General features: G+C 34.1%; 1 protein-coding gene across 1 annotated transcript; it reads right to left on the reverse strand.

Moving 5' to 3' along the window:
• Positions 1 to 19,820: 19,820 nt before the first annotated feature.
• On the reverse strand, positions 19,821 to 20,398 carry LOC101679183 (transmembrane protein 14A). The gene has a single exon (XM_045087148.1). It carries the CDS (start codon positions 20,366 to 20,368, stop codon positions 20,069 to 20,071), a length of 300 nt encoding a protein of 99 aa, XP_044943083.1. The 5' UTR covers positions 20,369 to 20,398; the 3' UTR covers positions 19,821 to 20,068.
• Positions 20,399 to 72,089: the final 51,691 nt, after the last annotated feature.

The following is a 72,089-nucleotide window of genomic DNA, read 5'->3' on the forward strand; positions in this document are numbered from 1 at the left end:
TTTTTTTCATTAAAAAAAAAAAAGTGGGCAACTCCTGCCAAACCTATCTCATGAAGGTTCTGTGGAAACAAAATGAGATGAACTATGTGAAAATATAGTATCAATTGTACATAGCTATAAATAATAGAATGTAAGTAAACCTTAAAATAGTTAAGAACTGCTATTATCATTTAGAGTAATGGTTGCAGAAAATCATCTGTCTTTTGCCTTTCATCATAGTTTTCTTATCTTTCTTCTGAACTACAGAATAATCCCAACAAAGTACCCACTTACCCTATCCTCTTATTACTTCTTAATATTTCATTAATCCTTTGGCCACTTGCGGACTTTTATTGGCAGATGGGTTTCAAGCTTTGACTTTACATTCACTACTCTGTCCAAGAGTAGTGGACAGAGTTGGTTCTCCAAGGAGAACCAAGCTTCCTCCAACCAAACTAGTATCAGCCTTTCCTGAAAGATCACAAGATGAATGTACCATGTAGACCTTAACACCAAAATGCAACTGGATGTGCCTTCTTTCTACAATATGCCATGAACGCACACCGCTGCTTGTAGCATCTCTGACACAGTTCCCAGCCTCCTCTAGAGCATTGATACCAATTATCCTCGGTTTCCCACTGAAGCGAGTCATGTGTTTATTGTCCAGAATTCACGAGCACAAAGAAACAGAGTGAGAATGGAAGAAAGGAAGAAAGGAAGGAAGGGAGGAGAAAGAAAAAAACCTCAGCTGCCCCAAAATTTATTCCAATATTACTTTTTTAAAGATTTTTATTTACTTATTTGAGAGAGAGAGAGAACATGAGCAGTGGGGAGGGGCAGAGGGGGAGAGAGAGAAGCAGGCTCCCCTCTGAGCAGGGAGCCCAATATGGGGCTCTGTCCCAGGACTTTGTGATCATGACTTGAGCTGAAGGCAGACAATTAACTGACTCAGCCACCCAGGCATCCCTCCAATATTTCTTAAGAATGATCATTCACCACCTGTATCAGAATCCTCCCAGATAATTAATTTCTTAGTCCACACTGGGTAGCTATAGAATCAGAAACTTGGAAGATGAGCACTATTTAAGTTAAATAGCAGTTAAACTACTTTAAGGAAAATAAGTAGTTCCAGGTACCCATTACAAATTAACGAGTTCCCCGCCCCACTCCAGAGATTTCTTGCTACAGAATGGGTACAATGATAGTAATGATAAAATGATGTTGTTGATAGCAATGATGAAAATGTTTCTCAGTTAATACATTTTATTGTTGCAGACAAGACCACAATTAACATTTAAAATGAGCATGATTATGTTGGTGATACTGGATTTGAAACATACTGTTAATGATACTTAGCTTTCCAAATTATGCAAGATCTATTTCTCAGGGTGACTGACAATGCAAATGTTCATACCTTATAGCTGGAATGTTACCTCCTACCAACAAGTATAGCCTTGCCCTTGTATCTACTGGGACCATGATTAAAGCCATAGTAATACAATGTTAGTGTGTTTCCCAAAGTAAGGATTTATTCAGGATCATACACCACATTCTGCACTGTTTTTACAGTGGTTCTTCTGAAATGAGGTGAAGCTTATGCCTGTCTTGTAACTGCCTCACCAATAAAAATAGAAAATCACCTTCACAAGAAAATAAGAGTCTACAGAGTTTATACATGAGAAAGGAAACTGTTTCTCACTGTCTGGCCACACTTTAGGTCAAAGAAAGAAGAAACAATATTTGTAGATATTTATCTCTGAAGCAATATACATACTTTACAATAACATAAGATTTAGTTTCTTAGCCTAGAACAAGTACATTTCAAGTATTAGATTTTTCAGAGTTCTTCCCAATGACCAGTAGCTAGGCATTTTATCTCCATTTGTGAAAATTCAAAATGAGGCATCTAGCTTTCCCAAAGAAAGGGAAACAATAACTATATCTACCATCCCAATTTTATCTATCTGTTTTACTGTCTTTTGGACTATCTATATATTTACCTATTGTTATTCTTACATGATTTAGCTCTAATATTCAGCAACAGGTAAAATACATGAAAAGCAAATGATACATTAACCAACCAGTTATAATAATAAAGATAGAGTGGGGGCTGCCTGGGTGGCTCAGTGGGTTAAGTCTCTGCCTTCAGCTCGGGTCATGATCTCAGGGTCCTGGGATCGAGTCCCATATCGGACTCTCTGCTAGGCAGGGAGCCTGCTTCCTCCTCCTCTCTCTCTCTCTCTCTCTCTAACTTGTGATCTCCCTCTGTCAAATAAATAAAATCTTTAAAAAATAATAATAATAAAGATAGAGTGAAATTTAGGATTTAACTAATTACTAAAGGTTTGTGGCAGGGCTAAAGTACAACTCCTTTTTTATTCCAGGAGCTCTGAGACATAACAATCACATATAGGTCTAATATTACAAAGAACTATCCCAAGTGTAAAATTAGTATGTTTGTGAAAAGTGGATATCCCATGAAAAATGGGAATTACGAAAATGTGACCTGGGAAATCCGGTCTCCTGAAATGCTGTTCAAGATATCAACCTCTTAATTCAAACTCAACCCAATTAGACGAGTCTTTGTTAATCTTAAGCATCTCAGTGTTTGCCTAAAATGAGAAATGGTTCAATTAAATAAAAAGCCTGTATTATAATAATTCATAATATTATATTCCCATTTTATGTGCATATCATATGCCTCTATTGCTTTTAGTTTTACTAATTTTTTACCTTAAATATATCATTGGTAGTTAATTATAAATTATTAATGTTGTTTATAAATTTATAATATATTATTTATATATTTCATATAATTGTATTATTTATATATAATTAATATATATTATATGTTATATTACATAATATATAATATATAATTAATATATATTATACATTTATATAAAATAAATTTATAATATAAATATAAATTATAATGTTTATTAATATAATAAACTCATGGGATGAATCCTAAAATAAATTTAAAAGAAAGTTGTCTAATTTTTTGATAGTGATAATGCCATCGAGCCCATAGGCAATGAGACTTTAACTATATGTATGCATATATACCTATGTATATATACCTGTACATACATACCTATATCTATATATGTATATGTATATATCTATGTATGTACACATATGTATCTACATCCATTTACAAAGAGGGAATTTTATCTATTCTCAAGATGCTATATTACTTGAGACTTTTATTTTTCTTACACTATGAGAATAGGTACTGAGGTCATTTCTATCTTTAATGAAATGGAAATCTCTCAGGTGACACCACAAAACTGTCCATTTTCTTTTGCTGACTTTAAATAAGTACATTGTTTCCATCTGTCTTTGTTACTTATGTACTTTGAAGGAGTAGGTAAACTGAATGTAGCCTAAGGAGAAGGGACAATTTCCCAGATTCAATTATATAAAAGCAAATGTTACTAATTCTATATTATTTACACATATACACTAACACATTAATGGGAAAAGTAGCACATTTATCTTTCATTATACAATAGAACATACTCCATATGACAGCATATAGAATGAAATCACCATGCTCTTCATTAAGTAATTTTAACAGTACTTTTTTATCTAGCAACTGCAAATTCAGATTTTCATAGAAAGAGACTATGAATAAGTATTTTAAAACATTGTACAAACAGAAGATCCCCAAATATTGTTAATTTGTTATGGAACTCAATTTCTCCATTTTCCTCATATTATGGGTGCATAATACATTTTCTAGTAATGAATTCAAAGATAAGTGAATATTAAATAATAATTTTATATTTATGGTAATTTTCTTCTAATTGTTGAGTCTTCCGAAATAGAATATGGATATTAATCACAAAATATAGTGATTAAATACCAAAATCACACAAAAATAGAGAAACTACATCAATGGCACAGAGTTACATTATACAGAGAATACTTAAGGCATAGTTTTGGTGGCTATAGAAGGAAACAATCTATCTACCCATTATTTAGCAATAATTCTCTACTATTTCCTCTCTCCCTTCTTATCAAAAATTATAAGATTAATAAATTAGCATAATATGCTATCATTTATACCCAAAGATCTGTCATCTTAGCATATCAATCTTTTCTCCTTTATTTAAGGGAGGTATAAATTCAGTCTGATCATTAGGAAGCAAAAGTCATTTGTTTTAATAAATGGTTGAGTGAGAGGAGTGCCTATGTGGGTTTGAATAAACCGGTAATAAGGACTCAGTTCCATTAACTTATCCAGAAGACTATTCTTCTAGATGACATCATTACTTAAACCAAAACATCTATGCCGTGCAGAGATTTCAATAATAAAGTCTTGCTCATTTGGTGCATTTTATTTGCATATGGTGCATTTTATTAGCATCCCATACCTTCTTGAAAAACCTAGGGTCATTGGTGATTGCTTTCCTCCCTATTATGCCACAGCATTATACTCATGTTTAGGATGGTTGAAGGATGAAGATGTGGATTATCCTGGAATAGGCAAGTATATCATGCAGTTGAACTGTGATGCCGCTGAAAGAAAAACCAAGACAATAAATGCTAGAAAGCATCTAAACAGCAAGGAGTCATGAGAACAGTGCCAGTGAAGAGATCCAAATAGGAAATCAAAATAAGTAGATAAAAGCAGACATTGGCCTATGCTTTTTAATCAGATGCTGGGAGCAAAACCTTGGCAGAAGTGATAAATCTGTGGCCTTTTAATGGCATACAGGGATCTCTGCATTTGATCAGGTCAGTGTTTATATTAACTGTAGTAGAAATCATTGAGCATTCACCTCTAATCTGAAAAATGAATTACCAAGTTAGAAACTGTATTTAATTCATTAGTTAGCATGTATTCATTCACCCAAAGAAAGAAAGATGGTAAGTTGCAGAGGAAAAACACAACAACAACAACAACAAAAACCAGTATCTAATAACTTCATGTTTTAGATAGAGATACTTAAATTCTATTTGTATTTGTTAATATGTTAGTATATTAGATAAAATGAGCTGAAAAAATTCATGTAACTAATTAAAACTGCATTTTTTAAAAAAATTATTTAAAACAAATTTAGTTAACATATAGTGTATTATGAGTTTCCAGGGGGTAGAATTTCGTGATTCATCATTTGCATACAACATCCAGTACTTTTTACATCAGGTGCCCTCCTTAATGCCCATCACTCAATTACCCCATCCCTCCACCCATCTCCCCTCCTACAGCAGCCCTCAGTTTACAAGACTGCATTTTTAAGCCTGTATAAAGAAACCTGCATTCCACGAAGGGCACTCAATGACAAGTTCAAGTTGCACAGTCAGAGAGGTACTACAAAACACTTCCCACGGGACGCCTGGGTGGCTCAGTTCATTGAGCAGCTGCCTTCAGCTCAGGTCATGATCCCAGCATCCTGGGATCAAGTCCCACATCGGGCTCCTTGCTCCGCAGGGAGCCTGCTTCTCCCTCTGACTCTGCCTTCCACTCTGTCTGCCTGTGCTCGCTCTTGCTCGCTCTCTCTCTGACAAATAAATAAATAAAATCTTAAAAAAAAAAAAAAAAACACACTTCCCAGGTAGAAGATGCAAGTTGAAACCTACTAGGTCTCCTATTTGGAATTTCCTTTAGGAAAAAAAAATACAAATTCTCTGTCATGCTGAAGGGATATAGAAGAGACCTGCCCCCAACATAAGATTTCAAAATTATTTCCTTCCAGAGCCATTTTTTGGTGACTGTAGTTGTGATCTACTAACATAACATGCTTCTCTTCTGGTGTGAATTTCTTCCTGTCTGCAGTGGGAAGATGGAAGCTATAGTTTCAATTAAATTCTATCAGGAAACTAGGTGATCATATAGTTCAATGGATTGTCAAACAATATCAACGACTTATTTGTTAAAAAATAATGTGTTTCACATGAGGAAGGGCAGAGAAGACAAAAGATTAGTCAAAGAGAAAGAGTAAAAATTGTGCAACATTTTATAAGCTATTTCTATAGAAAGAATTCAGCAGGTCTTGTCTGTAAAGTATGGAGTACAAGTCTACAAAGTATACAAAATGTAGTTTCATTGTTTTTATTGGCAAAAGTGTAATCCTAACATTCGATAAATTGTCCAGGGAATAAACCCCACAAATCTGAATGAATATCTCCCTATAGCCTGCATAGTTTAGCACTTGGAAGTACACAGGTCCAGTTAGAGAATTTAACCTAAATTTGTGTTTTGAAATTTCAGCCATCAAAGTAAGCAATCTACCACTCATTTTAAGTATTTGAAAAATAGGAAACAGAGATGCAAAACTTCGTGTTTTTTTTTTTTTTTTCTTTCCTGTTTGCCATCTAACTGCTCTGTATGTATGGGTGGATATAACTGAAGAAATTTTTGACATTACTATTCAACTAAACTGTCAGCTCTGCTTGAACATGAAAGAATATATTGAATGATTAGAAGGCTGGCAAGTGCTGTTTGCCAATTTGCAATGATAATTGAACCCAGTAAACTGTAGCTGCATTGTTAGTGATACAAGTGTCTCAAAATGTAAGTTTAATAGAACCTCTCTTTGCTATCCTCCCTGTAAGCAATTCCCTATTTAATTTAACCAGTACTTGTCATTCTTTCGCTAGTATATGCTAACTGATACACAAGGATGCTGAATGCCTAAGGACAAAAAACTACTCTCTAACTACTACCCTAACCCAGAAAAAGTTTGTGTACTGAAGTTTTAGTGTCCTTTATATATTGCCAAATTACGTACTTTTCTTTAAAAGCCATTTAATATTCTAACAAACTATCAAACCCAAATATAAAAAAAAATATGGTTATGTTCACAAATTTATTTCAAATATGTATCTGACCTAAATTAGAAAGTAGACTGTTTTGATTATTTTATACTTTAGAATATTGATCAAAGTATCTGGCAAATACTCAAGGCCCAATGCACATGCTCTAAAGAAATAACTGCTATTTATCTTCTTTTCTGGTGTTCCTCTCAATCCTTTTTCTATGGATATTCATCCCATTTGGGCTTTCCTATCTTTATCCATAATATATTCACATTCTACTCGACTTACTCTTGTTTCTTGAATATGACAAGAATGCTTCCTTCATAGGAACTTTTCCAAAAACTTTGTTAGCTCTCTTACTTACCCTCTAGACCTTAGATAATCAACACATTCTCAGAAAATCTGCCATACTCTGAATTCTATTTTTGCTTTCTACTTTCATCTGTCCTTCAGAATATCTCTACAATTATATATATAATTTTAATAATAATTTATATATAATGTAAATATATATTAATATAATATAATTTATAATTTTAATAATATAATAAAATTATATGTATAATATGTATATATGTAAAGTTATTTTTAAATAGCCTCATACTAGATACTGAGTGTATCTTTAATCATCACCATATCTCTGCTGAAAATATATGCTCCAAAATATAAATGTTGAATAGAGAAGTGAATATAAGCCTGGTACAATAAATGTCTATATTCTTAGGAAATTTTCAGTGTATGTTAGATTGCCCACACAGATGACTGCCAACAAGTGCACACTTCATTTAAAGACTTTCCCATGCCATTGCTTTTTTGATGCATTCATTTCCTTTTGAAGTCCTTTTTCTTTTGTTATGATCTAGTTGGTGAACATGTCTCTCTTGAAGGAGGCAATGTTAGGTTGAGCAGTGTTTTCCTAATCTAGCCATGTATCAGAAGCATCTGACACTGATTCTAAACTTCCTATTACAGAATTTCCTGGAATGAGCCCAGTAATATGGATGTGTGTATGTGTGATATATATGATATATTCAAAGTATATATGACATATTTAAAGTATATATAAATATACAGTGTATATATATATCAAATGTGTATAAATACATATAAAGTATGTGTGTGTATGTGTCCATATATGTACATATATATAATATTTATACTTAAATTTCTATGGTAATTCTGATTCTCTTGATCTAGTACTCTGAATCAGAATTGTAGTGCTAGTGCTGTGCCCCTATGAACTGAGAAACCAACATTCTCTATCCTTAGTTTCCTTAACTTTAAAATGTAGAAATTATACAGCATTGACTATAATCCTTCAAAGAAATATATAATTCTAAAACAACAAAAACAGATAGTTTAAAGACTTTAAAACCAACTCTGTAGTCTATCATTTGTCCACAAATCAATAAGTTAACAAATGAGTGTCAAGGTTATTTTTGTTATTTTGAAAAGCATATATGGTAATATTGATGGCACCATGAGGACTATTTCTCCATAAAAATAAAGGCATATACTTCTTACAATTGCCTATACAGCAGGTGGGATCATCATAGTTTCATCAAGAGTAATGTTGGCCTCTATGATTCAGTTTATTTTATATGACATTCCAAAACTTGAAACTGTATTTTAACATTAAAGAAACCACAATTTATAATGAAAATAATTAATTCAAATTAGAATATAAGCCAAAGTTATTTGCCAGATATTAATACCCAAGGCTAGATAACAGAGTTTCATTTACTAGCTCCCTAGAGAGAAAGACACTGACTTATGTGACTTTTCCACCCATCTGCAGTCATTAAATGCAAGTAATAAACATGAATATGCACCAAAGCACATATCAGAATTAGCAATCAAATTAGTGTCACTTGCATTCATAGCAGATTTTTAAATGCCTTTAATTCTATTAGAAACAGAAAGAAGAACATTTCACACTGCCATGAATGTCCCTTTAGGATGTATAAATCTGAAATAGAATTCCTGTGATGAGGCAGGCTAGAATTTGACTAGATCTGTAGAGCTGACAAAAGCCATGTTGAAATGGGGTTGACCTGTAGTTCCTCATACTCAAATGTTCCTACTGAGAGAGTGTGAATTCTAGCATTGGGTGGTACTGCACTTTTGACTCCAAATGGTTTTAAGGTCAAAGAAAAAGAGATGTAAAAATAAATTCTGAGCTTTCACACACTTGAAAAGCCACATGCAATTAACTTTTTTTGTTAAACAGTGTTTTATGAATATAATTTTTAACCAAAACTATCTTTCCTAAAGTTAGTGTTCTCTTAAATTAAAAGATTATCTATCTTCAGAAATTGTACATTTTCTTAAATTAAACAAGATCTCTTTTTAATATCTCTAAAAGAGTGAAGTACCAAGTGAGGGCAAGATACTTAGTGAATCTTGTAAGAAACAGAAAAGGTGAGTGGGGGAATTTGAAGCAAGGAAATAGGAGGTTTTCTTCTGTGAAAACTGTAGATTCTGAGATTTTACCTGACTTGCAAGCTAACAAGCTGATCTATGATAGTTTAATGAACACTGACATAAGATACAAGACACCTCAGTCAGAGACAAAGAATGGTTTATCACTCACAGTAATAACAGTAGTCAGAGTACAGCATTTTCCTCTTCTGTTTCCTCAAACCCAAATTCCCCAGGGAAATGTAAAGAAGACAAAATGATATCTGTACATACAATGGATTGCTATGGACAGCAAGCATGTCTATCTTTTACTCCAGAGAATATCAAGCAAACTATCCAGAGACAAATTATGTCTAGCTTCCAAGGATAGAAGCAAACTTGCTCTTTGCCCCAAAGGGTGACAATATTTCTGACTTCCAAGGCTGTTTGCTCTATAAAAAAGATATTCCAGAACACAGTCAGTGCTTCTGTTCACAAGACATGCAGCAATGTGAGACACATGGAAAATTGTCTCTCAACCTCTGGGAAACCACATCTCATATTCTGCAAGCTAGGGTCAAGGAAGGTAGACCTATAGCCCTTGATCATTTAGCTAAAACAAGAAAACAGCTACCCTGAAAGAGAGAGACAAAAAATTATCCACAGTTTCTCTTCATAGTTTTCTTTCTGTGACTCTTGGATACAAGCCTATGAGGCCATCTCTGTCCAGGGAATTACTATGTGGTATAAACGAGATGCTGATTTCTCTACTGTTATGCTACAGGTTTGAGGGTATAAACATGTTATAATAAAAAAATACAAATTTTAGTTCATTCCTCTCCTGCCAGTTTATCAGACATATTTGAATTAAAGTATAACCCATTCTGCATGAAAATAATTAACTATAGCCCCTTCAAAAACATAACAATCTGATTAACTTAGGAACAAAAGTTTACAACACCCAAATATGGCTCAATACATCCAATATATTTAATATTATTATTAAATCACAATGAATACTGTAAGAACCATTCTTCCCTATGCCCAACTTTAAGTGGCAAACTAACAATGAGACTTTTAGTTGAACATCCCAATAAAAACTGTCCAGGAAAAATTAACACCATAAGTTAATGATGCTTATCATGGGATGTTAACAACTGAAAAATGATTCTCAATCACATGTGTTATTAAAAAAAGACCTATGGAGTTCTGAGTCATAGGCTTTCATTTGCTATGCTGCCAGAAATCCCTTTATTAATACACAAAGTATTACTGGAATCTATCACTTTGCATTGGATAATACAAAAACTACCCAGGTTAAAAATCTCTGAAAATGCCCAGTAATTATCATCACATACTTAGCTTATAAAGCAGGCATAAAAGACTATTCAAAATTTTGGTTTTGAAATAAGGAGGCATTGTTTTTGAAACATTGCTACAGACACCCTTTTGTCAAAATGACTCGAAAGCAAGATACACAAGAAAGTCTCAGTTTTTCTTGGGCACTTTATACCAAAGGGTTTTCATCTTCTGATCAAATTATGTGTTTATTATAATATTAAAACCTGTGAATATTCATTAAATTTATAGTATTCCAGTTTTCAAAGATTATGTGTCTCATATTAGGACAAGTGTCAGTAAATCAGTGAAGATGAGATTGTAAATTCTGCAGGTGCATTTTTTCAGTTTTCAAAACAGATCTGCTGTAAAAACATAATGTCTGTGTGTGGTAAAGGAAAGTTGTTAGATTCTGATTTATTGAGAGTAGCAAAATGCAGTTTTTATGCTTCTGTGTTTATTCAATACTAATGTCATCAGTTACACTGCTTTGTTTTTAATGTTAATATATATTATTTAATATTTTTAAAATTTAAAAAATATAAAATTCACTTCACAAAGAACACTGGTAAATATATAATTAAAATTAGCATTATTAAGTGTCAAATGCTATAAATTTTACATATATCTAATCTACCTCTTTTTTTGTAATCACTCTAAAGCATAGAAGAACACATAATGCAAATATGAGTGTGTGGCAACATGACAATACCATTTTATATGGAAGATTGACACTGCATTTATTTTTACTTCATCCTGCTATCTCACAGATATAACAGTGGAACTATTAAAAAGCTATAAAACCACAAAGACAATGAGAACAGAATGTAAGACAACTGTTGACCAGAAATTGGACAAATGAAGGATGGATGGTAACTTTTATATTTCAGACGGAAGAACATCTAAGTCTTGGCAGGGTAAAGATAGAGGACTTCTAATAAAAAGTGAGACCACTAAGATCAGAAAACTGCACACATCTTTAGGAATGTGAGGTTCCTGATATTGCTGAAGGCCAGAATGTAGGGATAGGTTGAACATAAGAAGATTAGCTAGAGTTTTGTATGAGAAGGTAGAGGGGAAGTTAGGTCACCTCTCCTGGATATGTAGTCAGGAAACTGGCCTCTCTCATTCCGTCAGAGATGGAAGGCAGAGAGGAGTGTGGAATTGGGAGTGTTTTGGAAAGATTTGGTGAAAATAGACAAACTGAGGGGTAAGAACCTCAGCCCCATAAATTCTAAGAACCAGGCTAAAACTGATCCATCCCTTGGCATACCAACTCTCATGCAGGCAGGAGGTTACAGGACTCCTCTCTGGATAAAGTGACAGAAGAGACAATGTAAGAAACCAATGACATTTTATTGCTCCCTAGTGAAGAGCCTGATCTCCTATGATGTAGTCCCATCAGTGCGGAAGACCTGAGTGAACTCTAACTTTCAGTGACTCCTTCCTTTATGTGGTCGTTAGAATACTGGACCAAGTCAACCTCTTTATTATCTAAGTAGCACACTTTAAAAAAAAGCAAACCTCATAGGTGACATACAGAATATCCTACCAACACAGAGTGAAATACAAACAGTTGAAAACTCCCATATCATACTGAGCTTTGAAAATACATAGTTTGCTAAACATGTGCAATAAGTAGCTGAATTAAGACAGGCATGACTCATAGAAATACTTGTGTACATATTGGTTTTTTTTTTTTTTAAGATTTTATTTATTTATCTGACAGAGAGAAATCACAAGTAGATGGAGAGGCAGGCAGAGAGAGAGAGAGGGAAGCAGGCTCCCTGCCGAGCAGAGAGTCCGATGCGGGACTCGATCCCAGGACCCTGAGATCATGACCTGAGCCGAAGGCAGCAGCTTAACCCACTGAGCCACCCAGGCGCCCTACATATTGGTTTTTAAACAAAGCTTTGAGATTAAAAAGTTATTTTAGTTGTTGTTGCCATTTTTGTTGTTTTACTATTTGATTCATAACAAGAGAGAGTACAGACTGAATTATATTCTATTTTCATTAAAAAATGTAAAACAGTTAACATTCCTATTTTAGGCAGTATATAAAAGAAAGTGAATGGTTATTAGTGGCATAGTCTCTCAGGTAATTCTTCTATAAATCCTTCTAATTTGGAAAAAGAATCAAAGGTGAGTAATCTGATAAGGCAATATTCTGCTCTTCAAATAGAGATTTCTATCAGTCTACCCAATTAATCAGATATGCTTGAGAAGTATTTTCAGTCGTTAACAAAGATTGGTCTATACTCTATTAGTATTATGAGAATAGAATTGGAATGAATGCTTTTTTGAATTTAGATCCATTTGCACTCCACGTTAATAATGCCTTCAATTGACTGAAACCAGCCAAAAAAATCTGCAATTAAGTATCATTAGTTAAATTCACTTAAACTGGGTCTTTGAAGAGTCTCTTCCAAGATATTAGGTTTCACTGAATATACTGTAATATTCTGGTGTTTAATGTTCAAGTCTTAAATTACCCTGTCAGTTGAAATGCAGTGGACTTGGTAGTTGGTGTTATATATCTTGTCACAATTTCTAAAGAAAGATATGAAAGTATGTATGTTAGGGTGACTTAGGCTACAGGTAACAGAAAAATCCAGCCTTTGAAGGAATAAAATGTGAAATGTCCCAAAAGGCTTATTTAATTCAGATTAGCTCTCATTATAGTTGATTGATGGTTGCAGAAATTCCAGGCATTTTATCTGACAATACAATATGCAGAAGGAGAAAAGGAATGTTCTATTCCAGTTTTCCTGTAGACCTTCCAGAAGACCTATCATTGCATATCAATGCTCAGAAATTTGTCATATGCTCAACCTTTGATCAGTCACTGGAGAGAGAAATAATATTATCACAATAGTCTCAGATTTATAAGATTTACCCCTTAGCTGGGCATGGAGAAACTTTCTTAGGGATGCAAACCTGAACAAATTGTGATTTTGTCTGCAAAGAGTGAGGGATGACGTCATGTCGGTAACCGGCATTTTTTTACAGACAAGAAACTGTAGAAGAGATAAAAAAAAAAACAATGAACTAACCAAACAAACAAACAAAACCAAAACAAAATACCAGAAAGCCTCTAAAACACAGAAAAATGCATATATGTATATTACTTGTGTAAACACACACACTCTCACACAAAACTGCTTAAAAGGGACCTAAGTTAAATTATAAAACACTTATGAATTTCTTTAGGAATTAACTGATAGGCAATCATGATTCATGAATGTATCAGTCACTGCCTCCAGGGAAACAGAATAGAATATATCCACACAGAAACAATTTATTTCAAAGAACTGGCTTACACAACTGGGGGGCCAGTTTGAAGTCTCTAGGACATTCCTCCAAACCAGCAACTCTCAGAAGCTAATGCTTCATGCAGTCTTGAGGGAGAATTTCTTTTTTCCTCAGGAAAACCTTAGTTTTGCTCTAAAAGCCTTCGAATAACTGGATGGGGCCCACCCACATTATTGAGGATAATCTCCTTTCCTTAAAGTTAAGTGATTGTAGATGTTAACTCTAACTACAGAATTCCTCACAGTAATATTAAGACAAATGTTTGATTGCTTAACTGGGCATAGCCTAGTCAAGTTGACACAAAAAAGTAATCACCATGGGGTGCCTGGGTGGCTCAGTGGGTTAAAGCCTCTGCCTTCCGCTCAGGTCATGATCTCAGGGTCCTGGAATTGAGCCCCACATCAGGTTCTCTGCTCAGTGGGGAGCCTGCTTCCTCCTCTCTCTCTGTGCCTGCCTCTCTGCTTACTTGTGATCTCTCTCTGTCAAATAAATAAATAAAATCTCTCTAAAACAAAACAAAACAAAACAAAAAACTAATCATCATAGCTATGTTTTTCTTTGACTCACCATTTTTAACACAGAGGGAAATATTATGTATCTGTTTATTTGCTTTCTCAGCTCCTGAGATGGCTTAACATAAATAGTGGAGGTCTCTTACCACCTTCTGCTGTATTAACTTATTTATTTATGTTAAAAATTTGAGCATAGTTGGCACACAGAATTACATTAATTTTAGGTGTACAGTATTACATTAATTTTAGGTGTACAATAGAAATGTTGATTCAACAGGTTTATGTTATGCTCACCACAAGTGTAGCTACCATCTGTCACCATACAATGTTATTACAATACCATTGACTGTATGTCCTATGCTGTACTTTTTATTCCCATGATTTATTGATTCCATAACTGAAAGCCTATCTCTCCCACTTCTTTTCACTTATTTTGCCCGCCTTCTGGCAACCATCAGTTTCTTCTTTGTATTTATAGATCTGATTTTGCTTTTTTTTGTTTACTTGTTCTGCTTTGTAGAGTCCACATGTAAGTGAAATCATATGATACTTGTTTTTCTCTTATTTCACTTAGCATAATACCCTCTATGTACATCCATATTTTCATAAATGGCAAAAACCCATCTTTTTTAGGGCTGAGTAATAGTTCATTGAGATATATACACATATATATGTGTATATAGAGAGAGACAGAGAGAGTCCATTGAGATATCTATCAGTATAGATATAGATATATCTGTATAGATATAGATATAGAAAGATATAGATATAGATATAGAAAGACACAGATATAGATATAGAAAGAGAGAGTCCATAGAGATATCTATCTATCTATCTATATAGATATAGATATCTGTATATTTCACACCTTCTTTGTTCATTTATCTATACACACAAAGGTTGCTTTCATATCTTGGCTATTATAAGTATTAAAAGTAATTATTGCAGTATTATAAGTAATGCTGCAATAAACAAACATAGGGCTGTATAAATCTTCACATTGTTATTTTAAGTTTCTTTGGGTAAATACCCAATAGTGGAATTATTGGATCATATGGTATTTCTATTTTTTTATTTTTTGAGGAACCTCCATACTGTTTTCCACAGTGGCTGTACCAATTTACATTCCTACCAGAGTGTGCAAGGGTTCATTTTTCTTCACATCTAACCAACACTTGTTATTTCTTGTCTTTTTGATTCTAGTCATTCTGAAAGATGTTAGGTGGTATCTCATTATGGTTTTGATTTACATATCTCCTTACAGCTATGTTTTAGGACTGTTTTTGATTTGATTTTCAACTGACCACAGAATGATAATCAGGTAATATATAAGGAAATGCCATTACATTAAAAAAGTCATTTTAGTAAGATCTATTTCTTATTGAGAAACTGTTATTGATAAAATGATTATATTTTAACACTATTTCAATTATCAAATGTTTCATAAATACAGGAGATAATGTATTAGGGACCTATATACTTAACATCTACATTTTTAAAACTTCACTATTTTATTATAATTGAAAACAGTAATAGTTTTACTGTACTTTTTGTTATTAACTACATGGAGAGGAGTCCCTGGGTGTTTCAGTTGGTTGAGCATTCTACTCTTAGTTTTGGTTCAGGTCATGATCTAATGGTCAGGGGCTCAAGTCCCACATGCAGCTCCACACCTGGCATGGAGTCTGCTTGGGATATCTCCCTCTCCCCCCCCTTACCCCTCCCCCTTCTAGCATTCTCTCTCTCAAATACATACATACATACATACGTAAAATCTCAAAAAGCCCATATGGAGAATATAGATAAAACCTACTCATGCATCCCCTATTCCTTCTTCTAATCATAGTAGAAACCATTATACTTAGGTTGGTATATTTTATTCATTTGCATGATTTATGTATTATTCAAATAATAATTTACACATAACCACATTTAAAGGATGATAGGGTGTGTTCTAACTGGATTTGCTATTATAGTGTAAGTATTTTCTTGCAGTATTTTTTTTTAAGATTTTATTTGTTTATTTGACAGACAGAGATCACAAGTAGGCAGAGAGGCAGGCAGAGAGAGAGAGAGAGAGAGGAGGAAACAGCCTCCCTGCTAAGCAGAGAGCCTGATGCGGGGCTCGATCCCAGGACCCTGGGATCATGACCTGAGTCGAAGGCAGAGGCTTTAACCCACTGAGCCACCCAGGCACCCCTTCTTGCAGTATTTTAAGATCAATACTTATTTTTCCAAATGTATTCTGGTTGTTAACACTTAAATTTGGTTTATTAATTTTAATAACTAGATAGTATTTCAGTGTACAACTGCAGAAGACTTTATTTCTATGATCCACTTTTTATGAAGCTTAAAATTTATCAACTTCCCATAGGAATTACAGGCATCCTTTTGCACACAATGATTCTTTCAGATTTTGTTAGTCGAAGTGTGTTCTCAGGCTTGCAAAAATCGCATAACCTTGGAAATATAACTTTACACAAAAGCAAATTATACTTCAAAACTAAAGAATTCTATTTTCATATATATATATATGTATATATATATATATATAAAATCACCCACTATTATGGAATGTTTACATTTATTTCCAACTTTTAATTAGATTTCTCATCTTTTTATGTAATAGGGGAGACACTTGAATATTTTAAATTCTTATATTTAGCTGGTTACTCCTACATTGTTTTTTAAGTATTTTAGAGTTTTGCTTTTTACATTTATTTCATTAATTCGTGTGGAATTTGTTTTAGAGTACTATGTAAACTAGGAACCATCTATTCATATGTGCTGTCCGGGTATCAGTGATAGGTATTGACTATATTTCCATTATGCCCATTCCTCACAAAATCACAGTACTACTTTTGTCATGTATCAAGTTTTTATATGATTTGGATCTCCTTCTGAGCTCTTGGTTATATTTAATTCTTAAATCCCTTTACAAATAGCATTTGATTGCAGTTATTAAATTTTTACTAAGTCAAAATATTAAACAGACCAGTGAGTCACTCTCTGCTTTTCACACAAATATAGTTTTCTTCTTCAGAATTGTTTGTCAGTACTTGACTTTTTAATCATACATATAAACTTCTGGATCAGATCCTCCAGTTTTGAAAATTGATTAGGATTACAAAGAATTTACAAACTAACTCTGGGGAGAACTGACATCTTTAATATATCATCTCCCTATATATGCATGTAGAATGTATGTCCTTTAAAAAATTTTGGTGTTTAATATTTGTATACATAGTAAGATAAATGTTATGATTTTTCCTATAAAGTTCTAGCACATATTATTATTCTGAAGTATCTCCTAAGTTTTTGCTTTAATAATATGGGTGAGGTTCCCAAATAGTACATTGTAAACTTTTTTAATAGCTGTGTTTTGATGTTGCATACTATATCCAACAATCATGTTGGTTGGACTTTCAGTCTTCATATTATTTTTTGATAGGATGTTTTAAAGTTTCTATATGATCATGATATCTACAATGACGTATTTCTGTTCCAAATTCTAAATGACTTTTTCTATGTCATTTCTATTATTGTTTTCCTGGCTGAAGCAAATTATAATCTTGTACCAATGGTAGCTACCTTTTCTGTGTTTTCCCTGCCTTAAAAATGAATGATACTATCATTAATTATGATGTTTTTGTGTTTTACATGGATAGCTGTAATAAATTCAGTAAGTTTCTTTCACTTTTATTTTACTAAAATTTCTGTCAAAAATATGAATTTTACCAAATATTTTATTCTTTTTCTACTGAGATAACCATTTGATTTTTACCCTGATTAAGTTAATGAGGTTAATTATTTCAAAGGTTATCTTATACCCATGTTTTCTCTTAATGAAATTTCCTTGGTGTGATTTTGTACTCTTCTATATAGTTTCATTAATTTGGCTAACTTTTGATTCTGTGTTTTTCACATTTATGTTGTTCTTAACCACTATACCTTAAAACTTATTTTTTGTTACTGTACTTGCCAAATTTTGGTTCTTTTCTTTTTCTGTTTTATGAAACTGCTTATGAAAGAAATTGTCTTCCTTGAAAATTTTGTAGAATTCTCCCACAAATATCTGAGTATTATGTTTTTATCAGTAGATTTTTTTCTTGACTCCATTTTGGTAATTTTTATACTTCTAGAAATGTTTGCTTTACATCTGAGTTTTTCTTTTCATTGGAAGTTAGTTGCTTATACTATTGTCATGTAATACCTACTTGTATTAGTCTGCTTGAGTTACTAAAACAAAATAACATAGAGTGAATGACTTAACCTATTGAAATTGATTTCTGTTCTGGAAACTAGAAATCCAAGATAGAGGTGTCAGCTGAGTTTCCCTGTGAGGACACTTTTTCTGGCTTGCAGATGGCTGTCTTCTGAATATGTCCTTGAATGATTTTTCCTTTATAGGTAAAAACAGACATAGCTCTCCTTTCTCTTCTTGTAAGGGTACTAATCCTATCATGTGGGCCTCACCTTCATGACTTCATCTAGTCCTAAAATTACCTCCCAAAAGCCCCATCTCCAAATACCAATTTATATGAATACTTGGGGAGGATACAATTTATATGTGTATAGAGTCATATCTTGTCTTATTGTACTTTATTTTGCTTTGCAGATAATTTTTTCTTTCCAAATTAAAGTTTTGTGGAAACCCTGCATTGAGCAAGTCTATTGGTGTCAGTTTTCCAAAAGCATTTGTTCATGTCTCTGTGTCACATTTGGGTAATTCTCGCAATATTTCAAACTTTCTCATTATATTTGTTATGGTGATTTATGATTAGGGATTATGACTCATTGAGAGCACAGATGATGATTAGCACTTTAACAATGAAGTATTTTTTTTAATTAAGGTATATGTACATTGTTTTTTAGACATAATACTATTACATACTTACTAGACAGTATAATATGAACATAACTTTTATATGTACTGGGATACCAAAAAATTTACCTGACTCTCTTTATTGTAATATTCACTTTATTTCAGTGGTCTATAACCAAATGCACATTATCTCCAAGAAACACACAATATCTTAGAGGTATGTCTATATACAATGTATACAAATATAATGAATTTCACAATGTATATTATATCATTCTCCATGATGTACATTTAAGTATCTTTTAATTTTGTATGTCAATTATATTTCAAAAAGCCATAAAATATTTGGGACACAAATATTCATTCCATAACATTAATGTTTCTTTCTTTTTCATTCCTAATAATTTCAACTTAAATTTCTCTTTGTCGCATATGACTACATTTTTCTCCCCCCGTGAGTTATCTTTTGGCTTTCTTTAGCCTCTCTAATAAGTTCTTATTTTCTATTTAGTTATTTTCTACTCTAATGGCTGTAATTTATTTTCTCCCATTTTTTCATCTTTTGTTTTTCTGTTTTCCTCCCCTCTTTTTCTTATTTCATGATTTGGAGTCTTGGGTCATTAATTTTTTTCAAATTTTACATTTAGGACTATAAATGTTCCTCCATGTGCTATTTTTTTTTTGAAAGCCTGTATAACAATTTATTGAATATCTTTAACAAGACCATTATCTGACAAGTAGAAAACAGTTGAGTTTTCAGTTTTTAAAAAAATCCCTCAAACTGGTGTTCATTTTGGAACATTTCTGTTGTTTGTAACATAAAATAAGACATGTAATATTCCACCTTGAAGTTTGTCTTTTAAATCCAAAGTGTATACTCTGCCCGTTACAGTAGAATCATATGAATTTAGTCTTCAGTTCCTCTGCATTCTCAGAGCAGCAGTAAGATAAGTCTTAGAATCATCATGAGGCTTAAACCTGCAACCAGTCCAGCTGGCATGATTTTCTTAGATCTCTTATACCTCACACCCATTATGGTGGCCAGGAAGAAAGCTGTAAACAGTGATAGTTTGACATCTCGCTTGTCATTGGAGACACAGTAGGCTCCATAGCCAGCCAAAAATCCAACAAAAAGACCAGTGATCAAAGATGGAACACCACCTCTCCGCTTATATCCCAAAATGCTTCCAAACGTCATGAGGGCCGCATAACCGAAACCGATCAGGTCCATTGGCAAGGTTGCAATTCTACCACTGGTGTCCGGAAGCGGTCCCGACCATGTGCTATTTTTGATGCATCTTACATTTTGTATGTATTGATACATTAATTTCAGATATAAATAATTATAATTTTAATTATAAATTCCTCTTAGGCTAATTCATTACAGATCACAGTTTAAAAAATTTCCAATGTATGAGGTTTTGTTTCTTCTTAATGTCCAGAAGTTTGTCCCCATATTCATATAATATTTTCTATATTTTCTGTTGTTAGTTCTTTATTTTATGGTTCATATCACTAAATGTTTCATGTATATTTTAAAAGAATGCATGGTCTCTAATTGATGAGCAGGGTTCTGAATGTTCATTAAATAAAGTGTATTGTGTGTCCTTTTCAGTACTGTATTTTTGTCTTTTTATCAGCCAAGTTCTTGAAAAAAAATTCAAGATCTTTCCCATGTATTATACAGATCAATTATTCTCTTGTTTCATTTTTTATTTATATATATCATCATCAGACTTAAAAATTTTTCCTTGGGACGCCTGGGTGGCTCAGTTGGTTAAGCGGCTGCCTTCGGCTCAAGTCATGATCCCGACGTCCTGGGATCGAGTCCCACATCGGGCTCCTTGTTCTGTGGGAAGCCTGCTTCTCCCTCTGCCACTCTGTCTGCCTGTGCTCTCTCTCTCTCTCTGACAAATAAATAAATAAAATCTTAAAAAAAAAATTAAAAAAAAAACATTTAAAAAAATTTTTCCTGAAAAATTTGTCATTTTTAATTAATTAATATTTTTGACAATATATTATGTGACTTAAGAGTGCTACAGTAGTAAAATAAAATAAAAAAAGTAATAATACTGTTCACATCTATAGATTTTCCTCAAAAGTCTGTAACAAACATTTATATAAAATTTTTAAAAATTAGTATAAATTTTCCATCTCTGTACTTTGAATATTTCTGAGACATTATATTTTCATGATGTTAGTAAACTTCATATTGTAATATTGGGTTTTTGTTCATCTTGAATATTTTTTGGTGTTAACTGTTATGTTTAAACAATTTATTATTATTACTGATGCAACCATACTTCTTTCCACTATCTTATTTTGTATTCTATGTGTTGGTCTTTTACTTTATTTTCTCTGTCATTTATTCGTTTTTCTTAAAGTGATCATGCAATTCTTTATTTTCTATTTATATTTTAATGTTTGAATTCTATTCTAATATTATATTCTAATCTGATCCTTTTTAAAATTAACCATATTTTTCTAACATGGATACCTACAACATGGTAGTTTTTTAAAAAAATTTTTTTATTTATTTTTTTTAGAGATTTTATTTCTTATATTTGACAGAGAGAGAGAGAGAGACAGCAAGAGCAGGAACACAGCAGGGGAGTGAGAGAGGGAGAAGCAGGCTTCCTGCTTGATCCCAGGACCCTGGGATCATGTCCTGAGCCGAAGGCAGATACTTAACGACTGAGTCACTCAGGTGCCCCAACATGGAAGATTTTTGATCAGCAAGCCTATTCTGCTGCCAAAATCAGTCTTTAAAACATTTTAACTTACCTTCTGTATAACTTTTATATTATTCTAATCTATTCTTTTAGCTATATCTTGTTTTTCACCCCTCCAACTAGTCACTAATGCTTATTTGGTTTTACCTACATTTTAAAGTTCTTAATCTAATTACTGTTCATCTGCAGGTATTTTTTCCCTTCCTTCTGATTTTTTTCCCTCCTTCTCTTTGTTGTTGCCTTTAGGATATCTTTTCTATTTTCCCCCTGGTGTTCCACTACAGTTTATAGATTATACAGTTTATATATTTATTTTAATTATCCCATTATTCATTGTGCTTTTTGATCTAAAGGCTAGTAACTTTCTCCATTTCTGGAAAAATTCTCTATAGTTAATCATTTCCTATACCCCTTATTTCTTAGATATATAAAAATAAGTGGCAAGAACTATTCTGAATTTTTTAAAAATCAGCTGAATTTATTATTATTTATGTATTTATTTGATGAGGGATTAAGAGGTGTGAACTGTTAGTTAAAAAATAAATAAGTCATGGGGATGTGATGTACAGCATAGAGAATATAGTAATTAATATTGTAATAACCTGGTATAATGGCAAAGGGTAACTAGAATATCAAGGTGATGATTTCAAAATGTATAAAAATAACAAATCCCTATGATATATACCTGAAACTAATATAATGTATGCCAATTATAATTCAACTAAAACATGTATGATAAAAAAGGATACTATTAATTTAAAAAAAAACAGATTTTATTTATTTATTTGAGACAGAAAGCACCCAATAGCAGGAGAAACAGCCAAGGGAGAGTGAGAAGCAGACTCCCTGCTGAGTAGGGAGTCCAATGCAGGGCTCATCCCAGGACCCTGGAATGACCTGAACTGAAGGCAGATGCTTAACTGACTGAGCCACCCAGGTGCCGCTCAGCTGAATTTTTAAAAATCATAGACAGTGCTCGTTGTAGCATAATATTCAATATTGATTCTTTTATTCTGTTTCACTAAAAACATGCCTTTTTTATGGCGATATTGGTCCAATTAAACATAACTATACTCACAGTCTACCTTCCTCTAGAAAGTTGTCATTTGATGCAGTTCTGGCCAAAGTAAAATAAGTAGACAATTGGCTAGGAATTCCCAAAAGTTCACTGAAAGGGATAAAGACTTATAGTTAGTGATACTGTTTTGTACACTTAAAATTTGTTAAGAAAAAGTGGTGTGTGTGTGTGTGTGTGAGTGTGTGTGTGTATTTATGTGTGTATAGGTTAATAAAGGAGCCAAATTCAATACAAAGTCAATCCTAACAAGACATCTAGTCAATGCAAGATATTTTATTATGGGTTTTGGTTTTGGCATTGGTTTGTAGACAAAGTATATCATATAGGTTTGAGTGGGAAGACATTAGTGGAACTCAAATATGAGAGCAGCAGATGACCATCATTCCATTGGTCAGAGATGGTGGAAAAGAAAGTGGGTATATTATTTTCAAAGCAGAAAAGATGAACATAAGTTGCTTTTGCCTAGTTTCATTTATTCCCACAGTCACTTACAATGTAAATGTGAGTTTAGTTCCAATTCTCCAAGTCAATATTAAAGTTTATTTATATTGTAGTTAAAATTTTAACTGTCCCAAAACCATTAAGTGTATTTTAATTTTCTTAAATTACTTAACTACTAAATACCCACACGGTATACCACTCATTGTAGTTTCGGTAATCTAGTGAGTAAGTCAGTGATATTCCATCAATCTTAGGCCATAACAAGGAGATAAGTTTATATTTTACAAGTTTTCATAGTAACTTAATAATGTAAATTTAAAATTTATCTTTTGATAAGATTCAAACACATATAATTCTCTTTTCTTGAGTATCTATAATCTATGTAAGAAAATTTCTGTTGTTAAGATCCAAGCTTCTGTCTTAAACTGAAACCTTAAATCCCGAGGGATCTCCATAGTTTGGGGTTGAGAATAGAGACAAAAAGGGCCAAGTATAATGTGAATAGTTTCCAAAACCCTGAACCATTCAGTGAACCTACAAACCTAACATTTTGCTTTCTCTTGATAGTCCAGGCTGTTTTGAGACCAATTTTTGTGGTTTCCTTTGGGTTTTGTGTCTAGTTCTTAGGCCAGTTGGTATTCTTATCAATTTTTTCATTCGAAAAAATGAACTAAACCCTGGAGAAGTTTCCAAACCCACAGAGCTCAGCAAAGGGTAGGAATTTTATTTTGAGTTTCAGGTTTCCTAGGGTTTCAAATGAAAGGAAACCAAAGGCAAAATGCAGTGGACATGACATTTGTGAACAAAAACCAATATAAAGTCTGCTTTAACTGACTCAGTGTGGCCGGCGTCACCTTCATCTTTTCATGAAGGAGAGTCTTATTTTCTTCTGATTTATCTGCTGTCCACAGGAAAAAAGGAGAATGATGCTTCCTTTAGCCATTTTTAAGATCCAGCTTTTAAAACAATGGTTCCTTTCGCTTGCTCCCATGTTTACTCATTGAAATTTCCCTAAACATTATGGTTTTCTATACACAAAATCCTATTTTTCTCTCTCCGATTTTTTCTCTCTCTTCCCTTTGTTCTATTATTTAAAATTCCTAACTAATAAAAAATTTCATGAAGCATCATTCTCTATTAGTTTTCAACAGAATTAAAACATTATTTTAAAATAGAGTAGGAAAGGATTATAAAATGAACTGTCATTTAATATTTGCTTACTGCAACTAAAGAACTAAACTAAATTCATGTAATTTTGGTACATAAATTTCATACTCGTTCATTTTGTAGACAACTCTATAGTGGACTCCTTTCTCTTTAACTTCTTGGTAGTCTTGATGGATATCATGTTATTTTATTTTAATTTAATTAAAATTAAGAGAGAGAAAAAATACAAAGTATAGTTTTACATATACATTATATATAATAGAAATAATACAAGGCTAATCCTCAATGCAGTGAAATTAAAATGTTTGGATTAAGAAATATCATAGAAAAATTGCATCCTTACTTTAATCCAAATGAATAAGAAAGGGTTCTTGTTGGGTCTCATATAAACTACGTAAAACTTGTTCTCATATAGAAAAGAAAGTGGCTTTAAGAAATTGACCTACTGTAAACTACCATCTTCTATTTAAATCAGAAAATTATTAAATAAAATATTCCAGATTATTTTAGTTTCTGTAAGAATCTAAGAGAAGTAAGAGAATGGGATGCAATAAGCTGTTGTCTCTGGCAACTGACTCTCTTCCTGTCATATTTTTAAAACTTTATAATTTGTTTTGTACTCCGTGTATACTCTTTTCTTCTATAGATTTTAGCACAGCTGATCACTCAGACATCAACATAATATTAAAATGTTTGTCTTCAATAAAATATTTTCAGATTAGTATGGCACATAGTAGGTACTTAGTGAGAATCGTTGGAGTACAGATGCCTCCACTTAGATATTAGTAGTTTATATTAAGCCCTAGCAAATTAGATTTATCCCCTGCACAAAAAAATAAGCATTCCTTCTATGGCAAAAATTTCTGTCAAGAAAGTCTTTTTATTTAGGCTCTTTGTAGCCACAAAATAAAGAATTTTTATTTTCGGGAGGACTTTGGAATATTTATCATTTGTTGTCACCATTGATTCACAGATATAAGAAATAATAGCTATGAATATCTAAGTGAAAGCTTTGTTTGTTGCACTGGCTTTCAGAGTCAACATTTTCTTCAGCAACAGTTATAATTGTAAGCCAATATCACACTTTGTTTTTCCCTCTAACTGTTAGCAGAAAGTTTAACTTGTCTTTGTGGTCTGTCAAATCAAAAACACAAACACTGTTTGCTTTTTTTTAATTTTTTTTTTTTTAATTTAAAGGTCAGTTTGGCTGTTTAAGCCATGTCTTACTATATATTTCCTGCTGAAAAAAAAATAAGCTGAGATAATGTCAAGTGATATTTTTAAACTTTGCAAAATACACAGGTATTTTACACACAATACATAAGTTCTAAATACGAACAATGAAATACTGAAATCAAGTAACATATTTCAAAGAAACTCCAATATATGTGTATCTTCTATATTTGACTACAATCCATTCCCTTTCAAAATTTTCTAAAGAAGACTGAATTGAGCCTAATTGCTAAATTAGCACAACTAGCATATTTGTTAATTAAATCCTATTTGTATTTTAAGTAATTAAGCTTCTATATCAGCCTTAACTAACTACTAATTATGTAAAAACACGGGAAAAGATTTCTAAGCCCATTTAAAAATACTTGTGAAGGTCAAGCAAACCTTGCAAATTTAAACATATTAGTATTATTATATAAAGCCATTAAAAAGTTTATAAAAAGCACCATGATTATTTTACTGAAGGGAAATTTATATTTGAAAATAGGAATGTATGAGATTGCCTCAATTAATTAATGTCCACTTTCTAGTCATCAATAGAGCTGAAGGATAGAGATAAATTGTCAAATTCGCTAGTATTTTCAAAGGAACATGGGAGTTTTTTGTCCAATTCCTGGCCACAACTTTAAAGTATAGGAGTGTACATTTTGGTGCATGCATACATGACTAATTTTAAAAGTTCTGGGTGTAAGAGATGCTACTGGGCAAATTAGCTTGTATGCCATGGTAGCTGATTCCCAAGTACCTGTCTAACCTTACCTTTCCTACATTCCCAGCCTTGAATTCTCTAGTTCCATTTTCTAAGAAAAAGTGGCACCTGATCCTTTGACATTCTTTTTAAAAAGTTGTCTGCTTGACCTGGACTTCTTTTTTTTTTTTTTAATTTTTATCTTTTCATTTTGATATGATTATAGACTTACAGAAAAGTTCAAAAATACCAAAAAAAAAGTAATTCTATATACATTTTATCACCCAGATACCCCAAATTTTCATATATTTGTTTATATATAATACATTTATTATATGTACATATATAATATACATATAAGTATATATATACATATAATATGCATATACATATATATACATACATGTGTGTACAATGGTAGTTGATATTTTATAATTTATATTCTCTACATATGATATATGTGCATATCTTCACCACAACCATTGGATAGTAATTTTCAGCCATGATATCCATTTATCTGAAATACTAAAACTTCCTTTTCTAAGGATCGAGGACATCCTATTATATAACTATAGTAGAATTATAAAAAGTCAGGTAATTGATTTGATTCTCCAACTGGCTGATAATATTCAAATTTAATCCATTTCCCAGTAATGTTCTTCATTAAAAAAAAAATTCCAGGGGTGCCAGGATGGTGCACTTGGTTGAGCATCCCACTCTTTGTTTCGGATCAGGTCTGATCTCAGGGAGGTGAGATTGAGCCCCACACAGGGCTCTATGCTCAGCATGGAGTCTGCTTGATTTTCTCTCTCCAACTCCCCTCCCCACCCCACTGTGTGCTCTCTCTAAAATAAATAAATATTTTAAAAATAAAATAAAATAAAATAAAATGAATTCTAGGTTGTGTATTGCTTCCAGTTGACTCTTTAGACCCCCTGATTCTGAAATAGATTTGCAGTCCTTGAATTTCAGTATATTTGTATTTTTGAAGGATAGAGGACAGTTATTTTGTAAAATCTCCCTCACTTTGGGGTCACTGTTGTTTTCTTACGATTAGATTCAGATTATGCAATTTGGACCAGGATATCACAGGAATGAAGTTGTAGTCTTCTCAGCAATAATATCAGGTGGCCTGTGAGGCCAGTTTTCCCATTATTGGTAATACTAAGTTGGCTCTCTTGGTTAGGGTGGTTTTCTGAAACATTTCTTCATTATACATTTATTTTTCCCTTTGTATCTAATAAATAAGTGTGTGGAACTACTTTAAGACCATGTAAATTACTCCCAATTCTCAAATTTTCACTTACTCATATTACCATTTATTAATAATCCCTGTTTGAACCTATTATAACGATTGTTGCCATTATAATTTGATAATTATTTCCACATTTATTATCTGGCTTTATACTAGAGAGAGGAGCTTCTTATTTTCCCTGTTTGTTTGTTTGCTTATTGGTTTATTTGTTATACATTTACGAATTTTTGATATATTAATTTAGATTCGTGTTTGGGCTAGTTTTTTTCTTTAATCTTTAGGTAAGTTACAATATTTATTTGAAATATGACTTAATTGTTTTTGTTGGAATTCCATTTTAATTTTTCCTTATGCCTTTAAAAAAAATGAAACATTACCAGAAAGCATACTCAGAGAAGTGTCATTTCACCCCACTAACAAATTTATAAAACATTTCATTTTCTTTTCAGCTTTACTGAGGTATATATCCAGCATACAAAACACTGTATATAATTAATGTACACAATTTGGTAAATTTGGACATTGTTACCATTACCATAATAAATATGACTGTCACCTCCAAAAATTTCCTTGTGTCTCTTTTTGTGTATTTGGGTGTGCTAAGATCTGAAATCATAAAACTAGAGGCAAACATAAGGGAAAACTTTCTGATCTTGGTCTTAGAAATAATTTCTTGGCTATAACACCAAAGGCACGGGCAACAAAAGCAAAAATAGACAAGTGGTACTCCATCAAACAAACAAAACTTTTGCACAGCAATAAACAGAGTGAAAGGCAACCTATGAAATGAGAAAATATTTGCAAAGCATTTATCCTTAAGGGTTAAACTTCCAAAATATATAAGGAACCCCTACAACTTAACAGTAGAATCAAAGAAAGAAAGAAATGGCGGGGGGGGGGTGGTTGGGGGGTTGCTGGGTGACATAGTTAAGTGACCACTCTTGATTTTGGCTCAGGTAATGATCTCAAGGTCCTGCCACATTGGCTCCTTGCTGGGCTGTGGAGCCTGCTTAGGGTTTTCTCTCTCCCTCTCCCTCTGCTCTTTCCCACTGCTGGCACACTCTCTCTCAAAAAGGAAAACAAGAAGGAAGGAAGGAAGAAAAGAAGGAAGGAAGAAAGGGAGGGAGGGAGGGAGGAAAAGGGAAGGAAGAAAGGAAGGAAGGCATCTCATCTTTAAAATGGACAAAGGACTTGAATACACATTTCCAAAGAAGACATACAAATGGGCACCAGGTATATGAAAAGATAGTCATTACTAGTCATCATCAGGGAAAAGCAAATCACCTCACACCTGTTAAGATGGCTATTGAAAAATAAAAATAAAAAATAACATGCTAGTGAGATTGTGGGAAAACTGAATGCCTCCCCCATCCCTCTATCCTTTCCATGGCATTACAATCATCCTTTGATATTAGCTGATCTCAGTAATAACTAGTAATACTAGTATATGCGTCCCATTTTTTCATTAGTACTACATTTATGTATTTTTTTAATTTTTACATTTCTTTTTAATCACAAAGTAAAATAATATAGACACTTTTTGTGCTTTGCTTTCCAGACCTTAAAATATATTTTGGGAAATCACTCCAACTCTGAACATAAAATTCTTTATCTTTCTTTTTTTTTTTAAGTTACGTAGTTCTCCTTTATGGGAATGTGTTATCATCTATTCAAGCGTCCTCGCATGTATGGACATATTATTTCCAATATTTTCCAGTTACAAATAAAAGTTATATAATAAGCATTATATAATTAAGTAATTAAGCATTTACTTAATTATATAATAATCAAGTAATATAATTAAGTAATTAATTAAGTATAAGTATAATTAAGTAATATAATATTTTTATTTTTTATATATATTGTGATAAGCGTATCTGCAGGTTAGATTCCTAGAAGTGAGAAGACTGGATCAAAAGTTAAATATGCATGTAATTCTGCATGTTTTTCATAAGCAGTATACCAATTTGCATTCCAACCTACGAAGTCTCAAAGTATCTAATCACATGGGCTCACTAATAGATTCTGTTCAACTTTTTAAATTTTGCCAATATGATAGATAAAAATAGTATCTCAGTGTAGTTTTATTTTGCAGTTCTCTGTTCTGAATGAGGTTCAATATTATTTCCTAAATAATGTGAAGCATAAAAATGAACAATCTTCAATTTGCCCTCATAAACATAACGTTGAACCTCAAAAATATATTTTTAATATGAGAAATTGGGTATAAAATAGCATATTCTGTACTACCTCATTTATATAAATTTTAAAAATGTGTGAAAACTAATCTACACGATTGCAAGCCAGGATAACAGTTAACCTTGTCGGACTGTAGTGACTACAATAAGTAGGGATGAAGTGCTTGTTTCATAAACATGTTTAGATTGTGCAAGTTCCTTGAACTGTACTATTATGGTATGCACTTTTTTGTATGTATCTTACATTTCAGTTGTTATAAAACAGTGGGTTTAGATTGACAGGACTACTAGATATAAAGTTAAATATGTTATCCAATATGAAAGAAAAGACATCTTTTCTTATTATTAGAATATAGGCTGACGTATGACAGTTGACTACATTCTAACTTGTTTCTGCTTCACAATATCACAGAAGAAAATTGCTTTATTTACAGATTTAAACCATAGCAATATCGAGTTGTTGAATCACTGTCTTGTATTTCTGCAAGTAATATAACTTGTGTGTTGACTATACTAAAATAACTAAATAACTAAATAACTAATTAAATAAATAAAATGCTTCAATTCCATAAAAAAATTTCTAGTCTGAATTCTGAATAAAAAATACTGTGTTGAGTATCTTTAACTCTTACAATCCTTCCTGATATCAAAATATTGTGGTTACCCAACACTACTGTCATTAGCCAAGAGGAATGCCATTGACAATCTGAAACTGGATCACTTAGGTGGGCACCTTAACTCAGAGGAGTTGAAAACATTAGAGAGCTTTTGGTGGTTTGCAATTGTTTGGTACTACTGTTTCATTTCAAATTCCACTATTAGATAAGAAAAAGAGTTGGAAGTAGATTCTCTTCTCTCCACACCCCACAATAACATCTATTTGTGTGTGTTTGTGTGTACATGTGTGTGTTCAGTATTCTCAGTCCTCTATGAAAACAGACAAAGCTTCTAATCAATGGGCGAAACTGGTAGTACATGCAAGAGTGTGTCACCATACTCAAAACAATAAACATGTCCCAAATGTCTGTCATTTGAGTGCCATCTTCAAGACTTCTGCCATAGAAAAAACTTTGTCATTAAAATAGAAAATATTAGTTGCCATACTAGGAGGTGATATAAAATATATGTGATAACAAGCACAATATTTAGCTCTCTAAACCAGAGACTAGGTCTTCTTCCGATAAAAAAATAAATTACTGGAGAGTTATGAAATATATAGATTTAAGTTGAGGTTCTTTCTTGGAAAAGCCTTGAAAGGTAATTAAAAGTAAAATAAAGTGATCAAAATTTATTTCACTTTTATTGAATAGTCTAAAATCTTCTCTTCTTCCTTCACTGTTGTGGGTCTCACGTTTTGTAGGAGTTGTTCTAGTATGACCCCAGGATCCATGTGTCTGGAAGTTTTGCTTAGCAGCAGTGACTTCCAAATTGCTATTTCATGGTGTTCTTCAATTTTTATTTGCCTCTGGATATCTGGGGGTTGTATTTTTGTTTGTTTGTTTTGTTTTGTTTGGCATATTGTGGATCCACGGCTTAGTCTTTTGCTCAGCTTCTCTTAGTCCCTGGCTCTTCTAGCTTAGTTCTCTTTTCTCCTTCTGTACCTAGTAGCAGCTGCCCCAAGTCTTTTAACTGAAGTTTTGGCTTGATAGCTGACAGCTACTTTCTGGAACTGAATTTCCAAAAGGCATAAGGGAACAAAAGATAGTCTTCTCAAATGCATGCATAACGCTCATTATGATGTGATCTTGTTTTGACAGAGACATTGGCCTTGAATATTTACAGGCTTTACTTTTGCTTCCATCTTCCTAGTTCATTGGCCTCAGGAGCAAGGAGAAATTTATACAAAGAAAAGATTAAAGATGGGTCATGTATAATTCTTAGAATCAAACCAAAGTAACAGTAGGTAACTATCATTTCATACTTCACTTTGGCTTTCACTATGGAGGAGATCAGAATGTGCTCCTTTGGTGTGTAGCCTTGAGTCCAGCAGAGCAGGGTCAGCAGCAATAAGCAGTGAATGCTCTTGGCAGCATGCCTGTCAGCATTACCGAGAGGAATTTAGTCAAAGCACATGACTACTTAAGGGGAAAAGAAGAAAACAGAATTCTCCTTCCCAATCTCACACTTCTCAGAGAGTGAAGCAAAAGAAAGAAAATGCTGGACGATCAAGTAACAAGTATTGCAGTCTGAATAGAGCCTATACTTTCTAAAGCTTGGTCAATTCAAGAATATGCTCAAAAAGGATATAAACATGCACAATCCTTTTATGGATAAATGATAAATTTTAGAAATGGCAAAGGTACAAAAAATGCCTTTTCCCATATAAAATTTCCCTTCTCTATGATTTATTAAACTCTGTCCTCCAACTGTAACTGGAGACCTTTTCATAATATATCCAAAACTACTTAAATGCAAAGCAGGATGGAGTCCATTGAAAAAAAAAATATGGTATTACTCTGTATGAAAAACATACAATATGACTATTTAGAAAAGAAAAATACTCAAAAGTACAGCATGTAATTAATACAGTGTATCCCCAAGGCAACAGTTGCATACAGCTTATAAGATCCAAAGTGGAGCAGGGATTTCTTGTACCTATATATTCCTGGCCAATCAGAAGCTAGAGTTGTTAGTGGACTCTGCCTTGTGTCAGCTCTAGGCAATGCTATACTTTTCAAAGGCAAACTATTTATGTTTACAGAATATTAAAGTTATTTCTTCTTTTTCCAGTATTTATTTTATTTATTAAATAATATTTAACAAAGACATCATTAAAAAATAATAGAAAAAGGAAAATGAGTCAAGTAAAACAAAATTTAAACATTCCCACAGTGTCCCACTACACAGAGGCTTTATCGGTCTTTCCATTTCCCTGTTTCGCCATCTATCTATCCATCCACATTCTCATGATTTTTTTCACAAAATTAATATATTAGGCCAGATAATATTTGAGATATTACTTTTTTGGACCCTAAGACATAGGATGTTCTATGATTTAGGGCATAATGGGTATTTTTTAAAATACCCATTATGTATGACTATAGAGCTATCTTTTGCTTTCAAAGTCCAAAACCATTGAGAAGAATGATGATGAAAGAAGAGGAGGCGCTTCAATGGCTAAACATTTCTGGAAATGAGAGAGATAGGCATGAGTCATATAAGCCAACAGGGCCTGTGCTAACTCTCCGGTGGTATCCTGAGGAGTCAAGATACTCTTTGAGGACAAGGATACTTAACAAACTCGAGGCCAGCTAGATCCTGCACCCTGGGGCTATAACCCAAGATTCTCACTTACCACACAAGACAAAATAACAGACTGGAAAGGGCCGTAGAAGCCAGAACATAGGCAGTCCATATATAAACACTGCCATGAGCAGAGGTACCTCCCTAAAACTCTGGTAGAGTTCTTGGAAGCAAAACAGCATAGGTGGACACCGAGACAGAATTTTTCACAAGTCCCCATGAAATAAGAGTTTGGCATCAAAATTAAGTGACTTATAGAGAGTTAAGAACAGGTATACAATATTCCTTGTATATCCATTGTGTACTAGAATTTTTACTCCATATAGTGCATTTCTCTACTTACTTTGTCAGTTTTTTTTTTAATACCCAATATGTATATGTAAAACATTTTGCTAAGCATAAGGCAAAAAGAGAAAATTATGGACAATAGTACTACTATGAAGATATTTTCAGATAAATAAATAAAAATATAGATGACTTTAAAGGTCAAATTATAATTTATTTCATATTTATACAATATCTAATTAACCCCATATTGGCTTAACATCTAGGCAACTTCTAACTTTCCCTCAGAATAAAAACAAATAAACAAAACAAAACAAACTCTTCGATTTAATGAACTAATTGTACAAGTATCCTGTTAACATAAAGGATGCCCATTTATTTGACACAGAGGAGACTATGCTTCTTATTTCCCTAGGAAATCTCATTATCAGTGCTTCCTTCTTCCCCCATGTCTGAATTATTTCATATCTTTCTTATTTTAAAACAAAACAAATGGAAAAAAATAACAACAACCAAAACTACTTCCTTAACCCCGTATCCCTTTTCAAATACAAGACTAACTTAATTTCTGCTTTAGTACTGTTTCAATCTTCAGTGCCTCCACTTTCATACATCTACTCATTCTTCAACTCACCCCAACATGGCTCTCCTTTACATTGTCAGAACAGTGTCATTGCTCTAAGTCACTAAATGTTGTCAATCCTTGCCTTCATCTTCTTAGTTATAAAATCTTAGTACAAATATTGATTACTTTATGCTCTTTGAGACTCCTTCTATTGCTAATAGCTTCTCTATCACCAGTGTTTCCTGGTTTTCTCTCTAGTCATAGAACTGTTATTCTCAGTTTCTGCTGCAGAACTTCCACTACTGTTTAAGCCAGAGTCTTCAAAGAACTCAAAGTTCCTAGGCCTCCTTTTCTTCTTCTTTTTTTCCCCCTTACCCTACATATTTTCAGGAAAACTTATTATAATTTTAATATGATTATAATTTTAATAATTATCAAGTACTTGTAATATATATATATATGTTTATCTCATCTCAATAAATCTATGTTCATCTCACATCTCTCCTTGGAACTCTAGTCCTGAATATTCAAGTGAATTATTGATGTTATTACTTAGAATTCTTAGAAACAACTCCTTCATAACAGCTACAAATCATCAAATTCTTGGTATTTTCTCCCCGACAATCTATCAAAACTCTGCCCCCAGCCATGATTCATTCATTTTTCTGATTGGGTCTACTGTCCTTTCAGTCATTCAGCAAGCCTTGGAGTCACTCCTAAAGAATCCTCCTCCTTCCTTCCCCATATCCAACCCACAACAAATCCTAAAGATTTTGTATCTTATGTAATGCTTGAGTTCATTTATTTCTCTCCAGCTGTCCTATACTACCTTAATATAAGCCAGTTGCCTCTACGACACAGGACAGTTTTTGCCCACCAACTGTTTTTATTTTTATTATTATTATTTTTTAAAAGATTTTATTTATTTATTTGACAGAGAGAGAGAGAGAGAGAGATAGCAAGAGAGGAAACACAAGCAGGGGGAGTGGGAGAGGGAGAAGCAGGCTTCCCGCTGAGCAGGGAGCCTGATGTGGGGCTCAATCCCAAGGTCTGGGATCAGGGCCCAAGCCAAAGCCTTAACAGACTGAACCACCCAAGCACACCCCTACCAACTGTTTTTCTATAATCTCTTCTTGACTCTTTAATCTGTTCTTTATAATGCAACTAGAGGGACATTTTCAAGAGAAAAATGAAAAATTCTGTTACTCCCTACTAAGCTTAATGCATTTCCATTGTTTTTAGATAAAATAATAGTATTTGTAAGATGGCTTGCTGGGGTTCCATCCTATTCTATTTACTGTTCCAGCATCATCCTTCTCCCCACACCTACTATCACCATATAGTCTGTATTTCAATTTCTTGACTAGAATATGGCTTGCCAATCCCGTGCTTTGAATTACTGTTCCTTCTCCAAAACTATCTTTGGGTAATTCACTTATATTTTGTTCTTTAAGTCTTAGCTTAAATTGTTTTCTCAGGAGAAATAATCATGAAGGGAAGTAGAGAAGTATCTGATAACATCATGTTCTTAAACTTCACATTATTTTCCTGTTTATATATGCATCTATTTGTGACTATTGGGTTGTTTCTCAACTCCTTTATTAGATTGAAAGTATCCTGAAAGTATGAGGTATACCTGATTTTGCTCAAATATTTATGTCAAATATATATGTCCATTGACCAAAACACTACCTGACACATAGCAGATGCTCAATATTTGTTGAGTGAATAAATTAATAAATGAGTTTTGGGGGGAAATTGTCTAATTATTTCTTTAGAAAAACTTCTGAAAGTGGCATTACCATGATATAGACTATTAACATTTTGAAGACATTTTACAAATTGCCAAATTGTCTTCCTGTTTTTACTAACTCCCCAACAAAATCTGTGTGTTCCTTTGGTATATCCCAGTGATTATTCTAAAATTTATCATTAATTTAGTTTTTTTAAAAACTGAAAATCAGATGAAAAGATTGATTTTCATATATCTGACTAGTCATAATATTAAATAACATTATTCTCTTTACAACTGCATTTTTATGTTATTAATTATCTGTGTATGTATTTTTCTCACTGTACTATTGATGTCTTTTTTTTTATTGTTTTGTGATTACTGATGACAAGAAAAGAAGTATGAGATGTGATGTGAATAAATTTAAGTCCATTTTTTGAGCAATTCTTGGTTGTAAATGACATGTTTGATCTAAAATCTAAGATACTGTATCTGTGTTATTTCCTTGTATTCATTCAGAGGTCTTATATAAATGCATATAATTATTAATCATTTCTTGTAAATGAAGGAAAGTTGGAATCTAAAGGAAAAAAGTTTGTAAATTATAAAATTATAGTACTAAAGTACATTCCCAGATGTGTCAACTTGTTTTTTCCATTACCTGTTGGTTCTATAGCATGTAAAAACAAAACACGAGAAAGCAAAAAAAAAAAAATACAACAATCCCTAGAGAAAAGGATTCTAAAGCCTCACTCAGTAGCTTATTTCAGTTTATAACTGTCCTTGTAAACTTGTCAAGTTCCAGTTTTAAATCCTAGCTCACCTCACAAATAAAAATTTGTTAAAAGGGTTTTGGGTAGGTTGTTCTACTTTTCATGAGTACACAAGCCAAAAACAATTCTTGTTTTGACGTGCATTGTTCTTATGAGGTGTAGACTGCTGAATACCAAATAATACAAAGACATGCACTGTTGTTCACGTTAGTCAGATTCTGAATTAAAAGAGAAAAGGGCTCTGGTCTGAAAGTTAAGAGTTCTGGATTCATGACACAAGTTTTGCACTAACTGGTTTCAGCCACCTTTTAGTTTACAAGATCTTGCAATTCATTTGTTTGCTATGCTGTCTTAAAGTTTTTAGCTCCAAGGCAAAAACCTGCGAGTATTCTTACAATTGCTAGATCAATAGAATCACCTAGGCACTTGTTGAAAATATAAATTCCTGGGGCACACCACAGACATTTTAAGTCAGAATCTCCAGGGAACAAGTTTCCTAGTATCTCTTATGCTCAGGGAAATTTGGAAATAACTGTCTTTGTTGACCCCTGTGACTTTTCCTAACTCAAACTTTAAGATTCTAATTATGGGTCAGTAGCAGACAAACCTCTGCTGAAATGGTGAGAAGGGCATTTACTTTGAAAATTCCTCAATTGCTAGAATATTATAGCAAATGAGAAAAATAAAAGGATAATCTATGGCAGCCCTACATCCTTCCTCACATTATAATTTTTCATTTTTAGTCTCAGAAGCCTGTTCCTTAGGGCAGCATCCTAACCCCAGCCTAGTGGCCTTAAGTTTCCTCCCAAACTGACTTCTGTTTAACAACCACAACTGCTATGCTATAGCATGGTGTAAAAACAAAACAAAACAAAACAAAACAAACAAACAAACAAACAAAGCCTCAGTCGTTCTTTATGAATGTGGATCAATCTTCCTTCTGTTCTTTCTTCTCTGAAAACAAATCATGATCTATGAAAAGTTTCTTTTCCTACATGATCTAAGTAAAAGATATGTTTTCCTGTAAATATACTTATTTATGTCTACTACTTTTATCTACATTTCAGCCATCACCTCATTATTTACATTAGAAAATAACCTATAAAACCAAAAAGAAGAAAGAAAGAAAGAAAGAGAGAGAGAAAGAAAGAGAGAAAAGGAAGGAAGGAAGAGATGGATGAAGGAAGGAGAGAAAAAAGAAAAAAAGAAGAGGAGACTGAGCAACATTGGGGTTGTGTTTGTATTAGAAACTAAAGAGTTGGTTAAACATTGTAAGACTATTATGTATCCATTAAGATGAGGGTTAATTTAATCAACTTGGTCGTGATAGTTAGGGGAAAATAGATAAGTCTGTTCTAGAGACTGTAGGGAAAACAGAAGGTTGATTAAGGAACTTTTTCTGAACTAAATGATAATCCTATTACTTGTGATAAAAATCATAATAGAACATGGCATCTCTACAAAATTTTATAGTTCAACATAATTTTTATAGGCATAAAGTGAACATCACATCTACTGTGCTTTTTCTCTGGATATTATTTCACCTATTTTCAAATGAAGGAGTTGAATTAAAGCTTACCGAGAATGAATGATTCATGCATCAACTCTCAAGTCTAATTTTCCTGGATTCAAGTCTAATGCTCTTTCTTACGGACCGTAAAGTCCTAAATCCCATGTCTTCAGCCACATTTTATTACCACACCAAGACCCATATCTACACAGTCTTGAACCTGAACAAGCTCCTGCAGTGAGTCTGATCTCTAATTTCCCAGGCATAAGGAAAGGGCAAAGTGCTGACATCATCATGGTGACAGCTCAAGTTCATTTAAAGCCAAACCTGGTGTTAAGCACTTTACACATATCGTCCCATTTACTTCCCACACTCATACTCTAATATAGATGATGTCATTGCCCGTATTTTATAGATAAGTAAACTGTCTCAAGTAGGTCGTCTAAAGGTAAAGAGTGACTCCATCTACTGCCTCCCCTCATGTGGACAGGGTATTATGTTGCCTTTTTCCATGAAAACATTGCTTCCCTGTTATGTTTTCTATTATTATTCCTTTAATTACTTATTCATGTTATTAATTAAAATAAGATAGACAGTTTAGGGACTTGTGCACCATTTCTAAAATTGTTTCTGTAGAAGGAAAGTCTTCTGAGATCCTACTTAACATATTGAAGTGAGGACTGTATACAATTAATCTTGATTGTTATGCTTATTACATATCCCTATGGAAGTCTTGGATTTGGAAAGGAGTAGAGACCTAACTACTCTTTGATACCTGTGTACTATCCCTACAAACAGTTTCACAGTATTCCAAATATTAGGATGAAAGAAAAGATAAGTAGAAAGGTAAAAGCAGGCAGGTCAGCAGGAAATTAAAAAAAAATACATGTTTTACATCTGTATCATATATCATATACATGCATAAATACATACTATATATATGAAACACTGCATATTTCATAATTAAAAACAGATGCTCTAAATATCAATAGATGCTACTATTTCTCTACTTACTCAATTGCAACACAGTGAAACTAGGCAGAGAAAGAATACAGAACAGATCATTGAAGATTGAGTTTATCTGTAATAGAAACAAAGTAAACAAATAAAAAAGCTGAGCAGAAACTGTACTTCTCCATTTGTTTTCCATTTTTCTGTCTCCTTGTAACTGGAACTATTGGTTATTTTCATATGAACACAATTCACCAAAAATTAACATTGATTTTATCCTCACTAGCTGTCCCATCTATTTAGTTATAAAGGGGCAGAACTACCTCTATTAGGACAAATTTGCTCAGGGTGAACATCTATCACAGACTAGATGATGGAAATGAGGAAGCACTGGGAAGGCACACATGGAAGTGCAACAGGAAACTTCCTGCTTCTAAAGGCAGATGATCACTTAAAAATGTCATAACACAGTTTTTCTGGACAAAATTCACACCATCATATACAGCTGGTTTTTGTAAGCTAATATTTCACATCTGTTACCTAAAACAGATTTTAAAGGTAAGAAGGCCATTGAAATGTAACATGTTGAAAATTGATGGGTTATACTTTAATTTAGAGTCTGAGCTCTTTTCTGTATAGGCTGTACAAATCCCCCTATGGTCTTGAGGCCATAAAAAGTGAGAAAGAATTCTTTGCTTGCTTATACTTGGCAGGAAAAGATAATCATCATCTGGAAGCTGGCAGCTTGTATAAGTTCCACAAGTATAATAACCCTAAGTCTTGCTGACCTCTGTGTTTCTGGTACTACACCAGATTACTGAGGATGAAAGCCTATGTAATCCATGTAATGACATGGTCACCCATGTCCCTGGTATAGAAGAGCTAGTAGAAGCAAGAACAGAAGGAAAGAAAGATGACTAGTTCAGATTTTTGACTTGTCCAGAATTTGGTTATAAAGTCTACTTTTAACTCAGCATGTCTATAAATTTCAGATATCATTATTTCATATTTTTATTATATACCAGGAGAAATGAGCTTTCTAAATCTATCATGTTCTTGGGACATCTAAATGCTTTATTTTAGCCACTGATAACACAAAATTGTAGATATTCAACACACACCTGTTGAATTAATCAATATAGCACCATTACCAAATTAGAAGTAGTATCTATGTAAAGAAGGTTAGAAAAATGACCTATAGACTATTGAGAATCTAGCACTCTATGAAAAGCATTCTTGTATTATGGACCACTGTTGTAGATGATCAAAAATTACTCTAGTCCCAAAGAGAAAAGAGAAAAGAGGCCAGAGGGCCGTGCTCATCCTTAAAAATATCCACTATATGTTTCTCTACATGAGTATGAAATAGTTTACTGTTCCCTAAACATATTATTTATCATTTCAGGCCAACCTCATTATAAATACACTGAATAGATTTTGAGTTCCATGTTGTGCTGGTTATCAGGCTGGAATCCTCCAGCTCCAAACTCACCCACCTACACTTGTATAATGCTGGGGTTAAGACTTGACTGTGAAAACTACCTTTCCCTCTTTACTAGCTGACTCCCTATTAGGTTCTGCCAACAATGGCCCTTCAAGGGGATCTGAAAGCTGTAGGCAGTGCAAGGACTCTTCCCTTCCTGTTTGCCTACTATGCCTGTAGAGTCACTCTGCCAACTGCTCTTAATTCCTGCAGAAGCAGCTGCTTCCCACTGTCAATTCTGTTATTTTCTCCACTGCCAAACCAATTTTATCACAATGCCTCAAAGGAGTTGTGTAGTATCCAGCAGTTGGGCAATCCCCTGCCCTTGGTGATCTCCTCCACCTCCTTAAGACCCACATTCAAGTGTTTGACTCCTTTTTATCTCCTTCCAGGGATGGTAGCTGCTCCCTACCATTGGCTATGTGTTATCTCCCAGTTATCTTTTTGCTGGCTACAGTTTCCTAACACCTTTTCAACCAAAACCCTGCTTTCAATAATCTCTGCTACTGTGGGTTTTCGTTTTTTGGCTGGACTCTGATGCATACATAATGTCAGTTTAAACTAATATTTTTTTTTCTAATGCTTGGATTTAAATGTTTCATAATTAAGAAGGGGTTCAACTGCAAGTTAGGAGACAGATTTTATTTCTGATTACCTAATTTTGAACAGAATACAATGTGTGTTTGGCTTTACATACGAACTGAAGCATAAAGAACATATACATGTATGCATAGACACATGCATGTACACAGATTGTCAATATATTATTTGTCTTTATGAGATTATTTTGTAAGCAAAATGCAATACTGTGTACAAAAGGACTTTCAAAAACCACTGTGTAGGCAAATGGCAGTCACTATTTTAAAATAAATATTTTAAGTTGACCTAAAATGCTGTGTTCATCTTGCTTTGCAAATTTCAGAATTTTATGTGTGTATATTACAAGAAAACACACCCATTTGTTGACATAAATTATTTAAATAGAAACTATATAGAATGTATATAAAATAAAATAAAACTACAAGTTAGCAGGATTAGACTGGAACACATTTATTTTCTCTTCTTTTTGTCTCTGGATACTACAGGAGCTTTCAATGCAGAAAGTGGAAAGAGTACATAACTTTTTCATGAAGCTAGTATGAAATATATCCCAATAGTAGTCAAAATATTTTCTTATGCATTCTCACACAGATTTCTTTAAGTTACTCTCATTGCGAAGAACAGGTGTTTTTGCTATTATAAAAATATGCAAAAATGTGCATAAGATAATTAACACATTTCACCATAGTCTTCCCTTTTTATTCCAGCTTTATTCTTAACACTTAGCCACACTCTCATTTACTTTAAAATTTTATGTTCTCACTGACCTCAGTGACTTGATCATGCTCTTTTTAATAGTCTGACTTCATTTTTGATCTTCCATTGCTGACAGCTTTCATTTTCTACCACTTTCCCACTCTCCCTTATGCCCCACATCTGGGCAAATGGATAAGGGAGCCTGGACACTTTCTCCTTTGGCACCTATGGGAAATTCAAACCACTCAAACAGTGATCTGGTATGTGAATCCTAACCCCCCCCCCATCTTATAAACACCATTAAACCCCAAGCCAGCCTCTTTTCCCTCTTGCCTCATGCCATTCTTGGATCTGTGGGAAAGTCCACCCTGCTTTCCCCCAGAAAGCCTTGTTATGTGAGTAACAAATGTTCTTAAATCCCCCTGATTCTTGTGTTACATCGTTAGTTTCAAACCAAATTTTGAATGAGTCCATTCTGATGATGACACAACTACTGGCAAAGAGAAAAGCAACCCTGGGCAATGACCAAGGCCCCTGGGGAATCTTTATTTTCTTGCTCTCTCTTGCTCTCTTGCTCACTAGCTCTGCTGCTTGCTGTTAGCCTGCTTTGAGTCGTGTTGATGCCTGGTGGCAAGTTTGTACTTTGATCTGTGCTCTTCTGTGCTATATTTGCTGGGTTCTAGTTTGCCTCCATTACAGATTCATCCCAAACTAAATCAGAAGTTATAATTGGTGTTTAGGAATGACTACGGAAAACAAGACTCTCCTTAAAGTGATCCTGGAATGTGACTCTACTGATGTCCCTATCTATTGTCAGTTATTAAAATTATCGATGCCACCTAATCAGCAACAGGTAGTACCCTTCAGGGTACAAAATACTCTTCACTCACAGATTAGATTCACTCTAGTTAGTACCTATTTCAACAGGCTTGCAGATATAATTTGCACTTCTCTTTGAAGGAACACAATACACCTTCACCAGCTACTCATGGAGTACCTCAGTAGCCCACCCCCCCATCACATACAATCTTTGCAGGAAAGATTTTAACCATGTCTGACTTTCTCTAAGAACACAGGTATGACATCACATGGAGGATATCCTCCACTGAGGAGATTCAGTTGACAATCATTCAAGATATACAAACACTCACAAAGGAACTCATGAAAAGGAGATGGATCCTTGCCTCACACATAGTACAGGTCTCTGTCACTGCACTTAAATTCCTGAAAATTATTTGGTAATCAAAGGCTACTCCATCCTTAATGCTGTCAAGAAATAGTTGCTGGGGTTCCAGGGTGGCTCAGTTGGTTAAGTATCTGCCTTCAGCTTGGGTCATGGTCTCAGGGTCCTGGGGTTGAGCCTCAGGGGCTCCCTGCTCAGCAGAGAGCATGTTTCTCCCTCTCCCACTCTCCCCTGTTTGTGTTCTCTCTCTCACTGGTCTCTCTCTGTCAAATAAATAAATAAAATCTTTAAAAAAATAAAGAAACAGTCACTGGCCCTCTTTATACCCATAAAAGCAAAACAAAACCATTGTGTTTTAGATTCTAGAGGAAATATCCCTCTCCATTTTACTTAATTTCTTACAAAAGTCTTACTTAAGCCTACTTATGCTAGCTGTTACTTGAAAATTGACCCACTTGGAAATGAGGCCCCCATAACAAAGGTTCTAGAATTTGTCCAAGCGGCAATACAGCAATGTTCCCATTAGTACCTCCCCAAAGTCCCTTCCCTGTAAAGTCTTCAGTATGCATCGTGGAATTTCTCAGCCACTCATGATGGCCATAAATTGCCTATGAACTTCTGGTACAAGAAACTGTTCTCCTCAGCCCATGCTATACATCATTAGGCTGGTAATAACTGGGTGCTACTGTATTCTTCTGGAAATAGAGGATCTCATGGGCCCTAAGTCTATGATCCTTGACACCTAGCTACCCATTATGCTTTGCAGTACCTGCAAGCTTGGCATGGTCACCAAGCTCTCCTTGCTACAAGATAGAACCATGCCTGGGTTCTCTGGTATATTTTGCCTACAGGAAGGGGTGACCTCTCCTGAAGTCAGTCCCTTGCCAGATACCATGGTGCTGGATGATGAGGTCATCCCTGTCCTGATCATACTGAATGTATAATAGGGAATTCCTATAATTTAAGAACTCTGTCTCCACCATATGCATGATGGGGCTTCCTGGGGAGCTACTGCTTTTCATTAACCAGGATGCACCTGATCTAGGATAGGACCCAAGAGTCAGCTTAATTGGTTAAATTCAGACAGTCATCTCAGTACTGGATGCCCTGGCCAATAAAAGTCCCTACGTGCACATTTTTGCAAACTCTTAAACTACTGCCAATGATTTAACTGTCTGGTCTAGTCAATAGCAACAATAATTTCTTATCCAAGCTTTTCCACTCTGGGCTCCCTTCACATATATCCTAAATATAATGAATGTCAAACATGTTTCCTTACATATAAAGCCACAATACAAGACCACAATACAAAACCACAATACAAAACCAACAATGACAAGCTCATGAACAAGGCATTCATTGGAAATTTCACCTCATTTATGGTCTCAAGGCTACAAGTATCATAAACGGTAGTAGTGGCCACTTAAATGAACCCAAATATAATTTAATGAAACATAGAATATTTCAGTCACCAGCCAAACATCATAAATTCTAATAATCTGTAACAATTATGAATTGTAGCACTCTGACTCCATTTCTTACTAGACCACTGATGAATTTCAAGCCCCACTACTCCTTTTCCCTCTTCTGCCTCATATCCAGATAACCTAAGAAAGTTCAGAAAACCCCTCCTTTGGTACTGCAAGAAAGTACAGACCACATAAGCTCCAACCCACATGCAGGAACCCTCACTCTTCCTCACCCCCTAGCCGCCATAAAAGATCAAGCTAGCTTTCTTTTCTGTACTCTCATACCATTCTTGGACCTGTTTTGGAATCTACCCTGCTCTCCCCAAAAAGCTTCGTTATTCTGTGAATAACAAAGCTTTTCATAACTTCCTAGCACACATACGGTGTCATCAGTCTCAACATCTGAGTAAATTTTGGGAAAGGGTATCAATCTCACTCTGTGGACTAATTGTAACACTCCTGTTTGGATTTTTATATCTGTTTGCATTTTTATTCTGGTAAAAAACACACAACATAAAATTTACCATCGTAACTATTTACACCTATACAGTTCTTTAGTGTTAAGTATTTTATATTGTTGTTAAAACATCTCCAGAAATTTTTCATCTTGCAAATCCTTAACTTTATGCCCAATAAACCGTGACTCCCCTTAGTCCATCTTGCAAGCCCTTGATAGCCAGCATTTTATTTTCTGTTTCTATAAATTTAACTACTTTAGATACCACATGTAAGTGGAATCATAAAGAGTTATCTTTTTCTGACTGGCTTATTTTGCTAATCATAATGTCCTCAAGGGACATCCATAATACAGCATTTGGCATAATTTCCTTTCTTTTTAAGACTGAATAATACTTCATTGTATGCATATGCTACTTTTCTTTATCCATTCATTCATGGATAGACATTTGTATTGTTTTAAGACACTGGTGATTGTTATGCATTCCCCAATATTCTCCATCTTCGTCTCCTTGCTCAAGCAAATATTTTATAACTGTTTTATCTTCCCTGATGTAAAACTAAATAAGGAAGATACAGGTACTACTTATTCACTACTGTGTCGGACACTTCCTAGATGGCCTCTACATACTCCTGACTTTATGACTTGATTGTATGAGTCAAGAGTTTTTGCTGTTTGCTCTGCTGGAGGGAGAGTCTCCATAAAGAAATGACTAAATCACTTTGAATTAACTGTCATCATTTGCTTTTTCTGGAAGCATTCCTATTATTGGGCCTAGAGGTGAAAGAAAAAGAAGCAAAAAAACAAACAAGCCAAAACCAGTATTGTGATAGTGCTAATTTTAATTTAGCATTTGCTTTTTCCTAAGTAACTATATTAAGTGATTTATTTGTGTTTGAAAAAAAAATGTACTATATCATATTTAGATTGCCAGTGAGAAAGGAAGCTTCAGAAGACAAACAGTTTGTCCAAGAGCACACAGCGAATTTCCAGAGGAACAGCGGTTTGCTAGCACTGGGCAATCTGGCAGCACAGTCCTGTTGTGTTGCAAAGAGGAGGAAATAGGCCAGAAACCATCAATGTTTTCCTTGAAATGGGTGTGGAGCTATGCTATTATTCCAGAGCTGACAAAGAACAAGTGAGTTTAGTGTTTGTAAAGCACTTAAAGGCCAGAATTATTAGCTTCTCTGGAAACAAAGTAAGTTTTACACATCTCTTTTAAGGCTAAAACTAAATGCATGCATTGTTTCTGCATTAACTCAGCCATTGAACAGGAATATGTAAATTAACATTCTCAAGGGTACTTCCTAAACCATGTGTACAAGACTTCTTGGTCTGAATATGAATTAAAACAATCTCTTGCCCCTTTGCTTACATTAAATGGATGACTCTGAAGCAAACTATGGCTCTTTCTACATTTAACCAACTTTGTCAATTCAGTACAAAAAATGTGCTCAATTATTCAAATGTTAATTCTTCAGGGAAGAGAAAAAATTTATGATTCACAGGTCAAATTTGGTGATTTGCTTAATTTCAAGCACTAGATACTATTAACCTTTTTGTTTAGTGCATTTTGTATATGGGTGTTGTTATTGATTCAAATTTGTTGATGGATGGAGTTAGAAGAAACTGATGTTTGTTAATCCACTCATATATTTATGTATTCATCTAAGATTTAAGTAACTAGTTTCCAAACTAGTGTGAAGTAACATATACTATTAAGACACATATGAAGTAAGCCAATTAAAATGTAAAGTTTGCTCAAAATCCAGTTAGAAGGAAGAAAGACAGCAATGTAGTATGTATCTAAATTTAATCATTTATTGTAATTAAGCAAGAAATTTTTCTCTCCATTTTCAGGTAGCTAACTTGAAAGAGTAAACATTTTGTGCACTGATAAACTCAGTGACAAATTAAAGAAAGCAAATAGGCTACTGAAGATTTTTTTTTCTTTAAATGTAATCTAGGGAATTTGTCACATAGGTTTCTACTTCAAGAACACTGTCTTATTTGAATAGTTAGCAAAAGAGAATTCATGATTTACACACACACACACACTCACTTCCCCCTGACACACACATGCGCACACACATACAAGTTCATTCACTGACCAATTCTGTTTCTCCTATAGTATTATCTATTCAAAACCTATTCTTAATTCCTCTCATTCTCTCATCTCTTACACATAATTCACCAACATATCCTGTCGGTGCTCCATCTATAATATGTCCTGTACCCATCACCTCCACTGCTAAAAGTGGCCCAAACCAGGACTATGGTTCCCCCCCATACATATGAGCAAAGGGCAACAAGCATGATGCTTTAATTTCAAATAGGGTATTACCATTCCTCATAAGACCCTGAACTTGCTTTCCCATTGCAATTGGCATGAAAGTCAGTCTCCTTTATGAGGTTTGATAATCTACAAATCTCTGACTTCATTTCCTACCTATTTCTTTCTGGTGTAGTATGTGCCCGCTACATTTTTTCAAGCCTTTAGGCATACCAATCTCTCCCTTGTACACATTGCAATTAAATATTATCCTACCTGAAATAATCTTTTCCCAGAATTCTGTAGCACTAGTTATTTCCCTTCATTTAGTTTTTAGTTTACATGTCAGTTCCTGAAAGGATTTTTTTCTCACTTTTTTTTTTAAAAAAGATTTTATTTATTTATTTATTTGACAGACAGACATCACAAGTAGGCAGAGAGGCAGACAGAGAGAGAGAGAGAGAGGAGGAAGCAGGCCCCCCGCTGAGCAGAGAGCCCGATGCGGGGCTCCATCCCAGGACCCTGGGATCATGACCTGAGCTGAAGGCAGAGGCTTTAACCCACTAAGCCACCCAGGTGCCCCTTTTTCTCACTTTTCTAACTAAAGTGCACCCCACCCTATTAAAACTGCTTTGTTTATTTCAAAGCATCAGCCTCCACATAAAATGCTCTTATAGTTGTTGTGTATATGTATAGTATGTAATTCCCAGAAGAGTTGCTTAAAATAAAATACCACCACTAATAGTATTAATGGCTATAATTATTAAGTGCTTACTCTCTCAGGTACTCGTCTAACCATCATATTGTATTAACTCATTTAATTTTTCATAGTTCAGGAGGTTTGACTCTTTCACTGCTGGGTCCAGAATATTTAATATGAGACTGGCATGGTAGGAATAGAATAAAAATTTGTTTAGTAGTATAAATATGCTGCCTAATATCCTCAATTATTGCTTTCCTAGCAATGTGAATGAAAATCATCCCAACTACAGTTATATAAAGAGTAGAGTCAAACAGTGTTAAAAGTGATAGAATTGTGTACAAATACTCCAAACAGAAAAATCTAAGATTTTCTAAATGCCATAGGTCTAGCCATTTACAGTTTGTGGTATACTTTGCATGTATAATACATGTTTCCTTATTGAAAAAAAGTCAGTGACTGTGAGATGAACAATTTCTGAAGAGTACTGAATGTCTTGCTATCTGTAACTCTAAATGCATTCTTTAATACAGGTAAACAATGATAATTCTTTTAGTACAAAAAATAAGAATTTCTTAGCATGTTTGGTATATATAAGGATGTTCATTATCAATGAAAAATCTTATAACTAGAAGAATGTAAATGTATAATGTCAACTTTAATGACCACAATGGAGTGAATTAAACAACTAGTGTTATGTGTCTCTTACTAACATCTATTATCTTTTAAGATCAATCATGATTATTCGTTTGCTGAAAGGAATTTTTCCTTAACTCATGCCAAAATTTCATTAATACATTGATGCAGATCAGCAATATCTCAGAACAACTTCAAAACCTAACAAAGTAAAAAATCTAAATTCTATTTTCCTTGTCACTCCTCCTCCTCTTCCTTCTTCTTGAAATTTGGCAATAAAACTTGTTTTGTGCCCAAATCTTATTCAAACTGTTGAAATTAGGTATTCTTAATAGTGACATACCTATTTTCCTCAATATTTCGTTTACTGTTTTGTATTTTATGACAGTGGGGTATAAACTGAATAGTGAAAACGTCAAAAGTATTAACTATAATTCCATAGGAAAAACAAAAATAAAAATTACAGCAAAATTTAGTTTCAATATCTGACAAATGATGTTATTGCATTAGCTTCTTCAAGGTATATTTGTGTGGTATCATAATGAGGAATGTGATGTAGAAAATCCCATATTACTTTAAATCTTTAGTATATACCTTGAAGAAACAGAAACCTAAGTTGTTGAAGTTTCTGCACTGGAACCTGACAATGGTTACAAGAAGGAAAGAGAAATGGGAAAATACCTTACAGTAAAAAAAACAACAAATAACCAAATAAAAAATAAAGACTGGTACTGATTAAGTAGATTTGACAGTGAAGTAAACTTATACTGCTAACTGATTTATTGGTGATGAAGTAAGCTAGAATATTACCCAAATAACTAATAAATAAAAAATAAATGTACATATTCAGGAATTCAAGAAGCTTCATTATGTAAAATTTCTGAAAACCTATAGCAAAAGATTTCTGCAAATCATGAGGTGCCTGAAAATTACATTGACAAATCTGATAAGATATTGACAAAAACCATAATCCTTGTAGAAAATTGAGGGAATGAATGGTCAGTATTTACAATCATGCACCTGTTGTCCTATACCATGGATGATGAAGAAATTGCTGAAACAATGAGCATGAGGAAACCAATGTTCATGAACATAGGAGGAAAAAATCCCTAAAATACGGTAAAAAAAAAAATGTGATCAAAAATGAATTTCCTTGATCATGGTCCATTTAGCAATCAGCAGGAAGTTACAGCAGTTTACTCAGACACTGCTTAGACAGAAGGCTACTTAACGAGGAGGGCAAAACTAAAATATCTCTTTAAAAGCCAACCATCAAAGTCCTGCCTCATTACATGAGAATTCTCTCTGTCCATTGTCACATATCCACCTCAACCTGATGAGAGTGAAGGTGTCAACACTGGAGTCAACTCTTCTCTAAGATTCCCAAACAATCAGACATAAGTATATATTACATGTAAATAGATAGGTAAATTTAGAGACAGAAACATAAATTTTAAAAAACTAAATAGTATGGGAATATTTGTAGCTTGTATTTATCCACCGTATCACTTATTAACAATATTACTGTATGATCTGACTCTAGCTAGACACAAATGATTTATGATTTTTGTCCCAAGTAGGGTGGCTGTTCAACTTTGGTAATAGCAATTTGTGAAAGTAGACAGTGTTGTTCTAGAACCTGCCAAGAATGTTATATAATATAATTTATGCCTGTATTATCTTTCTGAAATCTGAATAATTCTGAATTCCAAAATACATGTGGATTCAGGGCTTTCAGATATGGGACTCTGGGCCTACTTAAACTTTTATCATGTATGCTCTGGTCACATAATAATTTTGCTAGCTTTAACATTAAAAGACACATAATATTTCTGCTTTATTGTTCACTTGTTTTGATCAACATATATTAGCAAATGTATGGCTATTCTATTGATGTATCACAAAAATACCACCTTTATGTCCTAATGTAATTGATATGTAGTTGAGCAGTCATATACACACACATGCACACGGTAGGAAAAGAACAAGATATAGGAAAATAAAAAGGATCTACCAGAGAACAGAAATGTTTGTATAAATGGAAGGAAAAACTTGAATGGGAAAAAAATACACTGAAAGTGGTGAATGAGATTTTGAAAGATGTCTCAAGTTAGTGGAGTAGAGAAAACCCTTTGTCAGTAAGAAATTCAGCACTTATGAAATGCCTTGAATTAAATGTACAATTTACTCTAAAGTTGATTTAATGTTACATGGTAATGTTGCCCATTTCTGTGCATGTTCTGATCAATGATAATTTAACTGGACTATTTCCAAGAAACAGTACACTGACTGGAATGACAGAAAGCTTAGAGCTAGGCCTAGAAAAATCCATCATTTCTTTGAACTCCTATGGCATGTGTTGATCTGTGGCTTGAGAAATGTATTAACATATGGATTTATTTGTTTATAATATTCCTTGTTCCACCTAGGGTCTTTGAAAGCTTTATATATGCATGTCTGTGTATGTAAGCTTCTTGAGAACAAAGCCAGTGCCTTGCACTTTTCTTCTACCCCACACAGAAGTGATTTCTCATACACATCTATTAATTATCATTCTGTAGATAACTCTCCCAAAAAACTCATGGAAAAAGAAAAACATTACACATATAATTAAATCAAAGAATGAACAGATGATATAATGAGTTCAAACAAAGGGGTTGAGAAAAAATCTGCACTTGTCTCACATTTTTTATTCCTGCCTTAATTTCTTCAATATCAGCACTTTTTCTTGGCCAGTGAATCACTACATCAAAAAAAAAAAAATTCTTTTTTTTTGGATGCTGCATCTCTTTAGATTTAGCCTCATCTGCCTAGAAATCTCTAGACATATTCATGTTGCTAATTCTATCGCTGATACTGACTCACAAAGTCAAGTGTTAGCCTTATTTTAATAGACTCATAATTTTAGCTTCTGTTCGGAAGGAATCAGAGGTTCAGTTCTATTTAATCCATAGGAGGCTGGTTTTTGATCTTCGCCACTCTATATTAATGCTTTTCTCTAGGGTCTCTAATTCCAATGCACATTTTCAAACCCATTTTACTTGACCCCTCAGCTTTATTTAACACTGTTTACCATCTTTTTTTTTTTTTAACCAAAACACTCAGTTTCTCTTGCTTTTATGATTCTGCACCATCTATTTATGTTCTGACCACTTTTCAGTCTTGTTTTGGTACTTTCTCCTGACCTCTAACTGTTAACAGCCCAAAGCTATTATTTTCTTCTCACTCTTGACTCTAGTTCATACAAGTTAGTCATGCCCATATTCAATTAATGGCTCCATCCTCTAAAAATTATTTCTTTTTTTACTCAGGCATGTCTTCCAGGTCTATACTCTTAAATAATTATATGCAGAAAATAAAGTGGAATTTCAGCTAAACATAGTGGAAAATTGGAATGCCTCTTGACACTCTCTTCACACTCATCCACTATATGGGTACCGCAGTTCCTTTCAAGATTTTTTCCAAATACTTTTAAATGTGGCCACTCTTTTCCCTGTCTATCTAATCTTCCTATTCTGAGTTACTCTGACTCATGCCTGTTCTTTGGTAACCGTCTACCAGTTCTCCCTATGTCTACCTTTATAGTTTCCTTTCTATAGTAAGCCATAAGGATCTTTTAAAAGAAAAAGATATCACATTACTCTCTCACTAAAATATTTTAATTGTTTTTTATTGCCTTCTGGATAAAGTATAAAATCCTTCAGACCAATAAAGGCATTCATATCAAGCCTATGTTATTGTTGTTGTTTTTTTAAGATTTCATTTATTTATTTATTCGACAGAGATCACAAGTAGGTAGAGAGACAGGCAGATAGAGAGAGGGAAGCAGGCTCCCTGCTGAGCAGGGAGCCTGACGTGGGGCTTGATCTCTGGACCCTGAGATCATGACCTGAGCCGAAGGCAGAGGCTTTAACCCACTGAGCCACCCAGGTGCCCAAAACCTATGCTTTTATTTGCAGTCCATTTCTTTGCCACTGTTCTCATTCATCCCTGTGATAAAATCACACTGGTTCTTTTACCACCTCTTCCTTGTGAAACTTCTGTTAATCTCAGTGAACATGTATGTGATGTTCCTACTCTTCAAATATTTGAAACACTCCCTCCCACTCATTGCCTAATGTATTCTTATTCATTCTTCAGATTTCAGGAAAATCTTTTCAGGACACCCATTATGTCAGGGGCTGGTGCTTTATCTTTACAAGACGTCCAGGGTTTTTCCACCATATCACTTACCTTGGTAAGATCACTTAATATGAGATCTACTTTTTAAGAAGTTTTTACATGTATAGTACTTTATTATTAACTGTATTTACGAGGTTGAACAGCAGATCTCTAGAACTTATTCATCCTCCTTAAATGAAACTTATGCCCATTGATTTTCCCCTCCCCCTGCACCCAATAACCATTATTCCACTCTTTGATTATATTAATTTGAGCATTTTAGATCATTAATGTAAGTGGAATCATGCAGTATTTGAATTTGGGTGGTACAAAAAGCCCTATTTTGATAAATAAGTTATATTCAGCATTTTTTCCCTCTGAATGTTTAAATTAATACAAACAACTGAGAATGATATATAAGCCCATTCTATTTCATATGATAAAAAATGTTTACTCTTTAGGGAAAGAGAAGAGACCTATCTTCACACACATTCACATTTTATTAGCAAATTAGTTCCTTGCCCATCGAGATCAGATTGTTTTCCTATTATAACCATATTCTTGGCATCTTTGAAAAACCACAGAAAAGTTATATCTGAAAATACATCTACCTTAATTATGGGGGAAATCAATGTAATATTAATTCCAGAATTATGTGCCCATTAATTGAACAGTCAGACATTGCTGATGTGACTAATAAAATGTGTTTGCTACCGTACTTGTTTTTGATTTTCTAACTAGGTGAGTTAAACTATTTTAGAATCACTCCTTCCTCCCTATTACCATTATCTACCATCTCTGGCAGATTTCATATCTGATGAACACAGACACACATACATATAGGTACAGTACTATTTAGTTCTAACAAAAACTTCGCTCTCATTTCTGAGTCTCTACTTTGACATGCTTTGGGGAAGAATAGGCCCACTCCTAAAATATACAGCATCTATGGCAAGAAATATAAATAAGGGGGTGCCTCGGTGGCTCAGTGGGTTAAGCCTCTGCCTTAGCTCAGGTCATGATCTCAGGTCCTGGGATCGAGATCTCAGGTCCTGGGATCGAGCCCCGCATCGGCTCTCTGCTCAGCAGGGGGCCTGCTTCTCCCCCTCATTTCCTGTCCTCTGCCTGCCTCTCTGCCTACTTGTGATCTCTGTCAAATAAATAAAATCTTTAAAAAAAAAAAAGAAATATAAATAAGGCACTATATACTGTGAACCCACATATTTGAAAGTAATAAATCAAGCTGTTAAAAAAAATGTATACCCTGACAAATATAATTTATGACAAAATAGAAAAATATGTGTAAAGTTATGCTTTTTACATGATAGTAAGAAAAATATCAGAAACAACTTAAAATTATGCATGTATGGTACAGAGTTTATAGGCAAATGACATATGGATGAGAAATAAATAAGTATATAATTTATAAATTAGTAGATAGTTATTCCATAAAAGTTTGAGTGATCATGTTATGATCAAGATTTTCACATAACTGGCATTCAATTGACAGTGATGATCTAAAGGACTTAGCAAATATATTTGTATTCAAAGCACTCAAAATTTGGATAAGATTTCACATGCATGTAAATTAATGCTGAAATTAATGTAAGACTAATATTTTCATGTGCTTTCAAAACAGTTATATTTTTTTGAAATTTAAATGTATAGTTAATGAGTTTTGGATTTTTAAATCAAAATTCCCTGACACTTTTCTTTACATTTTAATATTTTATTCAGTTTTATTTTTGCTTTTGCAAAAACAGTAATATTTTAATCTCAACATTCAGTACTGATGTAGTTGCTAATGTGAATAACTGCTGCTATGTTGCATGCATTTACAACTGGACCTACACATGTACAAATAGAGTGCAATATGAATATTTCATAGCTTCAAAATTATTCTCAGACCAATACTGTAATCATTTTGACAATGTTGCTAATTAATGATGAATTCTGGAAAGTGAACTAGTAAAAAATAATAAGCAAAAACAGAAAATTAATGCCCTGACATAACTGAGAAAGTTAAAAATAATAGTTTTTACATAATAATCAATAGGCATTTATGTTATATAAGATACATGAATTAAAAAGTCAATTAATCTCTTTTTTTCTTTCATAAGTACTCTGTAACTCAAATTCTTCCCTCATTCCACAGCAGTGCCTATTACTCAAAACAGAAGCAGTGGCATAACTCATTTATCTGTTGATCCAAAAACAAAGCAAGAGTTGTGGAGACATCTCTTTTCTGTGGGGCCTTAAAGGTTTTAGTTACTAAAATAGTTGAACTGTGCTATGCCTTCCTTAGGCCCTAGAACTGAGTGAAAAGCCAGTCATGTATACTTAAATTTTATAATATACTAAACACCATCCTTACACTGGTGCTATGTGGTGTCCTTTAAAGCATAGAGCTTTAAATGGGGGTACTTGTCTAGGTCTAAGACAAAAGATTGGGGAGGTGATAAGGGAGGAAAGCCTCATACATACTTCTTGTATGCATTCTTCGACCAAAAGAATTTCATACAAACCAAGATCTGGCTTTTTAAAAATGTCAGTAAAATAAATAAATAAATAAATACTCTATATAGCATGGCTAATGAGTGGCAAACAAAGTCATACGCCATCTGGACAGTCCCAAAGTCTATCTACTATAGTTCCAGAGAAAGAGTGGTTATGACACAAGACTCCCCAAATAAACAGAGTAAGAAATGGGTGAAGTCACACTGCAGAAGGTGATTCACTTAACCATAGATCATGGGTGTGTGACAGAAGGAGGAGGACCAGCCTTAGAGGCTAGAGGGGGAAACATTTTCCTCTGAGAAGAGCCTGATTTCACTTAAAGCAGGTGTTGTGATATAGATTGAATATTTATGTCCCCAAATTTCATATATTGAAAACTATTCCCCAGCACGGCCCAAAACCCATGGCCCAAAACCCATGTCCCTCACTATTGCATTGTACAGGGAATTGGACCAATCCATTTGTGGTTTTATAGCAACAACAAATGTGGACTAGCCTATGTATTCAAAAGGTAGAAATTACATAGCAATTACATAACTGCAGAGCGTGTATAATGAATATTTAAATATTTTTAACTGATTCCTGACAGTCATTATTATGTCTGGGTGTATTAGTTGGTTAACATTATGGTATATTTGGAACAAAATCATTCTTGTCTTATGTGCCTTACTGTTTTTCTTTTATACCTTTCAGCCAGTGCCTCTAACATTAGGATTATTTATTGCTTTAGTTTAGGACAGTGCCTTTCAAACATCTGTGTACTTCATAATTACCTAAGAAGTTTAATTAAACAAACCCTCCCCCCCAAAAAATAAACAATCCCTGAAGCTTACCTGAAAGTTATATTTCAGTTTGGGCCACATGTTATGAAACACTGATTTAAACAGTTACTTCCCCCAAAACCACCTTCAATAAAGGGAATAAATGAAGCTCATATTAATACATTGGGACAATAGCTGAAAATTGGTTCCAGAATGGATGGATTTTTATTGGAAAGCCTAACACCAGAAATAGTTCAAGCATGAAAACCTTCCAGGCAAGTCAGGATGGAGTGGCTCTGAGTTAAGAAGGGGTAGCCTTCAATGTCCAAGTTGGAATCTCATAGAGCCAATCAAAGTTGGTGAATTCACAACTTATCCAAGTCAGGACTCATCTTTCCTTTTTGTTTATATAATAATTTCCTTGTTAAATGGTGAGATAGCACTTGCTAGTAATAGAATACATTCTATATTTTGTCAAGCTTTTCTGTAAAGGCTGAGCTACTTCATAGCCAATATGATATTCATCCTACTCATATGTTTCAAATCTGTGGGATAACATGCATTCAGGAGCAATTTATCATGCACATCTGTAATAGTGCAGCAATTTAAAATAAGCAGCTTACATTATTGATGAAAAAATTCTTGACTGTTAAAAAATCTCTTTGCTTTAAAAATACCTTTTATCATGAAATTCAATCCAGATTGCATTTTACTATTTTTCTTGATTCAGGGTGTTTATATTCTACAGCTGAGTAAAACAGGATAGAATAAAAAATATTAACTCAGTTTTGAGTGGTGAGACAAAAAAGCAACAGTAACAAAAAAAAGCAAGAAAAAAATAATATATTGAGTATTTAATGCCTAACAGGATCAGCTTAAATCCAATTACATAGTAAGTAAAAAGAGTGACATTCAATATCATTCAGTGAGGATGAGTTTATCAATTCTGAGCCAAAATGGACAAGAAGATGAACAACTCTAAAAAGATAGAAGCAAAACAGATGCTGTTGCTATCAAGATAGTACACTAGGTCAAGCTGCTGGCTTCTTGCCCTACCTCACCTTAGAGATGAAAAAAATGATTTTGAGCAGAAGAAAAAAATGACTTTGAATAGATAGGAAGAATCAAAATAAAGACTATAAGAATTCCCTGGGGAAGGAGAAGACTGAAGAAGGGTAAGAAGCCATTGCCAGAGAATTATCTAGGATCAAACTTTTTTTTTTTTTTAATTTTTTATTTTTATAAACATATATTTTTATCCCCAGGGGTACAGGTCTGTGAATCACCAGGTTTACACACTTCACAGCACTCACCAAATCACATACCCTCCCCAATGTCCATAATCCCACCCCCTTCTCCCAAACCCCCTCCCCCCGGCAACCCTCAGTTCAAACTTTTGAGCTGAAGCCTTGCTCTTTGCCATATTACGGTTGATGGATTGCATAATACAGTAAACTGCAAACAGAGCCCAGTACTGTGGTGATGAGTGGACAGATAATAACAGGGCTGCTCCAGTATTTCTTCCGGGGAATGAAGTGGACCAAACAGAAGCAGAATTTTGGGCTGCTCTTGAGCATCTTTCCTTCTGCTCCCTTTCCTAAGACTTTATACACTCAAAGCAGTGGACAACCTCAGAAAGGAGAAAATCTCACAGAAGCGGGCTGCTTTAGATCTCTCCTTCTGGGTTTAAGATTGTGGCTTATAAACAAAATTTGCCTGAGATGTTAATTGTGTTATCCAACATGACATTTATTTTTACATGTGTGTGGTTGTTTCTTGTTGACAAAACTTCATGGGCCTCTCACATATTTGCATGTCCTGAGAGAAGAGGCGCTGACTGCACCTCTTTATTCTTACACTGTCTTTTAAAAATATACAGTAGACAACTTTGGAAGATACAATGCTTTGCTCTGGAGCATAGGGCAATAATGCTTAAAGCTCATAATAATTTTCCACTTCCTCAGCTAGGGGAGCCCTTCCTATAACAATCCATTATATGTCTGGTGTTACTTGACTCTCTTCATATCACTCTGCAGGAACTGGGATTCAGGGTTTCAGCACAAGTTGCTGCTTCTCTGGCAACTGCTACTGTTGTGAGTAATAATGTCCTTTCTTCTCCCCCTCTAACCCAAGGGTGTTTTGTTTTGTTCTTTTTTCATTTTTTACAAGACTGAAAGAGGAAGAATGAGGACTTCATGTGCCAATTAATGGGAATTGAGGAAAAGTCCATAGGATTGGTAGTAACCATGTTGACCCAGTAGTACGGGTGGCCAAGCAATAAATGGTCTTCTGTTTGGAGCCAAAATGGAGCCAAAATTGGGAAGGTGGCTCCAAGCCAAGTGGCCAGAAGTAGATTCAAAGATAGCTCCAAGGACAATACCCTGGTTGATGATGCTAACTCGGGCTCAGCACGTGAGTCACCTGGTTGTCAGCCTAAGGCCTATACAAATGTAACAACTAGCACTAAAAATTTCATCAGCTGCAGAAGGTTCTGCCTCCTTTCAGATAAAATAAAGAGATGCTTTTCTATACTAAATCTGGAAGAGAAAAATTTATAGCTTCTATGAGTAGAATCAGGTGAATCTTCCAAGCAATGGTTGGTTCACTTGGAGGATAAGCATAAGTGGGGTGGGGATGGCAAGGCATTTAGTCTTTATTAACAAAGAATGTCAACAGCTGTGCTGTCTTGAGATTAAGCGCCACCCACCTCTGGCCCCCAGTGGTCTATTAAACCATATTTAGATCCATTTGGAGACAACAGTAAAAGAGCTTATAGTTTTTTGAAATGGGTCCTGGCTTCTTAAACAGAGTTTTGACTCTCCTAGGAAGATATCCCTGTGACATACCATTTTCTGTAGAAAACATAAATGCAATATTGACTATCATCTGGGGATACTACTGCCCTAAATTAGGTTTACAATGCTGTTGAAGGCTATCCAAGGGACAATGAAAAACTGGCCTAAAGAAATCTGTAGAAAGTCTTATAATCATTTCTACCACCTTGGAATCTCCCTTAGCCCTTATACTGAAACTGAGTGAGAACTTAGATTTTATTTTAGTAAGAGAGTAAGAGATCCCCAGATTCATGTGAATTTGATAAAAAGAAGTACCAATCTGAGTCAAACCCAAATCAGCGAAGGAAGATAATCCCATGTACAACAGCTGGAAAGCAATGTGGCTATAGCTATAGAATCCAGACATATCCCAAGCTGAAAGAGTTAGTGCTCAATATTGGATTTAGAGTGAACAGAAAATATGAAAGTTTCATTTGATTGAGCCACTTGCTGTTGTCACACTGCTTGATACCAAATACAAATGTGTCTTGCTTACTAGAACAGAGCTGTTTTTGTCCTTCGTGGACCTGATTATTTCCAAGCTTTTTGCCTCAACATAGCTGCTATAAAGATAAGGTGAAGAGAAATAAGACTGATGTCCTATCTCCCGGAAGCACGGAAAGGCCATGTGCACACATCCAATTAGGCTTGGAAAACTTGGGGAAGGAAGAGACTCAAACTTTTATGGCACTGTTGTGTATAGTCACCCAAGTAAACATCCTATCTAGGTTTATGTGCAAAGGGGGTCATTGATACAACTAATGGCATCTGAGAATTGTTTATAGTGAGAAGGAAGAATATTATCAGTGGGTGTGACCTTTGGGGCCTGTTCAGTGTTTTTGTGGCTTCTACTACTATATTTTCAGTTGGTATTGATGTCTTACATACTTGTTACTCCCCATCCCCGTAAGTGCAAAAGGGATTCTCCTGATCAGGAAGAACTTCTGTAGAAAGTGCTATTATTTGGGGGAATCCTCAATCCTAAAGACCACTTTGAACTAGAATTCATGTGAATTTGATAAAAAGACTGAGGATTTTAAGAACAGGAATCTCAGGCAAAATAAGGTGCCCCTTGATGTTTAGGACTTGTTTTCCAAGCATGGCTACCAAGTATACCATTGGAAAGTAAGTTTTGCCTTAAATTAAAACTGGCCTTTTGTTGAAACTGAATGGGTAATCCGTGGAGACCTTGTGAAACTGTGGGCTTATCTTTCTTCTGGGATAGATCAACTTAGGCTCGATGATTGAAAGAAGTCTCTGCATTTTGGGCTTCTCCTTTGCAATGCAACACAGTGTGTAAATGCATCAAATGGCTTTCTTAATGTCACTGGTGAGGATTTGCGCTAGAGAATCTAAACTCTAAATCCATAAAGTATTTTTATTCTTTCTTACATTACATGTGATAGGCTTACGACAAAGATCACTTTCTAGAAAAAGGTAAAAAATTATAAATCTATATTTTTGTTTTAATCCAGTAAATCAGGAGTGAACTCATTTATATGAGATTACATAAGGATAAATATTATCTAATAGGAGACACAAAATTAATTGATGTAATTAAAGCCAAGTAATGCAAATAGGTACGAAAGGTATTATATGACCTTGATATTCAAGTTGTGTGGTCTGAGTTCCAGGAGTGTCAGCATAAGCCAAAAACTTGCTGGAAATACTGAATTTCTGCCTCCATTCCAGTCATACCAAATCAGAAACTACATTTTGATAGGACCCCCAGGTTAACTGTGTGAACATTATTAATCTTTAAGAAAGCACTGGCATATGAGAAAATAGGCATCTGTAGGAAACACGGTGAATAAGAGAAAGGACCACACATTTATAGCTACAGACCTTCATCTGTTTAGGTTCAGAACTGTACAGATTTTGTAACTTCTAAGAGATACTTACAATCCAATTTTTAAAGCAAAATTTCCAATATTTATATACTTAAATAATAATTTAAAGAAAAATCTTACATATCTTCTGCAACTTATAAAACATGTCTATTCTTCAGATGTTGGTGGAGGCCAAAAGTTTTTATATTATCATCTAGGTTTTTCACATATTGCCTAATTCCAAAGAAGTGATGACAACTGCCCTGAGTCACAGCATATGGTACCTTTGGGCCAAAAGGGAGAGGAAAAAACCTAGGATGCTTCTGTTATTGTAACCTAGATGCAGAAATTAGATAATAAGAATGTTTAGGCATGCTGGCTCTAAATTCACACAGCCTTAGTTTGAGTCTGCTTCAACACTTCTTATTTATTTATTTATTTATTTATTTATTTATTTATTTGACAGAGAGAGATCACAAGTAGGCAGAGAGGCAGTCAGAGAGAGAGACAGAGAGGAAAGCAGGCTCTCTGCTCTCTGCTCAGCAGAGAGCCTGATGTGGGACTTGATCCCAGGACCCTGAGATCACGGCCTGAGCCTTAGGCAGAGGCTTAACCCACTGAGCCACCCAGGCGCCCTGCTTCAACATTTCTAAGCTGTGTTGCTTTTGGGTAAGTTACGCGTTTAAATTTTCTGCTTGTTTCAACAGCAAGATGAAGTGAGTAACGTCTGCAGTGTAGAAATGCTAGAAAGATTAAATAACATAAAACAAATAAAGAGACGCTCACAATGTTCAGTAAGGAATAAACTAATAGAATCATCATTACCTGTATCTAATGCAATCATTCCCCAAACTTTCTGTACATTAGGAACACGTAGGGTGCTATTAGAAAATAAACAATCTCTGAATCCTTTTCCCAAACAGCTACATTAAACTTTCCTTAGGTAACATGGGTTTGGGTACTTAAAAATCTAGGAGTTTCTAATGCGCAGCTAGATTTAACTACTACTTTCTTAGTGGAATGGAATATATGTGTATATAATTGAAGACAGAAAGTGATTTCCACAATGAGATATCATTTCACACCAATCAGAATGACTAGTATGAAAAACAAAAGAAATGACAAGTGTTGGTGAGGATGTTGAATAAGGGAACCTTTGTGCACTGTTGGTGGGAATGTAAATTGGTTCAGTCACTATGGAAATCAGCATGGAGATTTTTCAAATAATTAAAAATAGAAATACCACACAATCTGGTTATTTCATTGCTGGGTATTTATCCAAGGAAAACAACAACAACAACAAAACTAATTTGAAAAGATATATGCACCCCTATGTTTATTACAGCATTCGAACATTATTTACAACAGCTAAGATATGGAAACAACCCAAGTGTCCATCGATCGATGAACAGATAGATAGAGAGGTAGACAGATACCATAGAATATATTCATCCACAAAATATACTGAAATCTTGTCATTTGAAAATACAGATGGACATCCTAGGAGGGTATTATGGTAAGTAAAATGAGTCAGACAACGAAAGACAAATACTATACAATTTTACTTATATGTGGAATCTAAAAAACAAACACACACAAACAGACTCATAAATACCAAGAACAACTGGTAGCTTCCAGAGGGAAAGGGGGGGAAGGGACTGGTGGTGAATGGGTGAAATAAGGGAAGAGAAGAAAGAAAAAAGAAGAGACTTTTCTGAGCCTATATGGTTGCCTTGATTGTTTCTACATTGATCTTTGATAAAATTCCATGCAAAGGAGGCATATTGTCTTTTTTTTCCATTTTTGAAGTTCCTTTAAGTGAAAACCTTTTTTTATTAAATTCTTTCTAGAACTTAGATACTTTCCCAACTCATACACAGGACTTCCTTGTTTGTTGTTTAGATTGGTAATCACAGGGTTATGGAATTATAGGATTACTATTAATATTTCCTAGTCTTTATAGAAGATGATGCACATGAGTAACGGTTCTCCCCCATGCTCAGGCACTGTTTCTGAACATAAGCAGTCTTTGTTTTTCTCAGGTTGAGCTTGTGCTTCCTTCCTTCTTTACAAGTTAGTTTTATAGGTGGCACTTCATATTTGCATAGTTCAATGCAAAACTTACATGGTTAATTATTTTCTCAAACAACTCAGGTGAAATATTACCCAGAGGTAGATATATATATTCCCTTAAAATAAGGAATTAGCAAAATTGTGAGAAATTCTAAAAAAAAAAATTTTTTTTGGATCCTGCCACAGGATTATTTGTACAAATAGCAGAACACGACACCAGCCCCATGCAGACAGAAGTCCACGGGTCACACCAGTTCCTCCATCTTCATACTGGCAGAAAGAGACCCCTACACTGAAGCCTTTGTTGGGCCCTAGGCACCTTTGAGAGCCTGAGCCACAGAAGGAACTGGAGCCAGAGTCACAGTTGCAGGCAGGACCTTGGTTTGAAGCTTGGTCTTGGCCTTTGGCCAGAAGATTATGAGATCTTTGTCAATGTGGGCATGAGTATGTTTCTTGAGATTGGGATTAGGGATGTAGGCAAGATGATTGAGTTTGCAGCAGCTGCACTTTGGAATCTTGGACTTGACCTCTTTGGGCTTGATGAGGGCATTGGTAGCCTCAGCACATGCACTCAAAACCTTCATGTCATTTCCTACATCTTTGTCAGGTCCTTTCTGTGCTTTTTGGCAAAGTGCATGTTCCTTAGGAACTTGGGATCTACTCCCTTAAGAATTCATATCTTTGTGACCAGGGTTTCTTGATGCCATTTTTGTGCCATTTTCATGACTGGTTGTGCACGGTGTGGTTCTTGGACTTGATCATGTCTGCACCAAAGCCCATGGCTCCCGAAGCAACTTCTAAAATTTTTTAAAATTGTAATGAAGTTGTTTTCTTCACATAAGATCTGAATCACAGGTCATAACAGCATTACTCTTGTAATGATTTATAATTACTCAGTATCAATAAGTGCTCCATGTAATCCTCAGTAATAAATTCTATTTGAGAGATTTAAAAAGGTTTAAACAAACTGAAAATTAAATTTCAAGAGTTCTTAGAATTATGGGATAGAAGTACATAGTTAAAGAATAGTATGCCAGGAGTAGCTAGCGCTTCCAAACTCCATTGATACCAGTTAGATACAGGTCACTAGAGCATACACAAAGGAAGATAGTGGGGCTGTGATTGGAGGTGGACACTTTTTTTTTTTTAAAGATTTTTTAAAATTTATTTGACAGACGGAGATCACAAGCGGGCAGAGAAGGAGGCAGAGAGAGAAGGACCCAGGCTCCCTGCCAAGCAGAGAGCCCGATGTGGGGCTTGATCCCAGGACATCTGAGCCGAAGGCAGAGGCTTCAACCCACTGAGCCACCCAGGAGCCCCATGATGCGGACACTTTTTATGATCAAACTTTTCTGCCATGTTATCTCTTATATTACCAAAAATATGATTGAACAACTGGTATTTTTTTTTTAAGATTTTTCCTTTTCCTTGGGTTCAAAACCATTAAAATTGCTTACCATAATTTCTTAAGCACAAATTAGAGGGCAACTCAAGAAAATCTAGGCAAAGCATGGACACAAGCAATGAATCATGTTAACCACAACCCCCAAAATTCTAAGCCTTTGATGAAATTCCCAGATAAAGATAATTAGCAACTATTCCCTTTGTTTGACTTTTGTTTTGCTTCAGAAGAGGATTTTCATATCACTGCTTTCTTTGGGGAGAACAATCTACAATTTCTTAGCACATTTTGTGGTATTTATTTTTCTCTTGATATATTTCATTTACTGAATGCAAACGTTACAGCATTCTCATCTTTATTTGTGAGGTTCTGCAATATGAGATCTGAAAGCACCAACAGCTATTTAGTTCAGGTTATGTCAACATAGATTGGGTTTATTGGATCTGGATGCTGGTATTGACGAAAAAATATTGCCTTTGTTCTTCTCTTGATTCTGGTTCCTTTCTTTCATTTTGTTTAAGTGGTTGGCCATTTCCCCCCCATTACTTATGTACTCAGCCTAACTTCTGAAACTTTTGATCTATTGTTGAAATTTGATATGTCAATTCTGCTTGATTCTCTACATCTTCCTTTTATATCTAGAACTATAATTATTTATTAACCACTACCTTCCTAGCAAAATTAGCTCTGTAGTCAATCATAGCTTGATTCCAATACTCTACCTTTGAATAGAAGAGTTAATTTAGTTTACTTTTGTGTTTATAGCTATCCAACTCCTCTCATGGAGAATAAGATAAAGATTCATGACAAGTAAGTTAAATTCTATTAATTATTTTAGAATCCACTATTCCAACCTTATTCATATACATACATCAAAGAAAGATTAGTAACCTCATGCTGTCAGAAAGGAAAATATTTGAACTCAGCAATGAAAAAAATATTTCCCTGACTCATATTTGTGCAATTGTAGAGCGGATTTGAGCTCAATTTACTGGTTATTTTTTCTTCATAAACACTGAAGCAGAAGGAGAAAAATGTGGTCTCCTCCTCTAAATTCTGCTTTAACTCTTTATGTATGTGTGGGTATTGTAAATCTTCCTCAGTCACTATTTGGATCATACCTATTCTATGTTCAGTCACTTTCAGTGACTCTCATTAACTCTTAGAGACAGCCTTTCTCTTTAGTTGATTAAAAGACTTCTAATGTTCCTTCCAAATATTTCTCTTTACACTCACCATACGTCAATGATTTCTTGAGCCTCCTATATACACCATATTCCCCAGAAACATCTCCCTAACCCACATAAACCTTCTTTACTCTGGATGTTCTTTCAGCTTATTTAAGAGCAAGTTTATTGCATTTATATATATATATTTTTATCTATATATAAATAAATTCAAATAGATACCAATTTAAGGAATAGTTTTGAGTTTCAATTTCCATTTAGTATTAATTACCCTCTCAGATTTTTCACAGTGTGTGATCTCTTTCATTCAGACACATATAGTATGTATGTATAAACAGTGCTAATAATCAAAATAATTTAATGACTAGAAAGGCATAAGCATAAAGTAAACAGAATGAATACAAAACAAGTCAGAAGTAATAAGGGCCCATACACTGCACTGGAATATGCTGGCTGAACATCAAGTATGTGTGTCTGTGTGTCTAATGATTTACAGATATGAGTGATGGAAATGGTGCCAGGTTTGCATTTTTGAGAGAGATATCTTTCTTTATAGAATGTTTAATCTCCCTTTCAAGTTAAAGTAACTCTCTGTAAGTTCTTAGATGCTAACTCTAAGTTGTCACCAATTTATTTTCATTTAGCTAACAAAATGAACCTTGGACTCCCTAACTAATCTCTTGTCCTTGAGAGAAAATATCATTTGGCCTAGGGGTAATGCAATTAATCTATATTGAAGTAAAGATCATTTATTTTTTTAGTAGACTGCAGACATAAAACCTCTTTTTAGACGACATCTTTTATGTTTGTTAGCTTGTCCAACTGCTTTAACTTTAAAAAAGATTTTGAAAATATAATTTCTTTAAAATGAGTGTAAAGTTAAAGTTATTACCACTTTAAATATGTCAGTAATATTATCTATCTGGAATGCTATAGAATAACTGTATCACTTCATTGAACTACTGTTATAATCTTTCAAAAAATTTAGTTAAGCATTTCAGTGATAGAGCATTAAAACATTAGGATGTAATTCAAATCCAAATTTGTAAATAGCTACAAATTTCATAAGGCAAAAACTTTTTTTTTTTTTTTTTTTTTTTTTTTTTAAAGATTTTATTTATTTATTTGATAGAGAGAGATTACAAGTAGGCAGAGAGGCAGGCAGAGGGAGAGAGGAGGAAGCGGGCTCCCTGCTGAGCAGAGAGCCTGATGTGGGACTCGATCCCAGGACCCTGAGATCATGACCTGAGCCGAAGGCAGCGGCTTAACCCACTGAGCCACCCAGGCGCCCCATAAGGCAAACTTTGATTGTAATGTGAATTATATAATTTTATTAGATAATTACAATGCAAAAAGTTCAAATCAGGAGGAAATAAATTTAGCTTCTGTCAGATTTAAAGCTATCAACATTGTTTGCAGAACCCCTCTACTCTTATCATATGACAAGTCTCTAATAAAACAATATTATAGGTGGATTTTTTTTTGTCTTATATCTAGCTATACATTTTGAAGAAAAAAAAGGTAGATTACTAATGATGAAAACCTAAATGCCAGTGTAGCCTTCTGGAGAAGAAAATGTTGATGAATGGAACCTAAGACAATGCTTGAATGACACTTCATATTCTTTAAGTAAGTATTTAGGTTTACCTAAATTAGTTATCCCTGAAAACCATGTGGAGTTTTCAAATAATATAACTAAAAAACAATACACACTAAATGTATACTTTTTATTAAATAAGCATCTGTTGTTCTTAAGGAAGGAAGAAGCATTAGTAGGGAATTAGTCTAACATTGAGTTTAGCTTATTAAGATGATTTTTTCCCTAATTACTTGAAATATTGTTCTTTCTCCATTTCATTTACCTTTTATTTGTAGACTGAAAAGGATAATTTTATTAATATAAAAACTTTATACTTTTCCTGGATATAGGCTATTTTCATACAAAACCACAATAAACATTTTAGGAAAGAAATAAACGACACATATAGAATCAAGATACATATTGAATTAAGAAACACACTATTCCACTTTATGCTATTATATTAAAAATTCTCTGTAGTAGTGAGATTACAATGGTATGGCTAATTTGAACAATTATTCATGGGTAAATTATAAATAACAATCGTGAGACAAGCCTTAAAAGAAAAAAAAATCAAGCAGATATTCTTAAACAAAAATTATTAAGTAATAATAGGAAAAATAATAGCAGCCAACAAAAAGTTAAGAAAGAGATTCAACTTTTCTTAAGCATATCAAGAAATGTGTATATACACCAGGAAATTTTATTACAACTTTATTTGTCATTCCTTTTTCTATGTATTAATTAGGAGACTCTTTAAATATGTAAAAGGTATAATTCTTCTTTTAGGTTTTTTATGTCATTAGGACACACCAGAATAAATACATAAAGAACTATTCAAAACAATGTAAGAAAACAGCTACATGATCTAAATCCATAACTGAAGAGTTTAAAAGATGACTTTTCTTTATGAGAAAAAAATTCAAACATTTATACACTTTGTTAAGAAATCTCTATCTTCATACCCAAGCAGTTGAAAGAGGATAGAAATTTATATCCAAGTTCTTTTTTTTTTATAGATTTTATTTATTTATTTATTTGACAGACAGAGATCACAAGTAGGCAGAGAGGCAGGCAGAGAGAGAGGGGGAAGCAGGCTCCCCACTCAGCAGAGAGCCCAATGCGGGGCTCCATCCCAGGACCCTGAGATCACCACCTGAGCCGAAGGCAGAGGCTTTAACCCACTGAGCCACCCAGGCGCGCCTAGATCCAAGTTCTAAATGTAGTTGGCATTTATAAACTTCTGTATATAAAATAAAACTCTGTATATAAAATAAAATACTTAACACAGTATTACTGTTGAACTTCTCCTAAGGTGGCCTTCAATAAAGATTTCGGTGAAGGAGTACTTAAATGACTACAAATGAGAAATTTTTGAAATCCTATTAATAATAATAACAACATTGATATTACTCATTGAACACTAATGGATATGCCTGAAAGTATAATCTGTAGATACTAATTATACCCATTTTATAGATTAGGAAATGAGACCTTGTCTGGGTAGTTTGACCACTATCACAAAATTAAAGATAGATCCAGATATAGAAACTGGGATTGTCTGACATAAAGTTGGTGTCCACTGTGTCACTCTTAAGCTCCTGAAATTTTTCCATAGCACCATTTCTGATAGATGGTGCATTTTCTACATGCATACATGCACCTCAGATCCTTTAATGTGGTCAGTGAACTGCCTTGGGCATTGTGGCATGAATAAAGTATTAACCTTTTCCTTGATGAGCCAATATAAGTTTTTTTTGGAGGCTACTATGTTGCATTGTTTTTATTGTATACCTACAGAAGAGGGAAGTGCTGAACTCATGACATCTTGTACAACTTCAGACAAAAGGTAACTTCTATGCTGCTTCACTTATGACAAGTAGTTATTTCCCTGGAAGAGATACTGAGAAATTCAAGAAACAAGTGAGATTTTGGAACTTGGCAATGAAGACCCAGGCAATAGCCTGCAAAATCCCTGACAACATAAAATAATATATTGTGTATATAATGGTATCTACAGTTGGACTTTTGCCTAAAGGAGTTGGGGAGGCATTAAAGTATTAAAGCAAAGGCTTCACTTGCTCAGATCTGTATTGTAACAAAATGACTTTGGAGCTGGGGATACAGTTTAGAGTGGAATAAGGGGAAGCCAGAATTAGAAGACAGAATTTAAAGGCTGTTTCAGTGGTTCAGAACACAAATAATGAGACTCTGAATGAGTCAGCTAGAGTTAGGGATGAATAAAAAGAAAGGTTTTGATCAATGCATATAAGAGCTATCATCGAGAGAGCTTCATGAATCACTGATTGGGAGAGGAGGGAGAGACGATGAAGAGGAGCTGATGTGAAGTTTTCCAGCTTGAAATATTATGGGAATTAAAGGTATCCATGTTGCAGAAAAACAAAGTACTCTGGGAAGAATGAGTTTCCAGGGAGTGATTCCAGAAGCCCCTTATTTTTATTTTCTAAAGAAAGAAGATACAGGCGTACCTGGGTATCTCAGTCTGTTAAGCATCTGCCTTCACCCCAGGTCATGATCTTGGGAGTCCTGGGATCAAGCCTGGTGTCTGGTTCTCTGCTCAGCACGGAATCTACTTCTCCCTCTTCCTCTGCCCCGCCCCTCCCCTCAGCTCATGTTCTCTCTCTCCTTCCCTCTCTCTCAAATAAATAAAACAAAATATAATAAAAACAAAAAATTGTGATTATATAAAACAAAACACACTACTGTCCTGTCTCATCTCAAAAAAGAATTTCCTGAATTCTGTTTGGAAAACAATTGCATTCTTTTAGTTGTTAATTAAAGCAAAGGGAAATGAATGAAAGAATGGGAAAAGAATGGAGGGATGGAGGGAAGGAAGCAGCAGAAAAGTGCTATATTAGTAGCCACAGTTTCTAGCTAAAATAAATTTTAAGTTGTAAGGAAAACATACCATATATAATTAGCAAGACAGGAAACAATGTGCGTTGGAGAAGATGTAGAGAAAGGGGAATCCAAAATTAGCAAGACAGGTAACAACGTGTGTTGGAGAAGATGTGGAGAAAGGGGAACCCTCTTCCACTGTTGGTGGGAATGCAGGTTGGTGCAGCCTCTTTGGAGAACAGTGTGGAGATTCCTCAAGAAATTAAAAATAGAGCTTCCCTCTGACCCTGCAATTGCACTATTAGGTATTTACCCCCAAAATACAGATGTAGTGAAAAGAAGGGCCATATGTACCCCAATGTTTATAGCAGCAATGGCCATGGTCGCCAAACTGTGGAAAGAACCAAGATGCCCTTCAACGGACGAATGGATAAGGAAGATGTGGTCCATATACACTATGGAGTATTATGCCTCCATCAGAAAGGATGAATACCCAACTTTTGTAGCAACATGGATGGGACTGGAAGAGATTATGCTGAGTGAAATAAATCAAGCAGAGAGAGTCAATTATTATACGGTTTCACTTATTTGCAGAGCATAAAAAATAACACAGAGGACATGGGGAGAAGGGAGTTGAGGGAAATTGGAGGGGGAGATGAACCATGAGAGACTATGGACTCTGAAAAACAAACTGAGGGTTTTGAAGGGGCAGGGGGTAGGAGGTTGGGGGAGACAGGTGGTGGGTATTATGGAGGGCATGCATTGCATGGAGCACTGGGTGTGGTGCAAAAACAATGAATTCTGTTACACTGAAAAGATATTAATAAAAAAAATATATACCATATACATATAAACTTCTTCTAGCTTTTATGTATTTAATCTGCCTTTAAAAAATATATGTCACATCAAAGAATGCACCATAAATTCTCTTTTGAGCAAATGCTCTGGCTGTTATATCCTGAAACTGACACATTGTATACTACCTAACCACTGCATTATCTACAGTCTAATTAATAATCTAGGTCCATGGTACTTGAGCCAAATAAGGCCAGAAATACAATATATCAGAACACAATTACACCCGTTATTTACATATTGTGCATGGCTACTTCTTTGTTGCAATGATAGAGTTGAGTAGTTATGATAGCTCAAAAAGCTAATATAGGTAGTGTCTGACACTTTACAAAACAAATGTTTGCTAACTTCTGACCTAGTTAATGATATCATGTATTTTATTGGGTAATTTCAGTACAAATTTGTTAGTTAGAATAAAATGGTTTGTGTATATATATAATATAAACACATATCTGTATATAAATATGTACATATTTATATATGAATATATAGATTTACATACATACACACATATATACTTTTAATAAAATGAGATGATGTAATTCTCTTATACAATAAAAAAATATGACCATATTTTTATAATTTCAGTAGTTAATTTATTTACAAAGTCATATTTTGTCACCTTTTTAATTCTAGTACATCTTACATTTGATGAATTTCTGGTACTGTCTCAAACTACTAGAATATTAAAACTGATTCATGGTCAAAGAACTTTGGGTAAAACTGATCTATATTCCTGAGCCTACACACTGGATTCATTGACCAAATGGTTCAATAATCCTGACTGGAAATAAATAGTGCATCACAGGCTGAAAGCTACCTTGAGAACAATTTAGTATATTCTGAGAAGAACCTTCTTTCAGATAATTTCACTTTATCCTTGTACTTCCTTCTCATACTGATTTTTTATTGTTAAGATTGTGGTATAGTTACAATGTAACAACTACAAGAGACATATTATTAGAACAGGCAAAGCACAGGATATAAGTTTTTAAATAATGTCTTGGTTTGCATTTTATAATGGTTTCAAAAGAGGACTCTACTGAAAAACAGTGAAGCAAAATCCAATATTAAAAGGAAATGTCTAAAAATAATAAAAATAAATAAAAAATAAAAGGAAATATCTTTCTGGTCCACTGAATTTTCAAAATGATTTTATATTGTTGATTATATTCTTTGAATGTCCTATGATTTAATATAACTTATTCATTAAGTGGCATGGTACTCTCCAAATGAAAAATTAATTACTTTTTAGATAAAAGAGTGACTGACCTGTGTGATTTGTATCTGAGGAGATTCTATGGGCTACAAAATATTCAAGGTGTTTGAGATATATCTGTGTACAATGATTGATGTATAAACAATTCCTACTCTCAATGACTTTCCAATACAGTGCATGGGATAGAATGTAGGCAAAAAAGTAAAGGTAAGATAGTACAGTATAATAAAATATAGCAATAGTATAATAAAGTATTTAAAAATATTTTAAAAAGTAAAAACAGTATAATATAAGGAAATAAAGAATGAGTAGGATACAAGGATGATCAC

The sequence above is a fragment of the Mustela putorius genome, unplaced genomic scaffold, assembly GCF_011764305.1.
Source record: "Mustela putorius furo isolate JIRA1106 unplaced genomic scaffold, ASM1176430v1.1 tig00001063_pilon_pilon_pilon, whole genome shotgun sequence".
Lineage (NCBI taxonomy): Eukaryota > Metazoa > Chordata > Mammalia > Carnivora > Mustelidae > Mustela > Mustela putorius.

What these genes read in the sequence shown, in the direction of transcription:
- LOC101679183 (XM_045087148.1), bottom strand. Translation starts at nt 20,368, where the DNA reads ATGGACCTGATCGGTTTCGGTTATGCGGCCCTCATGACGTTTGGAAGC.